Source organism: Chiloscyllium plagiosum, unplaced genomic scaffold, assembly GCF_037043375.1.
Source record: "Chiloscyllium plagiosum isolate Xiang-an unplaced genomic scaffold, Cpla_swu_hap1 HiC_scaffold_45, whole genome shotgun sequence".
Classification (NCBI taxonomy): domain Eukaryota; kingdom Metazoa; phylum Chordata; class Chondrichthyes; order Orectolobiformes; family Hemiscylliidae; genus Chiloscyllium; species Chiloscyllium plagiosum.
In genome coordinates, this window is record NW_028270183.1 from 49,949,491 (window position 1) to 50,021,579 (window position 72,089).

The 72,089-nt window shown below is 46.9% G+C and overlaps 1 long non-coding RNA gene across 2 annotated transcripts; it reads right to left on the reverse strand.

The window, feature by feature from the left end:
- Positions 1-17,637: 17,637 nt before the first annotated feature.
- On the reverse strand, positions 17,638-45,611 carry LOC148136657 (uncharacterized). Of its 2 annotated transcripts, none has more exons than XR_015754481.1 (3): positions 45,506-45,611; positions 44,446-44,557; positions 17,638-17,936 (listed from the first exon to the last, which is right to left on the reverse strand). It is a non-coding gene; the product is annotated as an uncharacterized LOC148136657 (long non-coding RNA). The 2 variants fall into 2 exon arrangements; XR_015754480.1 differs by lacking the exon at positions 45,506-45,611 and adding an exon at positions 44,675-45,128.
- Between the last annotated feature and the right edge of the window lie 26,478 nt (positions 45,612-72,089).

The window sequence follows — 72,089 nt, forward strand, 5'->3', positions numbered from 1 at the left end:
GAATATATTGTATTTTGCTGAATGCCGAATATTTTGACCAAGCGAATTGCATCTGAAACAGAGCACCTCATACTTACCTTGAAAATAAGAAACCTTTCGCGTTGAGACGCCCTTCATCATATATTTTCAGGTACGTCAGCTCATGTGCATTGCACGAAGGACAGATATTCATGTTTTAATTGGATAATTACTTAATGGACAACATATTGCAGAAAGACGGGGTTTAACAGAAGACTACGCTGAGCTGGAGGAGTGATAGCTCGATCAGGAATTCAACCGGATACTCAATCCATGCTGAGCAAATATTCCAACCCAATCTAATCCCAATAGGCAGACTCGGCTATATTTCCATGTTGTACATCTCTCTGACTCTATGACTCTATCCCAACAACCCTTCAGTATTCACCTCCCAGCGATGGTCATTCTGCAGCTACATCTCCGGAATGACAGTTCCATCATATCTGTTCACTGTCATTCCATCTGCCTTATGGCGAATACAGGGAGTCATTCCTCAGTAGTGGGGGTTTGAACAGATGGGTAGAGGTTAGAGAGATAGGGAGGGTTCCAGGGACTCGAGGATGTTAGATTTAAACATAGTTACATCTGGTAAAGAATGTCAGTGGGACAACGGTTTTTGGGGATTGGAGAAATTCACAGAGATAGAGGGAGCTGGATTAGATTCTGGAGAAAGGGATAGGGATGGAGAAAGGAAGAGGCAGGCAGACTGAGAGGCACAGACAGCGGGCTGTTTCATCTTGGAGATTATTGTGTACACTAACAGAGATATGGAATGTTGTCGTGACTGAAGACATTTACAGATATAAGAAGGCTCTGGAGGCTACATAGATAGAAAGGCAATGGAGAATGCTAGGTTACTGGGTTGGAGACAGTTACACAAATGGGGAGGGTTGCACAAACTGAAAGAGGTTCCTATGGTCGGGAGGGGTATGGTGTTGGGAATGAGGGTGAAAGTTAACAAGATAAAGATCAAAGAATTGGAGAAGGATAAGGAGATTACACATTTTTCGCAGCTAAGGAAGGGTTATAGGAGCTGGAGAAGATTACAGAGGTAGGGACGGATGGAGAGGTTAAAGACAAATACATTGACATGGAGGGGGGTATTGGTGGGAGGAGCATACAAGGATAGACAGGACTGTCAGGGTTTACAGGGATGAAGGAATTTAGTATCTACTGCAGAAGGTTAGGGATTAGGGTGTTAGGGACTGGAGAACCTGACAGAAACAGAGACAGAGACAGAGACACAGAGAATGATGTGGACTAGAGGAGATTCCAAACAGAGGAAGGATTATCGGGACGGGAGAATATTACAGAAATCACTCACACAGCATGGGCCAGGATTGATGCCTGCGATTCTCTGTGCTGTCGCATTGAGGACCAGTACAGGAGAGGTGAAAGCAGGACCCTCACAAGATGGTGGGAATGAAGCCTATAATGTTGCTGTTCCTTGCCCACCTCTGAATCTATGTCCGGTCTTCCAGGTCTGAACAGTCTACTACCTCCACCCTGTGCTGTTTACTGTGAGCGATCTTACCGGCTGCAGGATTTACTGAAGGCTCCAGATCTCCCTCTCCATCTCTCTCCGGCTGACCAACCAGCTTCAATGAGGTGATGGATGAGACAAGAGTTAGGAACATCCTGATTACCTGCATGAGACCGAAATAGAAAGAATGGGAAATTAGACTGATACAATGAGGATAACTCATGCAGAGTGGCACTGAGTCCAGCAGAGATCTCGGAAATCCCAGTCTCCATCCCTTGCCTGTGCTGTTGTGTCTCTCTGGAGTGGACAATTCTGTAGACTCAGGATCTAAGAGGGAGAAATGCTGACAGAGGCAGCATATAGACCGACACAGTGAGCGATACCACATGGAGAGATACTGAGTGAAATCACATTATTAGACACTGCATTAACAGGGAATTGTTTGAATTTATCACAAGTGCACTGGGATAATTCTGAGGGGATTCAACATTCCTATCTCATCATCTCTTTGGCGGTGGGTCACAGACGAGGCTGACTCTCTCCCACTCTCGGGGTGGGGTGGGCAGGGGGAGGTCTGGAGTTGGCGGTACAGACCGATGCGGGCTTCCACAGACTCTGTTACACCCTGTTGCAGAAGGTGACCATGGGAAGGGGGTGGGTGGGGCGTTGGTGTCGTCACGCGCTCCTTGTGCTGATCAGGAAAGGTACTCGACACTTTCCCAATACTCCTCCCCCACTTTGGACGATCTTGGTCCAGGACTTATCAGATTTGATTAAGAGATGAAAAAAAACGATCAATTCTGAAGAAGCCAACATTTAGAAATGTGGACACATTTGTTAAAGAGATCGCTAGGGAGTCTCCGAGCATGAGGAGTGCAGTAGGAAGAGGAAACATGCTCAGCGTTTAATCAGATGATCGGAACAGGGAGAGCTGAAGGTGTTGGAGGTGGTGAGAGTGTTACAGAGAGGGACATAGGCCTGAACAATGTTACAAAGCCAGTATGAATTGCTGCAGCTTGAGGTGTTTGCAGAGGTCGGGATGGACATCTGCATTTTCATTGATTCATTCATGGCCTGAAGATGTCAGCAGATGGACTAGCATACATTACCCCACTGCTAATTGCCCAGAGGCAGCTCAGTCAGCCATATTGCTGTGGGACTGGAGTCACATGTGAGCCAGACCAGGCAAGAATGCCAGATGTCCCTCTCTAAAGGACATACGTGAACAAGTTGATATTTACCAGATAATCAACAATGCTTATACGGTGGCCTCACTAATGTCCTGTACAGATACACCATGACATCCCAATTCCTACTCTTAATGCTCTGCCCAATGAAGGGTAACCATCCCAAACACCTGCTTCACCAGCCAGTCTACCCATGACGGTACTTTCAAAAAACTGTGTACCTGCGTCCCTGGATCACTGATTGACAACACTACTCAGGGCCCGAACATTAATTCTACAAGTCCAGCCTGGTCTGCTTTACCACAATACAACATCTTGCATTTCTCGACCTGTTCTTCCTAATCTCACCGGTCCAGCAGTACTGTTGATCCCATTGTACTCTTCCATAACTCTTCACTGTCCACATTATCACCAAATTCAGTCTCATTCACAAACTTGCTAACCATGACTCCTGTATTATCATCCAAATGATGCACAACAGTGACCCAGCACTGAACCCCATGGCACACCGTTGGTCACAGGCCTGCAGTTTGAGCAGTAAGCCTCTATGAACACGCTCTGTCTCCTACAGTCAATCCTGTTTTGTATCCAGTTGGTGAGCGCTCCCTGGTTATGTCTGATCTAAACTTACTATCCAGTCTGCCATGCAAAACCTTGTCAAAGGCCTTCATAAAGTTCATGTGGACATCGTGTACTGCTCTGCTTTGATCTGTCACTTGTCGACCTCCACACTCACATTTTAGGCATGATTTCCCATGCACAAAGCCATGCTGACGATCGTTAATCTGTCCTTACCTTTCCAAAGGCATGATGATCGTTTCTCTCAGAATCTCCTCCAACAACTTACCACCCCTGCATCAGTCGACCTGGTCTGTAGTGGCTGTTGATGATGCAAATATCTCTGGAAGGGGCCCTGCAATTTTCTCCCTCGCTTCTCACAAGGCGCTGGGATACATCTGATCATGTCCCAAGGTTTTATCTAACTTATTGCATTTTAAGACATCCAGCACCTCCTGTTCTCCAATGTGAACTCTTTTCAAGACATCCCTATGTAGTTTCCCAAGTTCCCGAGCTTCCATGTCTTTCTCCATACTAAATCCGAACACAAAATATTTGTTCAGTATCTCACCCATCAGCAGTGATTCCACACAGACAGCCTCATTGACCTTTCAGGGGCCCTATTCTCTCCCGAGCTAATTTTTAGCCCTGGTTAAAACTTGTCAAAATGCTTCTGAAATTTCAAATATCCTCGACCGACATTAGTACCATCCTCCAGGTTCTGCAGCCCTTCATACCTCGTAACATGGCCCAGACTCTCCAACTCCTCCTTCATCTGCAATGTTCCCCAGAAGGACAGTGGAGGATGGTGGGGGCTACAGAGATGTGGAGGGGCATCAGGACGGGAGGATTTTGCCGACATTAGGAATATATGGACTTGAGGAGGTTTCAGAGTTTATGAGTGTTGTAGCGACTGGAGGAAGTTACAAAGATAGGGATAGTTTTAGATTGGAGGATTCTGCAGAAAATGTTTACGTGGTTAAAGGCAGGATTCTTAGCAGCGTGCAGGAACAAAGGGATCCTGTGTCCCTCATGTTACCACCCAAGATGACAGGGTGTTAGGAAGGCGTATGGTGTGTTGGCTTTCATTAACAGGGGGATTGAGTTTAAGAGATGCGAGGTTTTGCTGCAGCTCTACAGAACCCCAGTTAGACCACACTTCGAATGTTATGAACAGTTCTGTTCGCTTCATTATATGAAGGATGTGGAAGCTTTAAAGACAGTGCAGAGGAGATTTAGCAGGATGCTACCTGGACTGGAGGGCATGTCCATAGAAGGTAGATTGTGGAAGCTAGGGCTTTTCTGATCAGAGCGAAGGAGGAAGAATGGTGACTTGATAGAGGTGTACAAGGGAATGAGAGGCATAGATAGAGTGGATAACCAGAGACTACTTCCCATGGCGAAATGTTTGTCACAAGGGGACATAAGTTCAAGGTAATTGGCGGAAGGTTTAGCTTAGATATCAGAGGGATATGGGCCAGGTGCTGGCAGGTAGGACTAGATTGGGTTGGGATATCCTGTTGGCATGGACGGGACTGGTAAGTTTTTTACACTGAGAGTGGTGGGTGCGTGGAATGGACTGCCAGCCATGGTAGTAGATTCAGACACATTACGGTCATCTAAGCAACTCTTGGATAGGCACATCAGTGATAGTAAAATGAAAGGTATGCAGGTTAGTTTAGTCTACAGAGTAGGATAAAAGGTCAGCATAATATTGAGGGCTGAAGGGCTTGTACTGGAATGTGCTATTCCATGTTCTAAATAGCAAGGGTTACTATGGCAGCAAGTGGTTTCGGGAAGCGGGAGAGTATGCGAGCTGAATGAAGAGACACAAATAGGAGGCATTGCTAAGATTGTATGAGGTAACAGAGACAGAGGGTTGTGAGGACTGGAGGTGGTTTCACAGGGAGGGAGGAGCATACAGCCACAGGAGGTTACAGAGATGTGGAGAGCTGTAGGGCCTACAGGGGTTGCAGGCAGCTGGGGAGTTGGGAGGGATGGATCAGTTTACAGGGATAAAGTGTTGGTAGGATAGGGTGTTTTACACAGACAGGGATGTTTCAGGTGAATGGGTCAGATTACAGAGGTAAAGTGTGTTGTACAGATTGGAAAAACAAATAGACATGTGGAGGGTAGTCGTGAAAGATGTTTATAGATACAGGAATGCTAATGTTGTGCAGGTTATTTGGACATGGAGGGTGTGGAATCATACAGATTTTCCAAGAGATGAAAGACAACAATTTTGGTTGGAGACAGTTTCACAAATTAGGGAGCATTAGTAATCTCCTCCAGTTTGGTCGAGTGGGAAGAATTGTAGGGGAGGGTGATGTTTACACATGTAAGAGCTGGAGAAGATTATGGAAATGAGTAGATGGATAGAGACACTGGATTAGCTTACAGTGACAGGGTGGGTGCTGGCAATGGGAAGATATCACACAGATAGAGGGTCTTGTAGGAACTGGATCAGAAGAGTCACAGGCATTGGAATGACTTCTGCAGATTGGGAGTGTTACAGGGACTGAGAGGATCGTACGGTCTCCACAGATTGATCGTGTCTTTAAGAATAGAAGAGTTTATGTAGATATGGATAGCTTAAACCCAATGCATGCAGTTTCATTTCAAGACCAGAGCCTTATTATCCCTCATCAGCCAAGTATCCAGAAACCTGCCAACTTTTCCCTTTACCCCAATGGGGCATACTGGCTCTGGATTCTTGAGATGCCTCCCATTTGCCAGTTGTTCCTTTTCCTTCAAACAGACCCACCCAATCGTTTGGAATCATAATGTGGAGGTGCCGGTGTTGGACTGGGGGTGGACAAAGTTAAAAATCACCCGACACTCGGTTCCAGTCCAACCGGTTTATTTGAAAGCACGAGCTGTCAGAGCACTGCTTCTTCATCAGGTGGTTGTGGAGCACAATCCTAAGGTACAGAATTTATAGCAACAGGATGGCAGTGTCATGGAATATAATATTCAAACAAATTTAGTTTAAGCCTTTCATCTATTTCAGTGATCACAAGCGCTTTCAAAGCGAGTTGGATTATAGCTGGGCGTTGTGTAATTTTAAATTCACGGCATTGACGCTGGCCACATCCTGCAGAATGGCCCCAAACCTGGCCCTGTTCCAGTTTTCCTCTTCAGTTGTGGACCTGCTGATCTTTTTCCATAACTATGTTAAAACGAAGACAGTTGTGGACACTGGACCCAAAGTGCTCTCTGAATGACAATTCAGTCACTTGCCCGACCTCGTTTTCTAAGGGAAGGCCTCGTGTTGCACCTGCCTGAGTAGAGTAGGGCTCTCTGCATATTGATTTAGGAACTTTCCTTGGACACATTTGAAAAATTGCCCTCCGTCCAGGTCTTGTTATACTCGAGGTGGCCCAGTCAATACAGGGAATATTAAAATCTATAGCTTGCACTCCTCTACTATTCCTATAGTTATCTGCAATCTCTACACAGCTGCTCCTCTGGTATCTGTTGGGTCTACAACAGTCTACAATACAGTCTCAACAAAGTGACCACCCCCCTTCTTCTTTCTAACTTCTAACCATGTGGAATTTTAAATGAATATATGTTTTAAAAATTGGAATTAACAATCCATAAATAGTATTGATAAAAATCCAAACACTTGACCTTCAGAGAAAGACAACAGTTCACTCTCATGTGGTCTGCACGACATCCCCACAGCAAAGTGTTTGCCTCTCAATTACCCTGTGAAATGGGCGAGCCAGCTGCTTAGCTCAAGGGCAGCAAGGGATAGGCAATAAAGGCTAATCAGCCATAGACACCCACATCCCATACCTGTTTTTTTTTAAAATCCATTCAGATTAGTCCCAGCACAGTTCCAGTGGAACAACGTCCTGGCCAATCACGTTGGTAGATTTATGGACAGGGCTTTAAACTGACAGAGAGGATGCAGGGACAGGCTTCAGGTGAAAGAAACTTTCCAAATCCAAAGACAAAACGTGAAGCATCGGAGCAGCATGGGAGTGTGACCCAAGATAACAGAAAGGAACAGGATGGGACAAAGTTTAACTAAAACTGTAGATCAGCAAATCTATTTGTGACAGGAAATTGTGGGAACGAGTAAATTATGTTTTTTTTTATTAATGGACAAAGTCTCTGTAACAAGGTAGATGGATTTGTGACACAGAGATAAAAGGGATTTAGACACCAGAGAGATGTGGTTACAGGGCGAACCAAAGGTGGGATATAAATATTCAATGGTTCACAACCTTGTGCAAACTCAGGCAAAATGGGCAACGCGAACAATAATGGATAAGAAAGGCATTACAGAGAAAGCATTTGGCATCAGATCATGAAGTAGAGTCAGTCTGAATGTAAATTCTGGCTACTACTTGCCAAGGACGCAAGCAGCAGAACAGTTTTAGACCACCGAACAGCATTTCATGGCTCGTCACTGCAATAAATAGGAATTCATTGGAATTTTTAATAAAGGCATGGTGAACATTTAGTGAAAGGTCAATATTCACAAAGTCTGGGACAATCACAATGACAACAGTGATATTGGAAGAGGAGGTCAGAGAATTCTTTTCAGTGTTTCTTAGAATAACACATTGTGCAATTGGCGAGGGACATAACTGTCTCAGAGAGACTGTTGTGTGATAAAACTTAGTGAATGAGTAATGTCACCTGGAGAGATCCTCTGGGAAATTGTGATAAAGTGCTGTTTAAAGAAATATAAAGTTTTAAAGTGAATCACAGAAAAGACAAGCTACAACTAGAAACAAAAATAGCCAATTACATGGGTTGGAGAGGAGAACTGACCAAGGTAAACAGGCTAAACAGACTGAAATATGTGCCTGCAAATGAACAGTGGAAAAAATTTGAAGGAACAGTGTAAAATACTCAACAAAAGGACATTCCACTGAAACAGACAAAAACTCAGGAAGAAATCCCCAGCGGTCCCTCACTCAGGACAAAATGGATCAGATTAGATTATGCGGCTGAGAAGATCACCACAAAGAACTTAAAATCCTGAAGTGAGAGAGAGTTTTAGAGTAAGTTTTAAAGGGATTGCATTGGGTCTGCTACCAGGAGTTGGGCAGTGGGAGGAGGAATCGTTGTCAAGGTTTATTGACACGATACGAACATGGAGAGGTGAAGGTGCTTGAGGTGGTGAGAGTGTTACAGAGAGTGGTCAGAGCCTGAACGGTGTTACAATGCCAGTACGAATTGCTGCAGCTGGAGGGGCTTGCAGAGGAAGGGAGGGACATATGTATTTTATTTATTCACTCATGGGATGTGGGTGTCATTGACTGGACCAGCATTCTTTGACCCCATGCTAATTACCCAGAGATTGCTGGGGCCCTGGTGGATAAACATAATACTTTGCTGGACACAGGTGAAGTGCTGAATGACTGGAGGATCGCTAATGTGGTTCCTTTGTTCAAGAAGGGCAGAAGGGATAGGCCAGGTAATTACAGAGCAGATAGTCTGATAGCAGGGGGAGGGATATTATTGGAAACAATTGTGAGGATGAATCGACACTTGCAAAGGTAAGGATCAATTCGGTTTAGTCATCACGGATTTGGCAGAGAAAGATACTGTCTGAGGAATTCAGTTCAGTTTTTTTGAAATGGTGCTTATGTATATTGATGAGGGCAGTGCAGATGATGTGCTTTACACGGACTTGACTAAGTCCTGAAACAAGATCCAACATGGAAGGCTGGTCCAAAAGGACTGGGTTCCAAGGCAAGTTGGCAAATCGGATGCAAAATTGGTGGATCTAATATTTTCACCATCGGGTATACCACAGAGATCTGTGCAGGAACCATTGAACATTCATAACTCGGATGTGAAAGCAGAAGGTATCATTAGTCGGTTTGCAGATGACATGAAAGGTGAGGGTGTTGTTCACAGTGAGGAGGATGGTCTCCGTCTGCAGCCCGATGTCGATCGGATGATAATCTAAGCAGAGTTTAGTTCTGATTGAAGTGAGGGAATACTCTGTGGGAGGTACGATAAGCGAAAGACAGACATCATGAACGGTATGTCCTTGCGGAGTACTGAGGAATACAGGGACCTTGGTGGACAAATCCATAGATCCCTGAAGGTGTCAGCACAGGGAGACAGGGTGTGAAAAGCACCTCAACTGGGAGCGGGAGAGGGACCCATATCCTGGTGGGGTGAATTGCTCGAGATGCTTGAGAGGATATAACCTAGTCTGGCAGGGTGTTGGACCTTAAATAAACATAAGGCCAGAAAGAAGATTGAGGCTGATACACGAGTTAAAGACAGCAATTTCAGCAGACAAGGCAGGCAAGAACATAGCAGGGAATGGGGGAAAACTGATGATTAAACTGCATTTATTTCAATGCAAGGGGCCAGACAGCTAAGGAAGATGAAATCAGGGCATGGATTAGAATATGGGACTGGGATATTATAGTTATTACAGAAACACACCTGAGGTAGGGGCAGGACTGGCAGCTCATTGTTTCAAAGTAGAGATGCTACAGGAAGGGGAGGCGAGAGAGGACGTGTGGTGGTAGGTTTTGATTGCATGAATCATCACAGCAGTACTTAGAGAGGATATTCCTGTGGGATCACCCAGTGAAGCTATGTTAGTGGAACTGAGAAATACGAATGCGTCATCACTTTGATACGATCGGACTGCTGACCCCAAATTATCTGTGGCAGACTGAGGAACAAATATGTCAGGACATCTTAAATATCAACCATAACAATAGGGCTGTTATGGTAGGGGTTTTTAAACTTTCCAAATTGAGACTGGGACTGCCAGTGTTCAGCGTTTGCAAGGGAGGAATTTGGTAATTGTGTACCAGAAAACTGCCAATCAATATGTAAATGGCCTGAAAAGAGAAAGGGGCAAAACCTGACCTCCACTTGGGAATTAAGGTAGGGAAAGGGAAGGAGATGTGAGTGAGAAAGCATTTTGCCAAAGGGACCACAGTTCTAGTAGTTTGAAAACAGCTTTGGAAAAGGACAGGCCTGGTCCACAAGTGCAAGTTATAAAATGGGGCCTGACCAATCTTGATCGTATTAGCCAGGAACTTTCAAAATGGGATTGGGGAAGGGAATTATTTACAGGGAAAGGGAAGTTTGGCAAGTGAGAATATTTAAAAAGTGAGATAAACTGATCGATCAGCGCCAGCATTTTCCTGTTTGTGTTCAGCTCAATGCTGATGGCATTCGGAAACACTAGCTGTCTATTGAGGGTTTGGTCAAGGAAAAGGGGGCACATGTCAGGTATAGCCAGCTGGATCAAGGGAATCCCTGAGGATATACAGGGGCTACAGGAATACACTTTGAGTAGAAAACAGGAATGGAGAAAGGCTAAATGAAATAGCCTCAGCAGAGAAGGGAAGGGGAATCCAAAAGTGATTGTATCAGTATATTAAGAGTGCATAAGTAACTCAGGACAAAATAGTGTCCATTAAAGATCAATGAGGCCAACGATGGGTGGAACTGCAGGATATTGACTAAGATCCTAAACAATTTTTTCACTCCAGAACTTACTCTGGAGAAAGACTGGGGAACTGAGGGAACAAGAGTAATACGTTAGACCACAATTGGAATTCTCTGCAATTCCAGTCTCCCTGCTATAGGAAGGATGTTGTGAAACATGAAAAGGCTCAGAAAAGATTAACAAGATATTGCCCGGGTTGTTGCTGAATAAGCTGAGGTTACTGTCACTGGAGAATCGGAGACAGAGGGATGACCTTGCAATTTCATCAACAGATGCCTAACGGAAAGACAACGGAACGAGGACATGCCGCAACGCAAAGGAGTAGCCTCACTACCATACATCAAGAACATCTCTGAACTGACAGCCAGACTACTGCGACCACTAGGACTTATAACAGCACGCAAACCAACAGCCACACTCAGACAACAACTCACCAGAATGAAGGACCCGATACCCAGCATGAGCGAAACTAATGTCGTGTACAAAATCCCATGCAAGGACTGCACAAAACACGATATAGGACAAACAGGAAGACAGCTAACCATCCACATCCACGAACATCAACTAGCCACGAAACGACACGACCAGCTATCCCTCGTAGCCACACACGCAGACGACAAGCAACATGAATTCGACTGGGACAACACTACCATTATAGGGCAAGCCAAACAAAGAACAGCCAGGGAATTCCGAGAAGCTTGGCACTCATCCACAAACTCCATCAACAAACACATCGACCTGGACCCAATATGCCGGCCAGTACAGTGGACAGCTGAAACTGACAACCGGAAGCGACTGGTACAGGCCACTATAAATGCCGGAGGAAACACCAGAGAAGCGCTTCACAGGAGGCTCCCAAGCACTGAGGATGTCACCTAGACAGGGGACGAAACGTTTGCAACCAAAACTTCCAGGTCGGCGAACAGAACCACAGCATTTAAAAGTTATCTGGATGGGCATCTGAATAGTAAGGGTGTCGAAGGATATGGGCCGAATGCTGGAAAAGGGAATGGATTTATTTAGATCTTCTGGTAAGCCTGGACGAGTTGGGGACCGAAGGGTCTGTTTCTATGCTGTATATCTCTTTGACTTGAAAAGAGTGCATGTCATTTAAGAGGTGGTGCTGGAGGTTTTAAAACAATGGCAAGTGCCAGAACCTGATTAAGTGTATCACAGGACACTGCGGGATGCTAGGGAAGAAATTGTGGAGCCCCTAGCAAAGGTATGTGTACTACTGACAGGCATGTGTGATGTGCTGGCAGGCTGGAGCGTGGCATCATGGATAGTGAAGGAAGTTTTCTGAGAATACAAAGGGATCTTGATGAAGGGAATGAATAGGCTGAAAAACTAGACGTGGAATTCAATCTGAATAAACACAAGGTAATGCATTTTGTAAAACAAACAAGGGTAGAGCTTATACAATTAATGTTAAGGCTTTGGTTAGTGTTTTAGAGCAGAGGGACCTCCGGGTTCAGGCACATAATTCTTGAAGCTTGCATCACAGGATGGATAAGACAGTGCTCTGCATGCCTGACTATGGATCATTCTATTGAATGTAGGATTTGGGACGTCATGTTGAGATTGCACAGACATTTGTGAGGCCTGTTCTGCAATACTCTGTCCAGTTCTGGTCGCCCACTTAACAGGGAGGATATTATTATGCTGCAGGGCATTCAGAAGAGATTTACCAGGATATTGCTGGGTATGGAAGGCTTGAGTTCTGAAAAATGGCTGGATAGGCTGAATCTTTTTTCACTGCAGCCTGGAGGTTGAGACATGATGCTATAAAAATTTATGAAAAAAAAATGAGGTATATAGATCAATTTTATGGTAGTTGCCTTTTCCTCAGGATGGGGGTGTCTCAAGAGGAGGGGCCACATTTTTAAGCTTAAAGGAGAGAGATGTTCAAAAAGAAAGATATGGGGCCATTTGCTACACAGAGGGTGGTTTGAGTGTGGAATGAACGTCCTGAGAAAGGGGTTGATGTGGGTACAATTACAACATTTAAAAGATATTTGGATGAACAGGTGAATAGGGAAGGGTTGGAGTGATATGGGCCATCTTCAGATAGCTGGGAAGACTTTAGTTTTAGATAATGGTGGGTATCAACTGAAGGGTCAGTTTCCATGCTGTATGGCTTTATGACAAGAATATGGTTTTATTCCATTATTGAAGAAAGGATCAGGGCTGGGTCCACTGATGTGCATCATCTACATAAACGATGTGGTTGAAAATATAGGAGTGATTGTGCGAAAGTTTGTTGATGATCAAATTAATGGTGTCGTGGGCAGTAAATACGGTTATCAAAGGGGATCTTGACCAACTGGGCCAGTGGACCAAGGAATGAAAGATGGAGTTTAATTCAGGTGTTGGATTTTGTTAACACAAACCAGGGATGTCTAACACAGTTAATGGAAGGGCTCTGGCCAGTGTTGCCGAACAGAGAGAGACAGACAGAGAGAGAGATCTGGGGGTGCAAGTTACATTGTTCCTCGGAAGTGGCATCACAGGTGGACAGAGTGGGGAAAGCGACATTTGGCACATTTGCCGACATTGGCCAGCACTTTGTTACATACGTTGGAGATATTTGTAATATTGTCCTAAATATTTCCCTTGGGCAGAGGAGGCCACGGGGTGACCCTAAGAATGGTGAATTGCCAAGGGTAGGTGAGTCCAAAAGTAGAGGGTATAAATGGGAGGTGAGAGAGCAAATATTTAAAGAGGGAGCTGAGGGGGAACATTATCCACAGAGGATGGTGCATAGACGGAACAGACTGCCTCAGGCACATGGGAGAAACAAGAACAATTACAGCATGGAAAAGACATTTGGGCAGGTATATTGAGAGGAGAAGGTTTGAAGAGATAAGGGCCAAACGCAGGCAAATGAGACTCGTTCAGTTTAGGTCACATGGGCAGCATTGAGGAGTTGGACCACAGGTTCTGTTTCTGTGCTGTATCACTCTGTATCCAGTTAAAGAGTACCGAAATAAAGCATGTTGTAGAGACTGAAGCAAGTTACAGCGATGGGGATGGTAGTCTGGAATGCAGTACGTTTCAAATATAGGGAGGGACTAATCGGGAATGGAGCAGGTTACAGGGACAATTACTGTTATCTGAAAAATCCCAAACTCCATCCCTGGCCTGCACTGTTGTGTCTCTCTGGAGTGGAGAATTCTGTTGGCTCAGGATCTGGAGTAGCTGCAAGAGAGACACTGACAGAGGCAGCAATTAAACCCACACAGTTAGGTATACCACATGGAGAGAGACTGAGTGATATCACCAGCCTGCTGGAAGACTTCAGGATCACACAATCATGTTGGAAGAATGGTTTAGCTTCATGTGTCAGTGCTCAGGGATGAGCAACCAGTGGGCAGGTGAAGTGATGGCCTAGTAACATTATTGTTAGAGCATTTGTCCAAAACCTCAGCTAATGTTCTGGGGAGGCAGGTTTGACTCCCATCATAAGATATGGTGGAATTTAAAATCAATAATTTTTAAAAATAGCAATTAACAGTCCATAAACAAATATGAAACCATTGCTGATGTACAAAAATCCCAATCCCTTAGATTAGATTCCATACAGTGTTTAAACAGGTCTTTCGGCCCAAGAGTAACCCACTCAGACCCATCACCCTCGACCTAATACACGTACCATTATGGGCAATTTAGCATGACCAATTCGCCTGATCTGCACGTCTTGGGACTGTGGGAGGAAACCGGAGCACCCGGAGGCAATTCACGCAGACACGGGGACAATGTGCAAACTCCACACAGTCGCCCGGGGCTGAATTCGAACCTGGGACACTGTTGCTGTGAGGCAAGAGTGGTAATCACTGAGCCACCGTGCCGCCCACTTGTCATTTCGACAACGAGATCTGAATATTCTCACGTGGTCTGCACAACATACCCACAGGAAAGTGTTTGCCTCTCAATTGCCCTCTGAAATGGCCAAGCAAGCTACTCAGCTCATGGGCAGCTAGGGATAGGCAATAAAGGCTGGTCAGCCAGAGACACCCACATCCCCTACCTGATTTATAAAAAAATCCTATAGGATGGTCCCACTGGAACCGTGCTGGTTCCTGGCCAATCATGTCAGTAGGTTTATGGACAGGGCTTTAAACTGACAGAGTCGTTGCAGGGACAAGGTCCAGGTGAAAGGAGCTTTCCAAATCCAAAGAGAAAAGGTGAAGCATCGGAACAGTATGGGGATGTGACTGAAGGCAATCAGAAAGGAACAGGATGGGACAGCGATTAACTAAAACTGTACATCAGTGAATAGGTTTGTGACAGGAAATTGTGGGAAAGAATAAATTATGTTTTTTTAAATGGACGAAGTCTTATCAATAAGGCAGATGGATTTGTGACACTGAGATAAAAGAGGTTTCGACACCAGTGTCACGTGGTTACAGGGTGAACAAAAGGTGGACATAAATATTCAATGGATCACAACCTTGCGGAAACTCAGGAAAAATGGGTAACACTAAGAAAGGCATCACAGAGAAAGCATTTTGTCTGAGATCATGAAGTAGAGTCAGTCTGAATGTAAATTCTGGCTACTACTTGCCAAGGATACAAACAGCAGAACAGTTTTAGCAACCGAACAGCATTCTGTTGCTCATCACTGCATTACACAGGAACTCATTGGAATTTTTTGACAAACACATTGTGATAATTTTGGAAAACTTCAATATTCACATAATCTGGGACAGTCACACCGACAACAGTGATATTGGAAGAGGAGTTCAGAGAATTTCAGAGGAGTTCAGAGAAGGTTCTACCTCCTTCCCAAGATCCACAAGCCTGACCACCCTGGCCGACCCATTGTCTCAGCATGCTCCTACCCCACCGAACTCATGTCTGCCTACCTCGACATTGTCCTATCCCCCAGTCCAGGAACTACCCACATTCGTTCGAGACACCACTCACACGCTCCACTCCTCCAAGACTTCCGTTTCTCTGTCTTCAATGCCTCATCTTCACAATGGATATCCAATCCCTCTACCATGACCAGGACCTCCAAGCCCTCCGTTTCTTCATCTCCTGACGTCCACAAAAGTACACTTCCACCGATACTCTCACTCGTTTGGCTGAACTTGTCCTCACCCTTTAACAATTTTTCCTTCAAATCCTCCCACTTCCTCCAGACCAAAGGGGTAGCCATGGGCACCCGTATGGGCCCCAGCTATGCATGTCTCTTTGTTGGCTACGGAGAACAGTCCATCTTCCGTAGTTACAATGGCACCACTCCCCACGTCTTCCTCTGCAACATTGATGACTGCATTGGCACCACCTCGTGCTCCCTCGAGGAGTTTGAGCAATTCATCAACTTCACCAACACATTCAACCCTGACCTTAAATTTACCTGGACCATCTCTGATACCTCCCTCACCTTCCTGGACCTCTCCATCCCCATTAATGTCAACCGACTTGACACCAACATTTTATACAAACCGACTGACTCCCACAGCTACCTAGATTATATATCTTCCCACCCTACCGCCTGCAAAATTCCCAATCCCTATTCCCACCTCCACCGTACCTGCTCCCAGGACGGCCAGTTCCACCACAGAACACACCAGATAGCCTACTTCTTTAGAGATTGAAATTTCCCTTCCCACGTGGTAAAAGATGCCCTCCAACGCATCTCGTCCACATCCCGCACCTCCGCCTTCAAACCCCACCCCTCCAACCGTAACAAGGACAGAACGCCCCTGGTGCTCACCTTCCACCCTACCAACCTTCCCATAAACCAAATCATCCGCCGCCATTTCCGGCACCTCCAAACGGACCCCACCACCAGGGATACATTTCCCTCCCCACCCCTCTCCACTTTCCGCAAGACCATTCGCTCCGTGACTTCCCGGTCAGTTCCACGCCCCCCAAAAACCCACCCTCCCATCCTGGCACCTTCTCCTGCCACTGCAGGAATTGCAAAACCTGCGCCCACACCTCTCCCCTCACCACCATCCAAGGCCCCAAAGGAGCCTTCCACATCCAAAGTTTTACTTGCACGTTCACCAATATCATTTATTGTATCCGTTGCTCCCGATGCGGTCTCCTCTACTTTGGGGAGACTGGACACCTCCTTGCAGAGCACTTTAGGGAACATCTCTGGTACACCCGCACCAATCAACCCCACCGCCCTGTGACTCAACATTTCAACTCCCCCTCCCACTCTGCCGAGGACATGCAGGTCCTGGGCTTCCTCCACCGCCACGTACTCACCATCCGACGCCTGGAGGAAGAACGCCTCACCTTCCACCTCGGAACACTTCGATTCCAGGGCATCAATGTGGATTTCACCAGTTTCCTCATTTCCCCTTCCCCCATCTCACCACACCTCCAGCCTTCCAGCTCAGCACCGCCCTCATGACCTGTCCTAATGACCTATCTCCCTTCCCACCTTCGTCTCTGACCTATCATCCCCATCCCCACCCCCATTCACCCATTGTACTCTTTGCTACCTTCCCCCATCCTCCACTCTGATCTACCACCTTCTTCCCCACCCCATTCACCTATTGTACTCTATGCTACTTTCTCCCAATCCCCACCCCCCTCTCATTTATCTCCCCACCCTGCAGGCTCCCTGCCCCTATTCCTGATGAAGGGCTTTTGCCCAAAACTTCGATTTTCCTGCTCCTCGGATGCTGCCTGACCTGCCGTGCTTTTCCAGCACCACTCTCATCTAGACTCTGCTTTCCAGCATCTGCAATCCTTGTTTTTACCTTATTGGAGGAGGAGACTACAGAGATAAGGCATGTTGTAGACACTGAAGCAAGTTACAGGGATAGGGATGGTCGTCTGGAATGCAGTACATTTCAAATATGTGGATGGACTATCGGGAAGGGAGGAGGCTACAGCGATAGGATCTGTTACAGGAGTTAAAAATTATTGAAGACACTGGACCACAAGACATGTCACAGATACACTGTTGTAGAGTAGTGAGTTTTAATATAACAGAACTTACATTGGGGTGGTAATTGAGCCTGGGGTGTGTGTGTATACTGTGCTCCCCTCCAGCACGGTATCTATGTCATGTTGTGTTAACAGATGTTTGGAGCCCTCTCATTGTTCTTTGCTCTGTGCACTGTGGGTGACCATACTTCACTACAGGATTTATTGAAGGCTCCAGATCACCTTTCCATTTGTCTCTCTCTGGCAGACCAACTGCGTTCAATGTGGTGATGGACGATCCGCCCAGCAGCTGGGAATGTCATTGAGTCAGGACTTTCCTGAGTACCTACAGGAAACAGAGAAATAGACAGAATTGGAAATTTAACAGATGAATTGAGCATTACACATGGAGAATGTCACTGAGTTCCACAGAGATCTGGAAAATGGAGCGATATGAAGTAATAGTTCCAGATTGCTGGAAGATGTCAGGATCACACAATTGTGTTGGAAGAATGGGTTTAGCTTCATTATGCCCTGGCATCAGTGCTCAGGGATGAGCACCCTGTGAGCAGGTGAAGTCATGGCCTAGTGGTATTATTGCTAGAGAATGTAGCCAAAATCTCAGCTAATATTCAGGGGAGGCAGGATTGAATCCCGCCATCTGAAAAGGAGACATTTGAAATCAATAATTTTAAAAATAATAATTAACAATCCACAAATAAGTATGAAACCATTACTGATGTACAACAAATCCAAACACTTGTCCTTTAGAGAAGGACATCTGTCCATCCTGACGTGGTCTGCACGACATACCCACAGCAAAGTGTTTGCCTCTCAATTACCCTCTGAAATGTCCGAGCCAGCTACTCATTTCAAGGGCTTCTAGGAATGGGCAAGAAAGGCTCACACATCTCATACCTGATTTAAAAAAAAAAAAAATCTATTAGGATGGTCCTCCTGGAACTGTGCTGGCCAATCATGTCGATAGGTTTATGGACAGGGCATTAAACTGACAAGAGAGGATGCAGGTGAAAGGAGCTTTCCAAATCCAAAGGAAAAAGGTGAAGCAATGGAACAGCATGGGAATGTGGCTGAAGACAAGAAGAAAGGAACAGGATGGGACAGAGTTTAACTAAAATTGTACATCAGCGAATAGATTGGTGACAGAAAATTGTGGAAGAGAGTATATTCTGTTTTTTTTTAATGAACAACGTTGCTGCAAGAAGGTCGATGGATTTGTGACACAGAGATAAAAGAGATTTAGACACCAGGGAGACACGTCTACAGGGTGAGCAAAAATTTTCAGTGGTTCGTAATCTTCTGCAAACTCAGGGCAACGCTAACAATAATGGATAACAAAGGCATTACAGAGAAAGCATTTGGCCTCAGATCATGAAGTAGAGTCAGTCTGAATGTAAATTCTGGCTACTACTTGCCAAGGACACAAGCAGCAGAACAGTTTTCAGTGCTCATCACTGCATTACACAGGAACTCATTGGAATTTTTTAACAAGGGCATTGTGATAATTTTGAAAAAATTCAATATTTGTATAATCTGGAACAATCACACGGTCAACATTGATATTGGAAGAGGAGTTTGGTTAATTTTTTTTCATTGTTTCTTTGAAAAACACATTGTGCAACTGTTAAGGGACAGAACTATCGCAGAGCGACCGTGTAATGAAACTTAGTGAATAAGTAATGTCACCTGCAGTGACACTTCGGGAAATTGTGATAAAGTGCAGTTTAAATAAATATAAAGTTTTAAAGTGAATCACAGAAAGGACAAGCTACAACTAGAAACAAAAATAGCCAATGAAATGAGTTTGAGAGGAGAACTGACCAAGCTAAACAGGCGAAATATGTGCCTGTAAATGAACAGTGAAAAACATTTGAAGGGACAATGCCAAATACTCAACAAAAGGACATCCCATTGAAACAGTATAAACCTCAGCAAGAAATTCACACTGATCCCTCACTCAGGACAAAAGGGATCATACTAGATTATGAGGCTGAGGAGATCACCAAAAAGTACTTAAAATCCTGAAGTGAGAGAGTGTTTTAGGAGTAAATGTTAATGGATTGCAATGGGTCTGCTCCCAGGAGGAGGGCTGTGGGAAGGGGAACCACGGTCAGGGTTCATTGACACAATAGGAACAGGGAGAGGTGAACGTGCTGAGAGTGGTGAGAGTGTGACAGAGAGTGGTCAGGGTGTTACAAAGCCAGGACGGATTGCTGCAGCTGGAGGGGTTTGCAGAGGTACGGAAGGACATAGGTGTTTTTATATATTCATGCGATGTGGGTGTGACTGCCTGGAACAACGTTCTTTGACCCCTCTGCTAATTACTGAGAGGGTAGCTCAGAGTCAGCCATATTGCTGTGGGTTTGGAGTCACATGTCGGCCAAACCAGGTTAGAATATTTGATGTCCTTCCCTAAAGAAGGTTAGTGAACTAGATGAGTTCTTCCTACTGCTCAACAATGTTTTTATGGTGGCCCCACCAATGTCTTTTAGAGCCACAACATGACATCCCAACTCTTACTCTTAATGCTCTCCCGAATGAAGGTAACCACCCCAAACGCCTGCTTCACCAGCCTGTCTACCTGTGACACCACGTTCAAAGAACTGTGTACATGGTTCACTGGATCTCTGACTGAAAACGCTACCCAGGGCCCGAACATTAACTGTACAAGTCCCACCCTGGTTTGTTTCACCAAAATGGAACACCTCACATTTATCTAATTAAACTCCATCTGCTATTCTTCAGCCCACTACCCCAGCAGTACTGTTCATCCTGTTGTGTCATAGATAACCTTCATCACTGACCACTTTACCACCAATTTCAGTGGCACCCAAAACAATTACTTCTTACCAGGAAACCAATATTCCCATCCAAACCATTTATCCAAATAACAAACAACAGGGGACCCACTCCACCGCTGGCCACATGCCTCCAGTCAGAAAAACAACATGTCTCCCGCCACCCTCTTTCCACAACCAACAAGCAAATTTTGTATCCAGTTCACTAGCTCCTCCTGAATGCCATATCCTTTTACACTGATCTGAGCTTATTACTCAGTTTACCAGACAGAACGTAGAACACAGAACAGTACAGCCCAAGACCCTTCGGCTATGATTTCATGCCAACCTTTTATACAACTGTAAAATCAAAGTAAACTACATAGCCTTCATTTTACTATTATCCATGCGTCTGACCAAGAGTCTATTAAATGTCCCAGATGTGTCTAATTTTACTACCACCATTGGCAGTCCATCCAACCACCTACCATTCTCTATCCTCTTATCCATCCTCCATTCACCTTAAAATTACACCCCCTTGTAATAGCCATTTATGCCATAGGAGGAAAAGTCTCTGACTATTCACTCTCTCTGTGCCTCTTATAATCTTGTTCACCTCCACAAAATCGCCCCGCTCCCTTCTCCAATCATAAAAGCCTTAGCTTTCTTCGTCAGAACTGCCCTCCATTACAGGCAGCATTTTGGTAAATCTCCTATGTACGCTCTCTAAAACTTGCACAGCCTTCCTGTAAACAGGGGACCAGAACTGAACACAATATTCCAAGTGTGGTCTCACCAGGACGCAATAAAGATGCAATAAAACCTCACGGCTCTTACAGTCAACCTCCTTCTAAGGGGGGCCAACACAACATATGACTTTTCAACAACCCTACCAACGTGCGTGGCGATTTTGAGGGATCTATGGACACGGACCCCATGATCTCTGTTCCTCCGCACTGCCAAGTATTCTGCCTTTCACCCCGTGTTCTGTATTCAAATTCGACCTTCCAGAATGAATCACTTCACACTTTTCCAGATTGGACTCCATCTGCCACTTCCAGCCCAGCTCTGCGTCCTGTCAATGTCCCATTGCAACCTACAACAGCCCTCCACATTCCTCACCACTCCACCAACCTTCATGTTATTGGCAAACTTACTAACCCACTCTCCAGCATCCACATCCAAGTCATTTACAAAAATTCAACAAGGTTTGTGAGGCATGACCTGCCCCACACAAACCCATACTGACTGTGACTAATTTAACTATGGTTTTCCAAGTAGTCATAAATCCTGTCTTGAGAGTCCTCACCAATAATCTGCACACCACAGACATTCGACCAAATCTGTAATTTCCAGAATTCTACCTCCATAACATGGCTCGGACTTTACAAATCTTCCTTCCTCTGCCATGTTCCCCAGAAAGGCACCGGAGGATGGTGGGGGTTACAGAGAGAGAGAGGAATATCAGGACAGGAGGATTTTGAAGACATTAGGAGGGTTGCAGTGCCAAAAGGAGGCTTCAGTAATTGTGAGGTTTCATGGTGATGAAGGCATTTGAGGAGGAAGGGAAGACTGTAGGGAAATGAGAGGTTTCACAGTTTAGGTGTTTTGTTAGGGCTGCAAGTGGTTACGGAGTTTGGGAGGGTGTAAGCACTGGTGGATATTACATAAACATGTGGTTTTGGTTGCAATGCAGGAAGATAATTCAGGAAGCTGGAGAGTATGGGGTCTGAACGAGGTTACACAAATGGGAAGAGTTGTCAGGAGTGGAGGTGTTTACAGAGACAGCAATGGCCTGATCTGGAGCAGAGGACCCAGATTGGGAGGGATGTGGAGACTGGAGGTGCTTTCACACGGAGGGAGGGCCATGGACCCACAGGAGGTTAGGGAAATGTGGAGAGCTGTAGGGCTGACAGGGGTTCATGGATATGGGAATTTTGGTAGGGATGGAGAAGTTTACAGGGATAAAGATGTTTGTAGGACAGGGCTGGATCACAGACAGGGACTGTTTTAGGGAGCTGAGCAGATTACAGAGATAAAGATGCTTGTATCGACTGGAAGAACAAACAGAGATATGCAGGGTAGGGATGTAAGAGCTGCAGGAGCTTGTGGAGAGTTGAACAGTTGGAGCAGTTCACAGAGGTAGGTTTCTCAGACAGGAGTAGGTTATAGATAGTGATGGTTGTGTGGTCTGAGTAATTCAAAAAGAGTTTTCGCGTCTGGAAGAGGTTACACTGACAGGGACAGTTGAAGAGACTGAAGCAAAAATGCACGGAGAAGGTTACACAGATAGGGAGGTGAGTAGGGACTGAAGGGGAATACACATACATGGAGGGTTGTATTGTTAGATGGAGCTGAGAGTGATAGCCACCGGTGTAGGGATTTACACACATAGGGAAGTTTATGTTTTTGGAGAAGGTTACACTGATATAGACAGTGTTAGGGAGTGTTTAGTGGACTACAGAGGAGCTCAGAAAGAATGTATTATGGGGAGTGGAGGAGATTACAGACACAGAGATGGCTGTCGGTTGAAAAGAGCTTCTTCAGATCCTCGGTGCCGTAAAGCTGGAGGGAGATTATAACAGTGAGTGTTGCCAAGACTTAATTACTTCACTGAAATAGAGCAGGTCTCAGCACGTAACTGTCAAAGGGAAGTTGAGACAGTCCAGATGAGTTTTCAGAGATACAAATGTTTATGGGAGTTTCAAGAGGGAGCAATGATTGGGAGAGCTGTACCAAATGGTAATAGTTATAGGGAGGGTTCTAAAAGCAGGAAGAGGTGACAGACATATCGATCTTTGTAAGGACTGTAGAAGGTTACAAAGGCAAGGAGTGTTTTGGAGTCTGGAGGAGATTACAGTGTTCAGGAGAATACTGGGGATAAGGCATGGTGTAAGAGACGGGGATAGTTGACAGGGCTGGACAATAACCTAAATGGAATCGCCATCGTGTGCAGCCAGGCCACTCGGCCCAACCAGTCCATACCAAACCTCTGAAGAGCATCCTACCCAGACCCACCCCTCGACCTATACATTAAACCCTGCATTTCTCGTGGTGAACTTACTTAAACCACACATTCCTGAATACCACAGTCAACTTATGATGGCCAATCCACTGATGGTGCAAATATTGGACACACACACACACACACACCAAGGGAGAAACACGCAAACACACACAGTGAGGGGATACACGCAGACACACAGCGCGGGAAGGACATGCGCAAACAAACACCGAGGGAGGGACACGCACACACGCGCAGCGAGGGAGGGACACGCACTGAGGGAGGGACATGCACACACGCAGTGAGCGTGGGACACGCACACACGCAGCTAGCGTGGGACACGCACACACGCAGCGAGTGTGGGACACGCACACACGCAGCGAGCGTGGGACACGCACACACAGGCAGTGAGGGTGGGACATGCACACACGCACTGAGGGTGGGACACGCACACACGCACTGAGGGTGGGACACGCACACACGCAGTGAGGGAGCGACATGCACACACGCACTGAGGGTGGGACACGCACACACGCACTGAGGGTGGGACACGCACACACGCAGTGAGGGAGCGACATGCACACACGCACTGAGGGAGGGACACGCACACACGCAGTGAGGGAGGGAAACACACACGCAGCGAGCGTGCGACACGCACACACGCAGCGAGGGAGGGACACGCACACACGCAGCGAGGGAGGGACACGCACACACGCAGCGAGGGAGGGACACGCACAGCGAGGGAGGGAAACACACACAGCGAAGGAGGGACAAACACAGCGAGGGAGGGACACACACACACACAGCGAAGGAGGGACAAACACAGCGAGGGAGGGACACACACACAGCGAGGGAGGGGGACACACACACAGCCAGGGAGGGGTACACACACACACACAGCGAAGGAGGGACACACACACACAGCCAGGGAGGGGTACACACACACACACAGCGAGGGAGGGACACACACACAGCGAGGGAGGGACACACAGAACAGCGAGGGATGGACGCACACACAGCGAGGGAGGGACACAGACACACAGCGAGGGAGGGACACACACACACAGCGAGGGAGGGACACAGACACACACAGTGAGGAAGGGACACGGACACACACAGCGAGGGAGGGACATGGACACACACAGCGAGGGAGGGACAAGCACACACGCAGAGAGGGAGGGACACACACACAGCGAGGGAGGGACACGCACAGCGAGGGAGGGACACACACAGTGAGGGAGGGACACAAACACACACAGCGAGTGATGGACGCACACACACAGCGAGGGAGGGACACAGACATACAGCGAGGGAGGGACACGGACACACACAGCGTGGGAGGGACACACACAGCGAAGGAGCGACACACGCACAGAGCGAGGGACACACGAGGGAGGGAGACACTCACACAGCGAGCGAGGGACGCACACACAGCGAGGGAGGGACACGCACAGACACGCAGCGAAGGGACACACACACACAGACAAAGTGGGAGAAGGACATGCACACACAGCGAGGAATGGACACGCTGAGACACGCAGTGAGGGAGGGAAATGCACACACCGAGTGAGGGACACACAGCGAAGGAGGGATAAGCACACACCGAGGAAGAGACACGCACACACACAGCGAGGGAGGGACACACACACAGAGCGAGGGAGCGACACACACAGACACGCAGCGAAGGGACACACAGACACACACAAACACAGACACAGCGAGGGAGGGACACGCACACACACAACGAAGGACGGACAAGCACACACACAGCGAGGGGGAGGGCATGTGCACACAAATTGAGAGGAGGCACACACAGGCAAAGCGAGGGAGGGACACGCACAATTACACACACACACACACATTACGAGCGAGGGACACACACATACGCACAGTGAGGGGGATACATGCAGACACACAACAAGGGAGGGACACACACACTGCGAGGGACGGGGACACACACACACACAGCGAAGTGCGGGGGCACACACACAGAAAGGGAGGGACGCGCACATACACATAGTGAGGGGGATACACGCAGACACACAGCGAGGGACGGGGGGGGACACACGCAAAGCGATGGAGGGACACACACACACACACACAAACACAGAGCAAGGGAGAGATGCACACACATAGCGAGGAAGGGACAAACACACACACTTATGGTGAGGGAAATACACGCAGACACACAGTGAGGGAGGGACACGCACATACACTGCAAGGGAGGGACACGCACACACCGCGAAGGAGGGACAAGCACACACATGGTGAGGGGGAGGGCATGTGCACAGAAATTGAGAGGGGGCAGGCACACACAGCGAGAGGGGACACACGCAGACACGGCGAGGGTGGGACACACACAGCAAGCTGGTCACACACACACACAAGGGACGGACAAACACACAAAGCGAGGGAGTGACACGCACACATATATACACACAAACACAGAGCAAGGGAGGGACATGCACACACGCTCACACAAACACAAGTGACGGACATACATGCAAAGCAAGGTAGGGACACGCACACATACACACACACAGACACAGAGCAATGGAGGGACACGTGCACACACAGCGAGGGAGGGACACAAACATTCAGCGACGGAGCGACATCCAAACACACACAGTGAGGGGGTTACCCACAGACACACAACGAGGGAGGGACACACACAGAGCGAGGGAGGGACACACACACACACACACACACACACACACAGAGGGAAGGAGGGACACACACACACATGTCGAGGGGGAGGCATGTGCACAGAAATTGAGAGGGGGCACACACACACAGCAAGACGGGACACACACAGACATTGCAAGGGTGGGACACATGCACACAGCGAGTGACACACACACAGCGAAGGAGGGGAGGACATGCACACACAGAGCAAGGGAGGGACGTACACACACACACGTACACACACAGCAAGAGGTGGAAACGCGCACACAGCGAGTGGCGGACACACGCACACAGCGAGAGGGGAACACGAGCACACAGCGAGATAGGGACACGAGCACACAGCAAGGGAGTGAAACATACACACACACACACACACACACACACACGTACACACAGTGAGGGAGTGAAGGACATGCACGTACACACAGCAAGGGAAGGACATGCACACACAGCGATGGAGGGTCATACACAAACATACATAGCGAGAGAGGGACACACACACACACACTCACACAGAGGGAAGGAGGGACAAGCACACACACGGCGAGGGGGAGGAAATGTGCACACACAGTGAGAGGGGACACGCACTGACACATCGAGGGAGGGACACACGCACACAGCAAGGGAGGGACACACGCACTCAGCAATGGAGGGACACACACACACACACACACAGCAAGGGAGGGACACACACTGCGAGCGAGGGACACACAAACAGCGAGGGAGTGAAACGTACACACACAGTGAGAGAGTGACACACACACACACACAAACACACACACACAGTGAGGGAGGGAAGGACATGCACACACACAGCGATTGAGGGTCATACACAAAAACACACAGCGAGGAAGGGACACACACACACACTCACAGGGAAAGAGGGACAAGCACACACACGGCGAGGGGGAGGAAATGTGCACACACAGTGAGAGGGGACACGCACTGACACAGCGAGGGAGGGACACACGAACACACAGCAAGGGGGGACATGCACTCACACAGCGAGGGGGATATACACAAAGAGCAAGGGAGAGGGACACATACACACAGCGAGGGAGTGACATGCACACACAGCAAGAGGGACAGACACACACACAAAGCGAGGGAGGGTCATACACACATACACACAGGTAAGGGGATACACGCAGACACACAACGAGGGAGGAACACACACACATTCACACAGCATGGGAGGGACACAGGCACAGTGAGGAAGTGACACGCATACACAAACACACACACAAAGCGAGCGAGGGACACTCACATACACTGCAAGAGGGACACACATACTCACAGCAAGAGGGGGACACATGCTTGCGCAAGCACACAAACACAGACACACACAGTGAGAGTGGGACACGCGTACACACAGCGAGGGAGGGACATGCACACACACACACAGCGAGGGATGACATACGCACACAGCCAGGGAAGGACATGCACACACACAGCGAGGGAGGGACATGCACACACACATGCAATCAGTGATAAGCAGACACACAGCGAGGAGGAGGGCATGTGCACAGAAATTGAGAGGGGGCACGCACAAAAGGGAGGGGGGACATGCACTCACACAGCGAGGAGCGATGCGGAGACACAATTGTGGGGATATGCACAAAGAGCAAGGGAGGGACACACACACACAAGGGAAGGACACACACTCACAGTGTGAGGGACTGACACGCGCGCACACACAGCAAGAGGCACACACACACATGCACAAGGCAAGGGAGGGACATGCACACATACACAGACACACAGCAAGGGAGGGACACACACACACACACACAGTGTGGGAGTGACACGCATATACACACACACGCAGGGAGAGAAGGACACTCACATACACTGTAAAAGGGTCACACATACTCACAGCAAGAGGGGACATGCACACACCGAGGGATGGGCACGCACATGCTCAAGCACACAAACACAGACACAGACACACAGCCAGTGAGGGACACACACACACAGCCAGTGAGGGACACGCACATACACAGCCAGTGAGGGACACGCACACACACAGCCAGGGAGGGACATGGACACACAGCGAGGGAGGGACACACACACACACACACATACACACACACACACACACACACCAAGAGAGGGGTACGCGCACAAACAGCGAGAGGGAGACACACACACACAAAACAGAGGGAGGGAAGAACATGCACACACACACAGCGAGGGAGGACACGCGCACACAGCCAGGGAAGGACATGCACACACACAGCGAGGGAGGGAAATACACAAACACAAAGAGCAAGGGAGGGACATGCACACACACAGGGAAGGAGGGACAAGCAGACACACAGCGAGGGGGAGGGCATGTGCACAGAAATTGAGAGGGAGCACGCACACACAGGGAGGGGGGACATGCACTCACGCAGCGAGGGGCCATGCGGACACACAATGGTGGGGATATGCACAAAGAGCAAGGGAGGGACACACATTCACACACAGACCGAGAGAGGGACATGCGCACAAACAGCGAGGGGGAGACACATGCACACACAGCGAGGAAGGGCCACGCACACACACACGCACAGCAAGGGTGACACACACACATACACACACAGAGAGCAAGGGGGTAACTCACACATACACAGCGAGGGAAGGACACGCACACACACAGCGAGGGGGGACCACACACACACACAGCGAGAGTGGGAGAGACACACACAACAGAGTGTGAGGGATGGACACACATGCACACACACTGACAGCGTGGGAGGGACACGCACACACAGTGAGGGTACGACATGCACATGAGGAAGCACACAAACACAGACACACACAGTGAGAGAGGGACACGCACACACAGACAGGGGGAGACACGCATACACACACAGAGCGAGAGTGGGACACGCGCACACACAGTGAGGGAGCGACACATGCACACACAGCGAGGGAGGGCCACGCACACAGCAAGAGGGACACACACTCACACCCCAAGGGGGAATCTCACACATACACAGCGAGGGAGGGACACACACACACAGACAGCGAGGGTGGGACCACTCTCACACACACACACACGCACACACACACACACACAAACAGAGCGAGAGAGGGTCACGCACACACACACACAGAGAGGGACACGCACACACACAGCGAGGTACAGGGACACACACACCAAAGCGAAGGACGGACACCCAAACACACACACAGTGAAGGGGAGACACGCAGACACACGCGAGGGAGGGACATTACACACACTGCGAGGAACGGAGACACACACACGCAAAGTGAAGGAGGGACACGCGCACATACATACACACACACACACACACACACACACAAACACTCACACAAACACAGAGTAAGGGCGAGACATGCACACACAGTGAGGAAGGGACATGCACATACACTGCAAGGGAGGGACACGCACACACCGCGAAGGAGGGACAAGCACACACATGTCGAGGGGAGGGCATGTGCACAGAAATTGAGAGGGGGCACACACACACAGCGAGAGAGGACATACACAGACACGGCAAGCGTGGGACACGCACACAGCAAGCTGATCACACACACACACAAGGCGAGGGAGTGACATGCACACATACATGCACACACAAACAGAGCACGGGAGAGACATGCACACACGCACACATGCACACAAGGGATGGACACACACATACACACACACAGAGCAAGGGACGGACATGTACACGCAGACATGTGACAGACACACACACACACAGCAAGGGAGGGACATGCACACACGCACACAAAGGACGGACACACACGCAAAGTGAGGGAGGGACACGCACAGATACACGCACACACACACACACACACACATATAAACACAGAACAAGGGACAGACGCGTGCACACACAGCAAGGGAGGGATACAAACACACAGCGAGGGAGCAACATACAAACACACATAGTGAGGGGGTTACCCGCAGAAACACAGCGAGGGAGGATCACACACTGCGAGGGACAGGGACACACACACGCAAAGCGAAGGAGGGACACACATACATACATACACACACCCAGAACAAGGGAGAGACACGCACTCACACAGTGAGGAAGGGACAAAAACACACATTTACGGTGAGGGGAATACACAGAGACACACAGTGAGGGAGAGACACGCACACAACTGCAAGAGAGGGACACGCACACACCACGAAAGAGGGACAAGCACACACATGTCAAAGGGGAGGGCATGTGCACAGAAATTGAGTGGGGGCACACACATGCAAAGCGAGGGACGGACATGCACAAATACACACACACACACAGAGCGAGTGAGGGACACGCACATGCACACAGTGAGGGGGATACACACAGCGAGGGAGGGGCCACAGCGGGGATGGGGACACACACACAAAGCGAAGGAGGGACACACACACATACACACACACACAAACACAGAGCAAGGGAGAGGCGCGCACATAGAGCGAGGGAGGGACAAACACACACTCTTACGGTGAGGAGAATACACGCAGACAGACAGTGAGTGAGGGACATGCACATACACTGCAAGGGAGGGACACGCACACACCGCGAAGGAGGGACAAGCACGCACATGCCGAGGGGGAGGGCATGTGCACAGAAATTGAGAGGGGGCACACACACACAGCGAGAGAGGACACACATAGACACGGCAAGGGTGGGACACAGGCACACAGCAAGCTGGTCACACACAAGGGGCACACACTTGCAAAGCGAGGGAGTGACACGCACACATACATACACACAAACAGAGCAAGGGAGGGACATTCACACACGCACACAGGGGAAGGACACACACACAAAGCGAGGGAGTGACACGCACAGATACACACACACACACACACTCATAAACACAGAGCAAGGGAGGGACACGTGCACACACAACGAGGGAGGGACATACAAACACAAACAGCAAGGGATGGAAACACACACACATACAGCGAAGGAAGGGATACACACATGTCAAGCGGGAGGGCATGTACACAGAAATTGAGAGGGGGCACGCACACACAGCGAGAGGAGACACACATACATGGCAAGGTTGGGACACGCACACACAGCAAGGGGGGACACGCACTCACACACACAAGGGATGGACACACAAAGCGAGGGAGGGTCATGCACACATACACACACAAACACAAGGGACGGACACACACGCAAAGCGAAGGAGGGACACACACGCATACACAAACACAGAGCAAGGAAGGGACATGCACACACGCACAAGGGACGGACACACATACAGAGCAAGGAACGGACATGCACACGCGCACACGCGCACACACTCACACAAGGGACGGACACATACACGCAAAGCGAGGGAGGGACACATACGCATACACAAACACAGAAAAACACAGAAACACAGAAACAGCAAGGGAGGGACACACACACACACACAGGACGGACACACATGCAAAGCGAGGGAGGGATACGTGCACACACACACACACACACACACACATACAAGCACAGAGCAAGTGAGGGACACGTGCACATACAGCGAGTGTGGGATACACACAGCTAGGGATCGACACGCAAACACACACAGTGAGGGGTTTTTCCGCAGACACACAGCGAGGGAGACACACACACACACACAGAGCGAAGGAAGACACACACACACACCGAAGGAAGGGACACACACACAGACACAGCGAGGGGTGACACGCGCACACACACTGCGAGGGAGGGACACACACAGCAAGGGAGTTACACGCGTGCACACAGCGAGGGAGGGACATGTGCACACGCACACACACACACACACACACACACTCACACTCACATACAAACACTCAGAGCAAGGGAGCGACACGCAAACACACAGCAAGGGAGGGACACACACACGCACACCCATGGAAGGAGGGACACACACACACGGCGAGGGGGAGGGCATGTGTACAGGAATTGAGAGGGGACACACACAGACACGGCGAGGGATGGACACGCACACTCACGAGGGGGGACATGCACTCACACAGCGAGGGGAGAAGCGCACACACAGTGAGGGGGATATACACAAAGTGCAATGGAGGGACACACACATACACATGACGCACACACACACAGCCAGAGGGACACACACACACACACAAAGCGAGGGTGACACACGCACATACACTGCAAGAGGGACACACATACTCACAGCAAGAGGGACGCAGAGCAAGGGAGGAACACGCGCAAGCACACAAACAGAAACACACAAAGCGACAGAGAGACACACACACATAGCGAGAGAGGGACATGCGCACACACACACACAGCCAGGGAGGGACATGCACACACAGCGAGGGAGGGACACACACACAAACACATACACAGAGAGCAAGAGAGGGACACTCGCAAACACAGCGAGGTGGAGACACATGCACACACAGCGAGGCTGGGCCACGCACGCACGCGCACAGCAAGAGGGACAAACACACACACACACATACACAGAAAGCGATGAAGGGACAGGCACATACACACAGTGAGGGATATACACGCAGACACACGGTGAGGGAGGGACACACACAGCGAGGGACAGGGACACACACACTCAAAGTGAAGGAGGTACACGCACACATACACACACACACACACACACAAACACAGAGCAAGGGAGTGACGCGCACACACATCGAGGAAGGGACAAACACACACACTTATGGTGAGGGGAATACAGACAGCCAGTGAGTGAGGGACACGCACATACACTGCAAGGGAGGGACACGCACACACTGCGAAGGAGGAACAAGCACACACATGTCGAGGGGGGAGGGCATGTGCACAGAAATTGAGAGGGGGCTCACACACACAGCGAGGGAGGACACACACAGACATGGCAAGGGTGAGACCCCCACACCCAGCAAGCTGGTCACACACACACACAAGAGACGGACACACATACACGCAAAGCGAGGGAGTGACATGCACACATACATACACTCACAAACACAGAGCAAGGGAGGGACATGCACACACGCACACATGCACACAAGGGACGGACACACACACACATACACACAGAGCATGAGAGGGGCATGCACACGTAGACATGCACACAAGGGAAGGACACACACACAAAGCGAGGGAGGGACACGCACAGATACACACACACACACAAACACAGAGCAAGGGACGGACGCATGCACACACAGCGAGGGAGGGACATACAAACACACACAGTGAGGGGGTTACCCGCAGACACACGGCGAGGGAGAGATTCACACACAAACACATACACACAGAGCGAGGGAGGGACACACACACAGCGAAGAAAGGGACATGCACATGTCAAGGGGGAGGGCATGCATACAGAAATTGAGAGGGGGCTCGCACACACAGCGAGAGGGGAGGGCATGTGCACAGAAATTGAGAGGGCGCACACACACACAGCGAGGGAGGACACACACAGACACGGCAAGGGTGGGACATACACTCACACACACAGGGGACGGACACATGGACACACAAAGCGAGGGAGGGTCAAGCACACATACATACATACACAGAAACACAGAGCAAGGGACAGACATGCACACACGCACACACAAGGGACAGACACACGCACGCAAAGCGAAGGAGGGACACGCACGCATACACAAACACACACACACAGAGCAAGGGAGGGACATGCACAGGCGCACACACACACACATACACACAAGGGATGGAAACACACACGCAAAGAGAGGGAGGGACACGCACAGATACACACACACACAAACACAGAGCAAGGGAGGGACACGTGCACACACAGCGAGCGTGGGATACACACAGCGAGTGATCGACACGCAAACACACACAGTGAGGGGGTTACCCGCAGACACACAGGGAGGGAGGGGCACACACACACACACAGAGCGAACGAAGGGACACACACACACAGCGAAGGAAGGGACACTCACACACATACTGTGAGGGGGACACGTGCACGCGCAGTGAGGGAGGGATACGCGCACGCGCAGCGAGGGAGGGACATGCGCACGCGCAGCGAGGGAGGGACATGCGCACACACAGCGAGGGAGGGACACACGCACACAGCGAGGGAGGGACACACGCACACAGCGAGGGAGGGACACACACACACAGCGAGGGAGGGACACACGCACACAGCGAGGGAGGGACACACGCACACAGCGAGGGAGGGACATGCACACACAGCGAGGGAGGAACACGCACACACAGCGAGGGAGGAACACGCACACGCGCGCACACACACAGGGAAGAACACGCACACACAGCGAGGAAGGTACACACACACGCAGCGAGTAAGAGACACACACTCGCAGTGTGGGAGGGACACGCGCACACATACATACATACAAACACTCAGAGCATGTGAGCGACACACAAACACAGCGAGGGAAGGACATGCACACACAGTGAGGGAGGAACATGCAAAATCACACACAGCGAGGGAGGGACACACATACACAGCAAGGGATGGACACACACACGTACACACAGAGAAGGAGGAACAAGCACACACACGGCGAGAGGGAGGGCATGTGTACAGGAATTGAGAGAGGTAACGCACACACAGCAAGAGGGGACAGGCACAGACACGGCGAGGGATGGACACGCACACTCACGAGGGGGGACATGCACTCACACAGCGAGGGGAGAAGCGCACACACAGTGAAGGGGATATACACAAAGCGCAATGGAGACACACACACACACACACAGCAAGAGAGGGATATGCACACACATAGCCAGGGAGGGACATGCACACAAAGCAGGGAGGTTCACACACAAACACACACACACACACACAATAACAGCGAGGGACGGGGAACACACATGCAAAGCAAAGCAGGGACACGCAAACATACACACACAGGCGCGCACACACACACACCAAGGGAGAGACGGGCGCACTCAGCGAGGGAGGGAAAAACACACACACTTGCGTTGAGGGGAATACACGCAGGCACACAGCGAGGGTGGGACACGCACATACACTGCAAGGGAGGGACACGCACACACAGCAAGGGGGTCATGCACTCACACAGCGAGGGGGATATACACAAAGTGCAATGGAGCGACACACACACACACACAGAGGACGCACACACACACAAAGAGCGAGGGTTTGACACGCCCACACACAGCCAGAGGGACATACACACACAAAGCGAGGGTGGGACACGCACATACACTGCAAGAGGGACACACATATTCACAGCAAGAGGGACAGACACACACAGAGCAAGTGAGGGACACGCGCATGCGCAAGCAAACAAACAGAAACACACATCGCGAGTGTGAGAGAGAGAGAGACACACACACACACAGCCAGGGAGGGACATGCATACGCAGTGAGGGAGGGACACAACCACACACAGAGCAAAAGAGGGACACTCACAAACACAGCAAGAGGGACACACACACACACACACACACACACACACACACACACACACAGAGCAAGAGAGGGACACGCGCACACACAGCCAGGGAGGGACATGCACACACAGCGAGGGAGAGTCACACACAGTGCAAGAGAGGGATACACGCAGACACACAGCGAGGTGGAGACACATGCACACACAGCGAGGGAGGGCCACGCACACACACCCGCACAGCAAGAGGGACACACACACACACACACACACACACACAGTGAAGGAGGGACAAGCACACACACGGCGAGGGGGAGGGCATGTGTACAGGAATTGAGAGGGGGCACGCACACACAGCGTGAGGGGACACGCACAAACACGGCGAGGGAGGGACATGCGCGCACATAGCAAGGGGGGACAGGCACTCACACAGCGAGGGGCGATGCGCACATACAGTTAGAGGGATACTCACAAAGAGAAAGGGAAGGACACACACACAAGGGACGGACACACACACAGAGCGAGGGAGTGACGCACACACACAGCAAGAGGGTCACATACACACACAAAGCAAGGGAGCGACATGCACACATACACACAGTTAAGGGGATACATGCAGACACATAGAGAGGCAGGGACACACACACACACACACACGCACACAGCGAGCGAGGGACACACACAGCGAGCGAAAGGCTTGCTGAGACACGCAGCAAGATAGGGACATGCACGCACATAGCGAGGGAGGGATACGCTCATACACAGCGTGGGAAAGACATGCACACACACAGCGTGGGAGGGACACACGCACACACAGTAAGGGGGTCATGCACTCACACAGCAAGGGGAGATGAGCACACACAGTGAGGGGGATACACACAAAGAGCAAGGGAAGGACACACACACACACACACACACACACAGCGAGGGAGGGACACGCACACTTACACACAGTTAAGGGGATACACGCAGACACACAGCGAGGGAGGGACACACATACTCACACGCACACGCACACACACACACACACACACACAGCAAGGGAAGGGCACTCACATACAGTGCAAGAGGGATACACATACACTACAACAGAGACACACATACTCACAGCTAGAGGTGGACACGCACACACAGCGAGGGAGGGACACGCGCATGCGCAAGCACAAAATTACAGACACACAGCGAGAGAGGGACACGAACACACAGCCAGGAAGGGACATGCACACACAGTGAGGGAGGGACACACACAAACACAAAGACACACACAGAGCAAGAGAAGGACATGTGCACATCCAATGAGGGGGAGACACGCGTGCACGCATACAGTGAGTGGGACACACACGCGCACGCACACAGCGAGTGGGGGACACGCGCACACACAACGAGGGAGGGACACGCACACTCACAGCATGAGGGACACACACAGCAAGAGCGACGCGCACACAGTGAGAGAGGGACATTCACAGACACATACTCACACAGCGAGGGAGGAACACACAGACACACAGTGAGTGAGTGATACACATACACATACATACAGAGCATGGGGAGGACACTCTCACACACTGCAAGAGGGTCACACACACTCACAGCAAGGTTTGAACACACACAGACACAGCGAGGGTGAGACATGTGCTCAGAAAGCGAGAGGGGACACACACACACAAAGTGAGGGAGGGAGACACGCAGACACAAACACACACGCCTCCTGCTCTGCCTTTTATCCAAATCCAAGTCCCAGTCGGCCGTGACCTTCGCTGCTGATTTATATTCTCCCGCTTTGTGCTGCACTCGCTCAGCTTTCTCCCCTTGTGACTCCCAGGTAATGGTAGGCATCAAGCCTCAGCTGAGATTTATAACATCCCATTCCACACTGCTCTCTTACAGGATCGCCGTTGTGCCTGGAAGACAGTGGGAAAGAGGAGGGTTAGACAGAGCAGAGGGTGTTACAGGGAGTGAGAGAGCTGTAGGGGATGGAACAGGTTATCTGGGGAGCTAAACAGACCTGCAGTAACAATAGAACGTTACTGGAAGATACAGTGAGAGTTGCAGACACGGAAGAAGGCAAAGGAAATAGAGAGATGGTGGCTTGTTCATGATGGAGCTTTGTAGAGTCTAAAGGGCTTCAAAGTTTGTGAGAAGATTTGTAGCTCGGGTGCTCGTAGTTGTTGTTCTGTTCGCCTAGCTGGGAATTTGTGTTGCAGACGTTTCGTCCCCTGTCTCGGTGACATCCTCAGGGAACCTCCTGTGAAGCGCTTCTGTGCTGTTTCCTCCGGCATTTATAGTGATTTGTATCTGCCGCTTCCTGTTGTCAGTTCCAGCTGTCTGCTGCAGTGGCCGGTATATTGGGTCAAGGTTGATGTGCTTATTAATTGAAACTGTGGATGAGTGCCATGCCTCTAGGAATTGCCTGGCTGTATTCTGTTTGGCTTGTTCTATAATAGTAGAGTTGTCCCAGTCGAACTCACGTTGCTTTTCATCTGCATGTGTGGCTACTAATGATAACTAGTCGTGTCATTTCGTGGCTAGTTGGTGGTCATGGATGCGGATCGTTAGCTGTCTTCCTGTTTGTCGTATGTAGTGTTTTGTGCAGTCCTTGCATGGGATTTTGTACACTACATTGGTTTTGCTCATGCTGGGTATCGGGTCCTTCGTTCTGGTGAGTTGTCTGACAGTGGCTGTTGGTTTGTGTGCTGTTATGAGTCCTAATGTTCGCAGTAGTTTGGCTGTCAGTTCGGAAATGTTTTTGATGTATGGTAGTGTGGCTAGTCCTTTGGGTCGTGGCATGTCCTCGTTCCGGTGTCTTTCCCTTAGGCATCTGTGGATGAAATTGCGTGGGGTTTGACTCCACCCTGCAGCCCAGCAATAGGATAACACACTGAGAAACCGACAAATAAAAACGTACAGATAATCAGGTTTTACCTACAGAGAATGAAACCTGAAAGTAACAACACCCTCAGTTTCTATGGACTACCTAAAGTGCACAAACCAGACATCCCACTCAGACCCATAGTATCACGACCAGGGACACCATCACACAAACTGGTCAAAGAACTACAGCAGAAACTGAAACACCTGATCACTCTGTACAATCAACACAGGAATTCTTGGACATCATCAGAAATACGCACATAGACAAGGAAGAAACCATGGTCTCATTCGATGTAACGGCACTGTTCACCTCCATCGACCAAACCCTAGCCAGAGAAACAATAGCCAACCTGCTGGACATACAGAATAGACAACAGGACGGTGAACCTATCAACAAAGACGCATACTCAAACTACCGGACCTGTACCTCACAACACACTTCACATTCAACAACCAAATATATGAACAAATCAACAGCACACCCATGGGCTCACCCACCTCTGGACTCATAGCAAAAGCGGTAATGCAAAGATTAGAACCAACAGTCTTACTGCAAATTCAATCCAAACTCTGGGTCAGATATGTGGATGAGACCTTTGTAATCATTAAAGACACAGAAATAGAGAACACACACCGGATCATCAACGCCACACTCACAGGAATCCGATTCACTAGAGAGGAAGAAAAGGACAAACAACTCCCATTCCTAGACGTGATGGTACAGAGAACAACGAACGGAGAATTCACTACAAGAGTATACAGGAAAGCCACACACACAGACCAAGTCCTAAACTATGAAAGCAACCACCCCAACACACACAAAAGAAGTTGCATCAACACACTGCAGTACACTAGTACTGCCAGAAGAGAAAGAAGAACACCTATACAATATATTCGCCAAAAACGGATACCCCTGCAATTTCATAAGGGATTGTCTGTATGGATTTGCTAGACGACTGTCCTCTGATATTGATGAGGGCAGTGCAGATGATGTGGTTTATATGGAGTTCATTAAGGTCTTTGACAAGGTCCCACATGGAAGGCTAGTCCAAAAGGGAAGAGCACATGGGATCCAAGGCAAGTTGGTAAATTGGATCCACAATTATTGGAGGGTTGTTTTTGTGATTGAAAGCCTTTGCCCAGCGGGTGTACCACAGGGATCTGTGCAGGAACCATTGCTGTTCCTTATGGGCATTAATCACTCGGATGTGAAAGCAGAAGGTATCATTAGTAGGTTTGCAGATAACATGAAAGGTGATGGTGTTGTCCATAGTGAGGGGGATGGAGTCAGGCTGCAGTCTGATATCGATCAGATGATAAACTGAGCAGAGTAATGGCAGATGGAGTTTACTTCTGATCACTGTGAGGTAATGCACTGTAGCAAGTCTAATAAATGAATGATATACATCATGAATGGTAGGTCCTCCTGGAGTACTGAGGAATACAGGGGTCTTGGTTGGCAAGTCCCCGGATGTCTGAAGGTGTCAGCACAGGTAGACAGGGTGGGGAATACACCTGAACTGGGAGCAGGAGGGGGACCCACATCCTGGTGGGAAGCGTTGCTGGAGCTGTTCAAGAGGATTTAAACTCGTCTGGCAGGGCTGTGTGACCCCAAAGAGTCGTAAGGCCAGAAAGAAAATTGAGGCTGGTACAAATGTTCAGGAGAGCAATATAAGTAGACAAGGCAGGCAAGAACATAGCAGACAATTAGGGAAAACTGGTGGATTAAACTGCAGTTATTTAAAATGCAAAGGGCCAGACAGATAAGGCAGATGAACCCAGAGCATGGATGGGAACATGGGATTGGGATACCATAGGTATTACAGAAACACAGCTGAGGGAGCAACAGGACCAGCAGCTCAATGTTCCGGAGACAGATGCTACAGGAAGGATAGACCAGGAGGCAAAACAGGAGGAGAGCTGGTGGTTTTGATTGGGGGAAACATCCCAGCAGTACCTCGAGGGAGTATTCATGCAGGATCGCCCAGTTAAGCGATATTAGTGGAACTGAGAAATAAAAAATGGCCATTAGTTTTCTACGGTCGTACTACAGCAATAGGCAATGGGAGATGAAGGAGCAAATATGTCAGGAGATTTCAGATATCTCTTAGAATAATAGGGTTGTAATGATAGGGGATCTTAACCATTCCAAACCTGGACTGGGATTGCTGCTAAGTTAAGCATTTGGATGGAAGGAATTTGTTAAGTGTGTTCCGAAAACTCCCAGTCATTATGTAAATGGCCCAACTGGAGAATGGGGCTAAACCTGACCTCCCCTTGGGAAACAAGGTAGGGAACGGGACTGAGGTGTTAGTGGGGGAGCACTTTGGAAAGTTACCACAATTGTATTAGTTTGAAAATAGCGATGGAAAAGGACAGGCCCTGGTCCACAAGTTAAAGTTATTCAACGGAGCAAGATAGTATTCGACATGATTTTTTAAAGTAAATCTGGGGAGGCTATTTGCAGATAAAGGGACGTCTGGCAAGTAGGAATATTTTAAAACCGAGATAAAAGGAGCGTTCAGCGCCAGCGTGTTCCTGTTAGTGTGCAGCTCAATGCTGACTGAATTAGGAAACACTGGCTGAGGTTCGTCGCTGTGGTCAAGAAAAAAAGGGGTCACATGTCAGATATAACTGGCTGACTCAAGGGAATCCCTTCAGGAGCATCGGGGCTGTAGAAATACACTAAGGATGGAAATCAGGAATGTAAAAAGGGGACATGAGATAGATTTGGCAGAGAAAGTTAAGGAGAATCCAAAGAGACTCTACAAGTGTATTAAGAGCAAAAGAAGAGCTAGGGACAAACCCAGTATACTGAATGATCAATGAAGCCAACGATGTGTGAAACTACAAGATCCGAAACAAATATTTCACTTTGGAACTTACTGTGGATAAAGACTGGGGCGCTCAGGGAACTAAACAGTGTTTGGCCTGACCACTATTGGAATACTGTGTGCAATTCCGGTCTCAATGCCATCAGAAGGATGTCGTAGAACATGAAAGGGTTCAGAAGAAATGACCAAAGATGTTGCCAGGGTTGGAGGGTTTCCGCTTCAGGGAAAAGCCTGAATAGGCTGGGGCTGTTTTCAGTTGAACATGGGAGGCTGAGGAGTTAACCGATAAAAGGTGTTTAAAATCATGATGGTCATCGACAGGGTCAATAGACAAGGTCATTTCCCCAGGCGAGGGAAACTTTTCAAAGGGATCTAAAGGACAACTGACTCCCGCAGAGTGGATGGAATAAGCTGCCAGAGCAAATAGTGGAGGCTGATAGAAATACATTTAAAAGGCATGTGGATGGGTGTATGAATAGCAAAGGTTTAGAGGGATATTGGCAAAATTGTGGCAAATGTGACTAGAAACGCCATGCAGGAGTTGGTCCGAAGGGCCTGTTTCCGTGCTGTACAACTTTATGACTCAATATCTTGAAATGAGTCCACATTATAGAAAAGGAGGTGCTGGAGGTTTTAAAACACAAAGGTAGATAAATCCCCAGGACCTGATCAAATATATCTCAAGACATTGGGGGAAGCTGGTGAAGAAATTGTAGGGCCCCTAGCAGAGATATTTGTACCATAGAGCGCTATGTGTGATAGGCTGTTAGACTGGAGGGTGGCATTGTGGACAGTGAAGAAGGTTTTCTGAGATTACAAAGGGATCCTGATGAAATGTGTGAACGGCTGAAAAACTGTAGATGGAGTTCAATCTGAATAAATGCAAGGTAATACATTTTGTACAACAAACACGGGCAGGACTTATACAATTAATGGCAAGACCTTCAGTAGCGTTGTAGAACAGAGGGACCTCAGGGTTCAGCTACATAGTTCTTTGAAGTTTGCAACATGGAGAGACAGGATAGTTTAAAAAAAGGTGCTTGCCTCACTTGCTTTCATCGCTCAGTCCTTTGGATATAGGAGTTGGGAAGTCATATTGAGATTATACAGGCCATTGGTGAGTCCTCTTCTGGAATACTGTGTCCAGTTCTGGTTGCCCAGTTACAGGAAGGATATTATTAAGCTGGAAATGGTTGGGAGGAGATTTACTGGGATGTGGCTGGGTACGAAAGGCTTCAGTATAAAGAAAGGCTGAATAGGTTGGTATTTTTCACTGAAACCTGAATGTTGACAGATGACCTCATAGAAGTTTATAAAATCATGAGGGGGATAGATAGAGTTAATGGGAGTTGTCTTTTCCCATGGACAGGGATGTTTCAAGACTAGGCACTACATTTTTAAGTTTAGGGGAGAGACATATAAAAAAAAACGACATGAGAGGCACATTGTTACACAGAGGGTGGGTTGTGTGTGAAATGAACTTCCCAAGGAAGGGGTGAACATGGGGACAATTACAATGTTTAAAAGACATTTGGATTAGTGCAGGAATAGGAAAGGTTTAAAGGGATATGATCCAGGAACAGGCAAGTGGGATGAGATCGGTTTTAGAGTATGGTTAGCGTTAACTCAGCAGTGCGGTATGACTCTGACTATGATTATGATGTTGTGTCATCAATAAAGAAAGGCTGCAAGAGAAAGCCAGGGAACTACAGACTGATGTGCGAGACATCAGAGTGGGTCAGTCGTTGGAGGTCATTCTGAGAGGTAGGCCTTACATGCATTTGGAAAGATAAGGCCTGATTACGGACAGCCAGCATGGCTTTGTGCATGGGAAAACATGTCCCACAAACTTGACTGGAGTTTGCTCAAGATGTGACCAAAAAGATAGACGAAGGCAGAGCAACAGACGTTGTTTCTGGCTTCCGCAAACTCTTGTTCAGGGTGTAGCATGATACATTGGTTAGTAGGGGTAGATCACAAGGGATCAAGGAGAGCTAGCCAACTGGATACAAAATGGGATGACAGTGGGAGACAGAGGGTAGTGGGAGAGGGTTGTTGTTCAGACTGGAGGCCTCTGACCAGCAGTGTGCTGTAAGGATTGGTGTTGGGACCACTGTTGTGCACCACTTACATAAACAATTTGAGTGAAAATATAGGAGTCCCTGTTAGTATGTTTGTGAATACCAAGATTAGTGGAAGAGTGGGCAGGGAATATAGTTATTGAAGGGGATGTTAATCAACTGGGCCAAGGAATGAAAGATGGAGTTTAATTCAGGTGTTGGATTTAGTTAAGACAAACCAGGGAGGACTAACACAGTTAATGGTTGGGCCCTGGACAGTGTTGTAGAAAAGGGAGAGACCAAGGGGTGCAGTTACATTGTTCCTTGGACTGGCATCACAGGGCGACAGGGTGTTGAAAGTGGCAACTGGCACACTTGTCTTCATTGGTCAGAGCATTGAGTACATGAGTTGGAGATATTGATAACACTGTCGTCAATATTTCTCCTGGGCAGAGGAGGGCACGGCCTGACCTTATAAAGGTTTATGAAACCATGCGGGGTCCAAGTAAGGTGAATTGCCAAGGGTAGGTGAGTCCAAAGCTAGAGGCATAAACGTGAGGTGAAAGAGCAAGGATTTAAAGAGGGAGCTGAGGGGCAACATTATCCGCAGAGGATTGTGCCTAGACGGAACGGGCCGCCAGAGGAAATGGTAAAAACAAGTACAATTACAACATGGAAAAGACACTCGGGCAGGTATGTGGAGAGGAGAAGGTTTGAAGGGATATGAGCCAAACTTAGGAAAACTCGGCCGAAGAGTCATGCCGCACAGAAACAGACCCGATGTCTCCAGTTATTGGAGGAGGAGACTATCGAGACAAGGCATGTTGTAGAGACTGAAGCAAGTTACAGCGATACAGATGGTCATCTGGATTGGAGGTTTCAAATATGTGAAATAATTGGTGAGAGGGGAGGAGATGACAGAGATAGGAACTGTTATAGGAGTTAGAATGATTGAAGACACTGGTCCTCAGTACAAGCCTAGATACAGTGTTGGAGAGGGAATAGGGAACAGAAAGATCCCAGGCAGCATTACCACCCTCCCGTGGGAGGCCTGCTTTCCCCTCAGTTGTTCTGATGCTCCCTAAGAAAGCACAGGCCTGGACTGATAACTGGGAATTCCCGATGCTGTCTCATTACAACAAAACTTGCAGCAGGTGTGGTGATTGAGCCTGGGGTGTGTCTGTACTGTGCTCCCCCTCCAGCACTTTCTCTATGTCATGTCTTGTTAGCTGATGTTTGGATCCCCCTTATTACTTTCTGCTCTGTGCACTGGAATGATCTTACCTGGCAGCAGGATTTATTGAAGACTCCCGACCTCCCTGACTTTGTCTTTCTGGCTGACCAACCATCGTCCCAACCAGCAGTTGGCAAGTCTATTGAGGAACTCCATGAGTACCTGTAGAAGACACAGAAACAGGCAGAATGGGAAATTAGACTAATGCTTTGAGGGTTACACATATAGAATGGCACTGAGCCCACAGGGATCTGGAAAATCCCAGTCTCCATTCCTGACCTGTGCTGCCTCAACTCTCTGGAGTGGAGAATTCTGTTGGCTCATGATCTGGAGTAACTTCAAGAGTGAGAGACGCTGACAGAGGCAGCAATAAAACCCACATAGTGAGGGATACCACATGGAGAGGTACTGAGTCACATCACCAGAGTGCTGGGTCAAACAATTGTGCAGGAAGAAAGGGTTTTGATTCATGTTGCACTGGGATATACAAACTGTGAGCAGGCGAAGTGATGGCCTAGTGGCATTATTGTGTGACAATTTATCCAAAAACTCAGCAAGTGTTCTCTGGACACCAGTCCAAATCCCACCATTGCAAATGATTGAATGTGAAGTAAATACTTCAAAAACGATGTAATTAAAAACCTGTAAGTGAGTATTAAACAATTGCTGATGTTAAAAAAAATCCATCGGGTGCTTTCCTGTCTTTAGTGAAGTAACCTAAGATGGGACTGGGATATCACAGGTATTACAGAAACAACAGCTGAGGGAGGGACAGGACAGGCAGCTCACTGTCCCAGGGGACAGATGCTGCAGGAAGGACAGAAGGGGAGCTGAGACAGGAGGAGAGCTGCTGGTTCTGATTGGGTGAACCATCCCAGCAGGACTGAGAGAGGATATTCCTGCGGGACCGCCCAGTGACGCTGTGTTCGGGAATGAATCAGTAACAATGGGTCTTCCCTTTCCTCTGATTGTTCTACAGACCCCGAGGGCCCCGCCCTCCTGCACCTTGACCTTCTCAAGATGGCGGCCCTGAGCGCTCCCTCTTCCCTCAAACAAATGGCGGCCGTGACCCTGGGCCCCTTCCCTGATCAGAGACTACCGCCTCCTTACCCGGGCCTGGAGGGTCTTTCTGGGGGTTTTTAATCTTTATCCAGGACTTGTGAATTCTCTCCGCTCCTTTCTCCCAGCGAGGCTCCCACACACCGGCTCTGAGCGCCGCTCTCTGAAGGCGATCGCAGCCGCTGCCGGAGAAAGCAGCTCCATGTCTCTCTCTCTCTCTCTGTGCCCTGATCAATGTGACAGTGCGCATGCTCCACATAGAAACCAAACTGCGCGTGCGTCTGAGATTACCGGTGAGTTTATAGAGAATATTCATATATGCACAGGATCATGGGTGAAATATTAGTCATTGACAATTGCTCGTTCAAGTTAGAGCCATTGAGATGTTTACTATGTAAATAGATTGTTCGGTCCCAACTTAACCATACCGGCAGGTATGTAAATTGCCAATCGTTCTGGGAGTTTGAAAATAAATTTCTTACTCGAGTTGTCTAAACCGACCTGTGAATTATTCACGCCGATCTGTGAATTATTCTCAGCTCGTCCCCCTACACTATTGCAAAATCACCCATGTGTTTATCTAAGGATTGTTTAAATCTCCCTAATATACGATATCAGATTTACATCTCAACTATTTCTTAAAAATCTCACATTGATTCATTGGAGAGGTTTAATGCTCCACTATGTGGTGAGAATGATCAATCCTGCAAAATAGTTTGCTTTCTGACCAATCCTGAAGCGTTCACTCCCCGAGAATGCTTTGGCCCCGGTCCTCACTCACTCTGGTTTGACGACCGGCCGCTGCTCGGTCCTCCTGTTCCGCCCCTTCCTCCCAATTGCAGAGTTGATTCAGGCGTGACTCAGCAGGCTAAGGGACAAGGAAAGTTAGAGTCGATGCCTTGTGATGTGGTGAAAATATCCCGAATCTTGGATCGAGAGGCCTGAGTTCATTTGTGCAGGTGTGTGTAATGACGACTTTCTTAAGAAAAAAAAAAAGGGAAGGCAGAAACAGAGTAAAAACAATAGAACATGCAAACAATGTGGTGGGGCTCTCAATGCTCTGGTGATTTTAGTCTTTACCATGTGTTTCAGGGCCCCAGGCCATCCCAGTACACACTGTGCCACTCCTCCTTGTGCACAGCCAGATACTACGATTGTGGGGCAAAGTGATGTGGTCGGGTACAGATTCTGGTGCTGGAAGAGCACAGCAGTTCAGGGAGCATCCGAGGAGCAGTAAAATCGATGTTTCATCAGGAATAAAGGCAGAGAGCCTGAAGCGTGGAGAGATAAGCTAGAGGAGGGTAGGGGTGGGGAGAAAGTAGCATAGAGTACAATAGGTGAGTGGGGGAGGGGGATGAAGGTGATAGGTCGGGGGGAGGGTGGAGTGGATAAGAAGATAGACAGGGAAGACAAGTCAGGACAAGTCACGGGGACAGTGCTGAGCTTGAAGTTTGGAACTGGGGTGGAGGAAGGGGAAATGAGGAAACTGTTGAAGTCCACCTTGATGCCTTAGGGTTGAAGTGTTGCGAGGCGGAAGACGAGGCGTTCTTCCTCCAGGTGTCTGGTGGTGAGGGAGCGGTGGTGAAGGAGGCACAGGACCTCCATGTCCTCGGCAGAGTGGGAGGGAGAGTTGAAATGTTGGGCCACAGGGCGGTCGGCTTGATTGGTGCGGGTGTCCCGGAGATATTCTGTAAAGCGCTCTGCTAGGAGGTGTCCAGTCTCCCCAATGTAGAGGAGACCGCATTGGGAGAAACGGATACAATAAATGATATTAGTGGATGTGCAGGTAAAACTTTGATGGATGTGGAAGGCTCCTTTAGGGCCTTGGATAGAGGTGAAGGAGGAGGTGTGGACACAGGATTTGCAATTCCTGCGGTGGCAGGGGAAGGTGCCAGGTTGGGAGGGTGGTTTGTTGGGGGGGGGGGCGTGGACCTGACCAGGTAGTCACGGAGGGAACGGTCTTTGCGGAATGTGGAAAGGGGTGGGGAGGGAAATATATCCCTGGTGGTGGGGTCTTTTGGAGGTGGCGGAAATGTCGGCGGATGATTTGGTTTATGCAAAGGTTGGTGGGGTGGAAGGTGAGCACAAGGGGCGTTCTGTCCTTGTTACGGTTGGAGTGGTGGGGTCTGAGGGCAGAGGCGCGGGATGTGGACGAGGTGCATTGGAGGGCATCTTTAACCACGTGGGAAGGGAAATTGTTCTCTCCAAAGAAGGAGGCCACCTGGTGTGTTATGTGGTCAAACTGATCCTCCTTGGAGCAGATACGGCAGAGGCGGAGGAATTGGGAATGCGGGATGGCATTTTTGCAAGAGGTAGAGTGGGGAGAGGTGTAATCCAGGTAGCTGTGGGAGTCGGTAGGTGTGTAAAAAATGCCAGTGTCAAGTCGGTCGTCATTAATGGAGATGGAGAGGTCCAGAAAGGGGAGGGAGGTGTCAGAGATAATCCAGGTAAATTTAAGGTCAGGGTGGAATGTGTTGGTGAAGTTGATGAATTGCTCAACCTCCTCGCAGGTGCACGAGGTGGCACCAATGCAGTCATCAATGTAGCGGAGGAAGAGGTGGGGAGTGGTGCCGGTATAATTACGGAAGATCGACTATTCTACGTAGCCAACAAAGAGACAGGCATAGCTGGGGCCCATACGTGTTCCCATGACTACCCCTTTGTTCTGGATGAAGTGGGAGGATTCGAAGGACAAATTAAGGGTGAGGACCAGTTCGGCCAAACGAATGAGAGTGTCAGTGGAAGGGTACTGTTGGGGACATCAGGAGAGGTAAAAACGGAGGGCTTGGATGCCCTGGTCATGGCGGATGGAGGTGTAGAGGGATTGGATATCCATGGTGAAGATGAGGCGTTGGGGGCCGGGGAAACGGAAGTCTTGGAGGAGGTGGAGGGCGTGGGTGGTGTCTCAAATGTATGTGGGGAGTTCCTAGACTAGGGGGAATAGGACAGTGTCGAGGTAGGTAGAAATGAGTTCAGTGGGGCAGGAGCATGCTGAGACAATGGGTTGTCCAGAGTGGTCAGGCTTGTGGATCTTGGGAAGGAGGTAGAACCGGGTAGTGCGGGGTTCTCGGACTATGAGGTTGGATGCTGTGGGTGGGAGATCTCGAGGTTATGAGGTTCTGTATGGTCTGGGAGATGATGGTTTGGTGATGGGGGTGGGGTCATGATCGAGGGAGCAGTAGGAAGAGGTGTGCTCAAGTTGGCGTTTGGCTTCAGCGGTTTAGAGGTCAGTGTGCCAGACTACCACTGCGCCCCCTTGATCTGCTGGCTTGATGGTGAGGTTGGGATTGGAGGGCTGCGCGTTGTGAGGGTGAGAGGTTGGAGTGGGGGAGGGGGGTAGACAGGTTGAGGCGGTTAATGTCCCGGTGGCAGTTGGAAATGAAGAGGTCGAGGGCAAGTAATAGGCCAGCGCGGGGTGACCAGGTGGATGCAGTGTTTTGGAGGTGGGCGAAGGGGTCCTCGAAAGGTGGGCGGGATTCCTGATTGTGAAAGTAAGCTCAGAGGCGGCGGAAGAAGTGTTCGACGACACGGCATTTATTAAATTCATTGATGCGTGGACGGAGGGGGATGAAGGTGAGGCCTTTGCTGAGAACTGACCGTTCGACCTCAGTGAGGGGAAGGGCTGGAGGGATGGTGAAACCTCGGCAGGGCTGGGAGCTGGGATCTGGTATGGGTGTGGAGCTGGGAGTGGGGGCGGAGCCTGTAACTGGAGTGGGGGAATGGGGGTGGTGTCATGAGCAGGGTTCCACCCCCATTCCCCCTATGCTGACATCATCATCCTCGAAAAAATACTTCCACTGTCTACCTTTCTAATCCTCTGATCATCTTGTATGTCTCTATCAAATCCCCTCTAGCCTTATTCTTGCCAATGAGAAGAGTTTCAAGTCTCTCAGCCTTTCCTCACAAGACTTCTCTCCAGACCAGGCAACATTCTGGTAAATCTCCTCTGCACCTTTTCCAATGTTTCCAGATCCTTCTGGAAATATGGACACCAGAATGAACACAATATTCCAAGTGTGGCTGCACCAGCGTTTTGTATAGTTGCAGTATGGTATTTCAACTTCAGAACTCAATCCCTCCACGAATGAAACCTAACACACCGTATGCCTTCTTAACAACACTATCAACCTGGGTGGCAACTTTCAGGGATCTATGTACATGGACTCAAAGATCCCTCTGCACACCACACTACCAAGAATCTTTCCATTGACCCAGTATTCAGCCTTCCTGTTATTCTTCTCAAAGTGCATCACCTCACATTTAGTTGCATTGAACCCTATTTGCCACCTCTCAGCCCAATTCTGCAGTTTATCCAAGTCCCCTTGCAACCTGTAACATTCTTCCACACTGTCCACGACTACACTGACTTTAGTGTCGTCTGCAAATTTCCTAATCCATTCACCTATACCTGCAGTGGTTCCAAAACAGATCCTGGTGGCACATGACTAGTAACTGGACTCCAGGCTGAATATTTTCCATCAACCATCACTTGCTGCCTTCTTTCTGAAAGCAAGTTTCTAATCCAAACTGCTAAATCACCCTCAATTCTATGCCTCTGCATTTTCTCCAACAGCTTACCACGTGGAACCTTTTCAAAGGCTTTACTTTTGTCCATGTATACCACGTCAAATGACTACCCTCATCTACAAGCTTGGTGACCTTCTCAAAAAACTCAATGAGGTTTGTGAGACATGACCTACCCTTGACAAAACCAAGTTGACTATCTGAAATCAAATTGATGTTTGCCAGATGATTATAAATCTTATTTCTCATAATCCTTTCCTAAACCTTTCCTACAACAGAAGTAAGGCTCACTGGTCTATAATTACCTGGGTCATCTCTACTGCCTTTCTTGAACAAGGGCACAACATTTGCAATCTTCCAGTAATCTGGTACCAAATCTGCAGACAATGACAACTCAAATATCCAAGCTAAAGGCTATGCTACCATCTCCCTAGCTTCCCAGAGAATCCTCGTATAAATCCCATCCAGCCCAGGGGACTTGTCTATTTTCACTTCTTCCAGCATTGATAACACCTGTTCGTAACTAACCTCGATCCTTTCTAGTCTAATATTTCATACCTCATTCTCCTCCACTACAATATTCTCCTTTTCCTGAGTGAAGACCGATGAGAAATGTTCATTTAGCATCTCTCCGATCTCCACAGGGTCAACACTCATCTTCCCATTCTGTCTGTGATTGGCCCTATTCCTATGCTAATCATCTTTTTTATTCCTCACATACCTATAGAAAGCTTTAGGGTTCTCCTTTATTCTATTTGTTAGAGACTGCTCATGTCGTCTCTTTGCTCTTTTTAACTCTCTCTGTAAATCCTTTTTAGCTGATCTGTAATTCTCCATCGCCTCATCTGAACCATCTTGCCTCATCAACACCTAAGCCTCCCTCTTCTTCGTAACAAGAGATGCAGTTTCCGCAGTAAACCACGGTTCCCTTACCTTATCACTTCCTCCTGCCTGACAGGGACATACCGATCAAGGACACGCAATATCTGTTCCTTAAACTAGCTCCACATTTCCATTGTCTGCATCCCCTGCATTTTGCTACCCCATTCTGTGCATCTAATTCTTGCCTAATAGCATTATAATTGCCCTTGCTCCATCAATAATTCTTGACCTGTGGCATGTAATTATTCCTTTCTATCAATAAACCACACTTAACTGAATTATGGTCACTCTCTCCAAAGTGCTCGCCTACAACGAAATCAAACACCTAATCTGGTTCATTACCAAGGACCAGATCCAATGTGGCCTCCCCTCTTGTCGGCCCTTCAACATACTGTGTCAGGAAACCCTCCTGTACACATTGGATAAAAACTGATTCATCCAACGTATTTGAGTTATAGTGTTTCCAGTCAATTTTGGGGAAGTTAAAGTCCCCCATAATGACCACCCTGTTGCTTTCACTCCAATCCAGAATAATTTTGCTAATCCTCTCTTCCACTTCCCTGGAACCCTGCGGAGGCCTATAAAAAAACTCCAAGCAGTGTGACCTCTCCTCTCCTGTTTCTAACCTCAGCCCACACTACCTCAGGAGACTAGTCCTCATCAAAAGTTCTCTCAGCCACCGTTATACTCTCCTCGACTAACATGACATGCATGGACCCATTGCAGTGCTTCAAACTCCATGAGGCAGCCATACTCTCTGACAGACTCAGTCTGGAACCTCCTCTATCCTTAAGACCTTATGCACTGCCTGTGCTCCTCCATTTCCCCTTTGCACGTTCCCTTTCCAACCCACCCCACATGCAGCACTCCACGAATGGTGCTGTCAAGGGCAGAAGTCTGTGGAATACCCTCCCTAACCTTCTCTATCCTCCTTTAAGATGTATTTTAAAATCATTCTCTTTAATCAATGTTTTGATCATCCATGAAGCACCTTAGGAAATTTGCCATTGTGAAAGATTCCATACAATGCAAGTAGTTGTTGTTATTGCTGTACATTAGGAGAAACAGGAATGATGCATTCAAAATTCTAACAAGAAAGTCACTGACAGGTGTAGTGTGCAGGCCACCAAATAATAACATCACATTGGGATGGGCAATAAACAAAGAAATAACTATTGCCTGTAAAAATGGTATGGCTATTATCATGGGTGATTTTAATCTACATGTAGATTGATCGAACCAGTTCAGTCAGGGTAGCCTTGAGTTTATTAAGTGTATCCATGATAGTTTTCTTGAACAGTATGAAGTGGAACTGACAATGGAGCAATCTATCCAGGATCTGGCCCTGTGCAATGAGACAGGAATAATTAATGACCTCAGAGTTAGGGATCCTCTTGAAAGAAGTGATCACTGTATGGTTGAATTTAGAATACATATGGAGAGTGTGAAGATAAAATCTAATACCTCGGTTCTGTACTTGAACACGGGGAACTACAGTAGAATGAGGGAGAACTGGATAAAGTAGACTGGAAACAAAGATTTTATGGTGGGACAGTTGATGAGCAGTGGATAATTTTCAAAGACATTTTACAAAGTGCTCAGCGAAGGTATATTCCAGTGAAAAGGAAAGCCTGTAAGAAAAGGCATACTCTGCGATGGGTACCTAAGGAAAGCGATCAAACTGAAAGAGAAGGCATGCAAAATGGCCAAAACAGCCTGAAACTAGAACTGGGAAAACTTTAAATGTCGACAGAAAGCCACAGAAGAGCTATAAAGAAACGTAAGATAGAACATGAGAAAAATAAACCAGCACAGACTGTAAAGACAGATAGCAAAAGTTTATATAAACATATATAACGAGAATAGAGTGGCTAAAGTAAATGTTGGTCTTTGGATAATGAGAAGAAGCAGTTAGTTATGGAATATCACAGTGGAGGACACTAATATCCTGCCAGTAATTAACAAAGGGACAACAATAGGTGAGGATTTAGAAACTATCATTATTACGGAACAGCTAGTGTTGGACTGTTGGAGGTAATTGAGCTAATGATAGAAAAGTCTCCTGACCCTAATGTATCCCAGGGTACTAAAAGGGATGTCAGGAGCAATAGAAAATGCACTGGTTGTAATTTTCCAATATTCGCTGGACTCTGTGGCAGTCCCAGCAGATTGGAAGGCAGCAAAGTGACGCCACTGTTTTAAAAAGGTGGACAAAAGATGGGGAATTATACACCAGTTAGCTTTTTCTCTGAATTGGGAAAGATATTGGGTCTATTATCAAGGAGGAAATAGCAGGGAATCTCAATAGAAATTGTTCCATTGGACAGACACAGCATGGGTTCATAAAGGGCAGGTCATACTCGAGAAATCTTTTGGAATTCTATGAAGACAGTTCGAGCAAGTTGGACAACGGGGACCCCGTGGATGCGGTGTACCTGTATTTTCAAAAGGTCTTCAAAAAGGTGCTGTGCAAGAGGCTGTTGCATAATATAAGGGAGCATGGCATTAGGGGTAGACTATTAGCATGGATAGAAGATTGGTTGACTAACAGGAAGCAAAGTGTGGGGATAAATGAGTCTTATTCTGGCTGGTGATCATTGACTAGTAGTGTGCCTCAGGGATCAGTGTTGGGACTGCGATTATTTAGAATTGATACAGATGATTTGGAGTTGGCGACCACATGTAGGGTGTCAAAGTTTGCATATGACACTAAGATGAGTAGCAGAACAAAGTGTGTGGAGGACTCTGAAACTTTGCAGAGGAACATAAATACATTGAGTGAGTGGGCAATGGTCTGGCATTTGGAATAGAATGTTCATAAATGTAAAGTCCTACTGTTTGGTTGGAGTAACATTAAAAAAGAGATTATTACTTGAATTTTAAAAAGTTGCATCATTTGCTATGCAGAGGCTCTCCAGTATGCTTCTGCATGAGGGTTGGTCACCAGGTACAACAATCAATTCAGAAGGCAAATAGAATTTTGACCTTCCTTGCTGAAGGGATTGTGTTTAAAAGCAGAGTTTATGTTCCAGCTGTATTGGGTGCTGGTGAGACCACATCTGGAGTACTGCATGCAGTTTCTGTCTCCCTACTTGCTCAAGGATGTACTGGCACTAGAGGGGGTGCAGAGGAGGTTCTAGGTTGATTCCGGAGTTGAGGGGGTTGGCTTAACAGAGACTGAGTAGATTGGGATTATATTGATTGGAATTCAGAAGAATGGGAAACATATAAAATAATGAATGGAATGGATAAAACAGAAGTAGAGAGAATGTTTATACTGGCAGGTGAAGCCAGAGGGCATCACCTCCAGATTATGGGCAGCAAATTTAGGACTGAATTGAGAAGGAACTTCTGAACCACTATGGAATTCATTGCCCAGGGAAGTAGTTGATGCTAGTTCAATAAACGTTTTTTAAGCTCAGGTAGATTTTTAAAAAAAGAAATAATTAATTAAGGGATATGGTGAGAACATGGGTAAATGATTCTGCGTCCAAGAAATGATCAGCCGTGATCTTATTGAATGGCAGAGCAGGCTCGAAGTACAGGAAGGCCATCTCCTGTTCCTCGTTCTTTGGTTTTTATGTAATGTATTCCTCCCGCACTTGTGACTTGGAGGTGCTGGTGTTGGGTCAGGATAGACAAAATGAAAATTCACAGAACACCAGGTTATACTCCAACAGGTTTATTTGGAAACACTTGCTTTGCTGCTGCTTCATCAGGTGGTTGTGTGATTTTTGACTTTGTCCCTCACTCTTGTCACTGACAAACAGCCACAAAAGCCATGATGCAGTGCGCATGCTCCCGCCAACAATGGGCCCCGGGTGATTGATGTCAGCGGTGGGCCAATGGAAAGGCAGGGGCAGAGCTGGAGGACCTGGCGGGGCATTTGGTCCTGCGACCAGAGTAAATGAGGGGCGGGACTAGACTATAGCACGTGATCATCCTCGCAGTCGGCGCGGACTTCCTGTGATGAAGTTTGGGACATGCGGACGGAGAGCTGTTGGTAAGGAAAGAAATAAACAGCAGGAAGCGGGTGGGAAATTTGGTGTTGGTATGGGCTGAGAGGTTTTACAAATATTTGGTGCGTATCGGAAAATACAAATTTGAAACTTACAATCCCGTTTTTGCAGTAAGCGGGAAAATGCATCATTTTGGGATCGGTCCGAGTGAGCGCCGCCATCTTTATTCGGGGCAACGATTCACTGGACACGTGCGCGGCCGCCAGCTTTGTAGGGGGCAAAGTTCAGAGGGGAGTATGTGCAGCCCTCCCTGGTATAGAGTGATAGGGCAGGATTTACCCAGAGCACATTCAAACCCAAAAACATGGGTGTTTTTTTCTTGATTTGTTTCGTCATTCATTTAAATGATTTGGATGTGAATAGAGCCGGTACAGTTAGTAATTTGCAGGTGACACGAAAATTGGAGGTATTGTGGACAGTGATAAAGGTTATCTCAGATCTCAATAGGATATTGATCAGATGAGCCAATGGGCTGAGGAGTGGCAGATAGGGTTTAATTTAGATCAATATGTGGTGCTGCGTTTTAGAAATGTAAATCAGAGCAGGACTCACACATTGAATTGTGAGGCCTTGAAGAGTCTTGCGGAACAAAGAAACCCTGGGATGCAGGTTCATAGTTCCTTGAAAGTAGAGTCACAGGTAGAGAGGATAATGAAGAAGTTGTTTGGTATGCTTTCCTTTATTTATCAGAGCATTGAGTAAGGGAGCTGAATAGGACATTTGTTAGGCCTCTTTTCGAATATTGTTTAAAATTCTGTTCTCCCTTCTATCAAAAGGAGGCACTGCAACCTTAAAGGTTTGAGAATGGATTTTCAAGGATGCTGCCAGAGTTGGAGGATTTGAGTTGCAGGGAGAGGCATAATAGGCTGGGGCCATTTTCCCTGGAGTGTCAAAGGCTGAGGTTTGATGTTGAAGAGGTTTATAAAATCATGAGTGGCATGGATAGCGTAAATAGGCGAGGTGTTTATCTTGGGTTGGTGGAGCCCAGAACTAGAGAATATAGGTTTAGGGTGAGAGGGGAAAATTCAAAAGGGGCCTAAAGGGCAACTAAAATAGTAATATTTCAAAGGCATTTGAATAGGAAGTGTGTAGAGGGATGTCGGGCAAGTGCTGGAAAATGGGAATAGATTAGGTTAGAATATCTAGTTGGCATACACGGTTGGAACGAAGAGTCTGTTTCGGTGGTAGTCATCTCTGACTGTGGGATCAAAAAAGTGAACACTGTCCTGATTCACCTCTGATCTCCTTGATGTCCACTTGTTCATAATCTAGCTTCCTCGGTCTCTCATGAGTGTATTTTTGCTCTGTTTAGTATTTTACTATTACGTTCACAGACCATTTTGAAAATGAATTGTCCGCTGCTGCCCGGCTCCTGACAATATGCTGCTCATTATCAGCTTTTTTCCCCACAATATCTTTGACAGTCAAGAGTTCTTTTTCCAACAAGCGATTGGATTTTCCTTCTATTTCTGACAGTCAAATTCTGCACCATTCTTATTCCCTACAATTTATATTGCACTCCCAGAAACATCGTGTGTATTTCTCCTTCCACAGATACCAGTTATCAATGCCAAAGCCCTGGTGCCTGTGGAGAGGGTGATGTTTGACTTCCTTGTACTGCTGCAGTTTGTATGATGAAGGTGCACTCACAACATGGTTGGGTGAGAGACATAACAGATTATTCACTCAGCGATTGTGTAGAGTAGATGATTTCTGTACAAATCAACATGTTTTTAATTTCACGAAAATATTATTGAGAACTTTTGACATAAGGCAACAGATGAAGAATATAATATCCGGTGATCAAAACCATTGCCAAATAAGCAGTTTTTCAGGACTGCCTTAAAGGAAGAAAGCAGATCTTAGAAAGTTAGGGTGGGAATTCCAGACCATGTTTCCCTGGAAGCTATAGAAACAGTCACGCTTGTGAACTCAAAAATGAACACATTGTTGTGAATCTGAACTAAAATGAGTTATTGAGATAGGAAATGGTTTGTGGTGCAGGGAGATAGGAATGATTACAGCCAGGAATTAAATCAAAGGTGCGAAAGTAAATTGTTGTTGCTTATAAATGGGAGCCTTTTGATGGATCAGCAAATTGTGTTACAAGTGAGCACTTGGGCAGTAGAGTTTTCAGTATTCTGGCGATTATAGGGACGGTGAGTGTGGGATGCTGGCCAGGAGTGAGTTTAGATAATGAAATCTCGAGTTAACAAATGAATGAAAGAGAGTTTCAGCAAATGAGCTGAGACTGTGTTGAGGTCAGGTGATATCACTGAAGTCGAAATAGTGGTCTTGGAGTGAGACTGGGCTGTCACCCTCACCTCTGGAATTCGGCTGTTTGTCAGTTTGTGAATCAAGTGGCCCTGGCAGAACACAAACTGGGCGTCGCTGAGCAAGTTATTGCTGAGCAGGTGCTTGACAGCACTGTTGATGACACCTTCCATCATTTCACTGTTGAGCGAGGGAAATCTCATGGAGGGATATTGGCTGAGTTGGCTCTGCCCTGTGTTTTTGTGTTGAACATCCCTGGGCAATGTTCCACAATGTCGGTAGGTGCCAGTGCTGGAGCAGTACTTGTCTTGGTGGGCAGCAAGTTCTGGAGCACAGCCATCAGTCTTATTGCCACAATGATGGCAGGGCTATTGCCTTTACACTATTTGTCCATTTCTTGATCTGAAATCAAATGAGTTTTCAACCAATTCGATTCACATCTATGATGTCCGGGACCAATGGGGAAGCTCGTCCACTTGGCACTGCTGGCTAAAGATTCCTGCAAATACTATTGTCTTATCTGTTGCATAGATGCGTGAAGCCCCTCCATCAGTAAGGATAGGGACATCTGTGATGCTCCCTCCAGTGAGTTGTTTAATTGTCCATCACCATTCATGACTAGGTGTGGCAGAACTGCAGAGCTCACATTTGATACATTGGTTGTGGGATCACTTAGTTCTATTTGGTGTTGCCTGCACTGTTTGGTATTTTGGTTTGGTCCCTGCACCAGGTTGGCACCTCATTTTTAGGTATGCCTGGTACTGCTCCTGGCATGCCCTCCTACATTCTCCATTGAACCAGGGTTGATCCCCTGGCTTGATGTTAATAGTTGAGTGGGGGATATACCAGACCATGAGATTTCAAATTGGGCTGGAATACAGTTCTGTTGCTGTTGTTGGCCTACAGTGAGGCAGAAGTTGCAGGGTCAAGAGGGCTGATTATGTGGTTGTACTTTCCTGTGCATTGGTAGATGTAATGTGGTCCATCCAGTTTCATTCCTTTGTTGTGATTGTGCAGTGATTAATACAATGAGTGAGTGGGTTGGCCACTGACAGGAATGCAACTTTTAAAAACAGGTTTTGTGATTTACATATGAAAGTGAAACTATCATGGTATTCGAACAGATGAACGACTCAACAGACAACCAAGGTATTTTTCAATGTATAATTTCAGTTACATCACAATGTAAATTTTTGCTATAAATTCTGTGCCTTAGAATTGTGCCTTGCACACACAATCACCTGATGAAGGATCGGCGCTCCGAAAGCTAGTGTGCTTCCAATTAAACCTGTTGGACTGTAACCTGGTGTTGTATGATACTTCACTTTAGAATATGACAGTACGACTAACAGGGCTGCATGTAAACAGGCTCAGTCCAGTTAATCAATACATTCGGAAGAATTTCCTCCAAGTTTGATGACGCAATATTAGTCAAATCCGTCAACTTCAACCTGCAATGTTGCTCTTAACAAAAACTTCAGCCTGACACAAAGCTCCCCATCCCACTGCAATGTGGTAACCGGGCCCGGCCCAGGAATTGGAACTGGGACATTTGTGGACTGTGATCTCAAAGAAAGTGAGCAAACAGAATTCTGACAGATTAGTCCTCAAAGATGAGTAGCAAGTTTGAGACAAGGCAGGTGGTATGCCGCCTTGCACTTAGCTTAATTGCATTTCTTATTTACAGTAGTGTTTTGCAAAGTATAAAGAACCGGTTTGTTTTCCATGGTTGGGGAGTTTTATTCCAGTTGATCACAGTTGCTGCCTCTCGCTCCCCAAGTCAAATCATAGGATCGATAACAAAACAATAAACTGTAGGTGCTGGAGATCTGAACCCCAGAAACAAAGTGCTGGAGAAACGCAGCAGTTCTAAGGGCATCGGTGAAGAGAAAAACATATTACATTTCAAGTTCACTGACTCTTCTGAACGGACAAAAGGTCATGAGATTTTGAACTTATAATGTTTTATTCCCCCTCAGAGATGCTGCTGGACCTGCGGTTCTCCAGCACTGTGCTTTTTATATTGAACTTTATTTACAAAACAGATCAGAAAAATACTAATCTCCAAAAGTGAAAGGTTCATTGCAAACATGAGCATAGTTTCCACACTTGAGTTGCACAAGCACGCCTCAGTTTAAAAACAAGATTTAACTCAAAGTGACATTCCATCTCAAAATTAGCCGAGTTACACCAGTAATAAAGCTCATCCACCCATTGAGGCACTTCAGCACAACATCCTGCAGTGTTGCACACAGCCACCTTTACCAAAGAATGATCACATGTCACAAAATTGAAGGCCAAGAGCATGTCTCTTTAAAGGAGCTGAAGTCAAACTCTCAATTTTTGGAAGGATTTTTATTAAACCTGATTGAACATTTATATCTCAGAGCATAATCTTTGCTTTTTTAAACAAAGTGTGTGGGAAACATCCCACATCTTGCTAAAGGTTCAGTTCGGTCTGATACATAGAGCCAAAGGTCAAGCAAACATCACACTTTCCATTCACTTCTACAAAGGGCTGACATCACAGTTCTTCAGGATTTAAAGTAATTTATAAATTGTTTGTAAAATCATTGTCACGTTAAAGAACTGGACAATAAATGTCATTGTATGCAATCAGAGTGAAGCCTGTGACAGCAGATTTAGCTTTGGAGGGCAGTGTGTGCGCTTCTTAAATTCTGGGAGCATTTTGGGAGACTGCTCCCAGATGGTGATAGTGAGCATATCTGGAATGCACTGTTTAGATTTTGGAATCCTTGGGAGACTATCTGTGGTTTCAATAGAACTTGGCTTACGTTGTTGGTGTACAGTAAGCAATTCAAAAAAATATTTATCTATTGTTTTTGACGACCTGAATAGTATTAAAATCTGCCAGTTTGCCTCAATAGTGTAAATGCATCTATTGTTAATATTTGGAATATTCCAGAACTGCCCAGTGCTTGGAAAATTCAAGGGGGACAAAAAATCACATTGAGTAATTCGAAATTAAGAATGCAAGAGGACTTAAATACTTCTTCAGTCATGAATTCAAATAGTTAAATGGAGTGCTCACATTTAAAATATCTCTTATCCATAGGAATGGATGGAACGACAAAACAGGAACCAAATTCCTAGCTGGGGAGTGCGAAATGTGTTTTGATAATGTCACCTGCATTTTGCAACAATAAATTGGCAAGTTTGGAAATTTAACAAACAATACTAACTTAGGTGATGCTCCAGTCGGGCCCCAAGCTCTATGAAAAAAATAACAATGTTCAGGTTTATTGCATACACTCTGAAACACGTGTTTCTTCTACAGATCCTGCAAGTTTCCCCAACGAGCACAGTCCATCCGAATGATGTTGCTAATTTGGCCCACTCATTTCTTTCCTAGCCTCTATAGTCTGAAGAGTGACCAGAAGCAATTACTCCCCATATGTGGGAACATTACTGACGAGGATTTTTTCCTTCAGAATTGATTTCCATATATTCAGTGCTGAGAAAAGATAAAAAGCTTGTCACCTTTTTTAGAGCAATGATTCAGTGGGAGTAAATCGCTAACCTTTTCTTGCTTAATAATCAAACTGCTTAAATTTTAAACATGAACACTTCTTAATAGTTCACTAGATCCTAACAAAATATTTTGTACGAAATAAATCACATGATACATAGTTATTCAGATAACAAAACAAGTTTGGTCATTGAAAAATCCAGAGGAAAAAGTAATGAAACAATGTGAGTTTGATATACCTCAATCGTCATTTCAGGTGCATTTTATGCATAAATCCTTTTCCTCCTCGAAGTATTCAACTTCTTTAATAATTGAGAGAATTAAGTCACAATTGGACAACACACAATCAGACCCTTCAGTCCAACTTGCCCATGCTGACCAGATATCCTAAATTAATCTAGTCCCATTTGCCAGAATTTGATCCATATCCATCTTAAACCCTTTCTACTGATTATCAGTTTATTTACTTTATCAGCACTTGAAACACTGACGTTTTTTCTCCCAACATTGGTTAAAGAAATCGTAAGTTCATTCATCCAAGTTAATTTTGTAATCTTTCACAAAGAAACAAGTGAGAACAACAAATAGCTGAGTGCAAAACAAAATACTGCAGCTGCACGATATCTGGAAACACTCTAAAGGTCAGGCAGTATTAATCTTTCTGGTCAATGACCTTGTACTCGCTAAGTACAACATACAGGCAAAGCAGAAGGAAAGTAGAATTTGGAAGGGTGTATAATGACCCAGTTGGCACTGCCCCATGGCACAGCTTTATGTAACCTAACAATAGTAGAATGGCATTACATGCAGTTTGAAAAGAACAACAAATCCAAAGGAGGAGATGGGAAAGGTGGGTGCAAAAATGACTATTTCAGCGATCTGCATAATACAGGGTTACTGAATCACTGATACTGCACGAGTTTGTCAGTATGGTTTCAATTACTGACAATAATTTGGTAATGTCTTAGCCTTCACATAATTAGGGTAAATGTGCGAAATCTGAATTTCATGAATTGGTTCCTATTGCACTTCGATCAATAAAAAATATTCTTGGGTTAATCTACTCAAAGGAGAAAGTGACGACGCAGAAGCTGGATTTCAGTGTCGAAAAGTGTCATGCTGGAAAAGCACAGCAAGTAAAGGCAGCATCTGAGAAGCAGGAGAATCGATGTTTTGGGCATAAGCCCTTCATCAGGAATCATAGGCTTCAGAAAAATAACTGGCATAGACTTATGCCAATACATACGTAAAAGGGTCAGAGCATGTTACTATCAGATTAGAGACTAATCTCAGATTTGGTACGATTCAGTGCAACATTTCAATATGGTAATTACATATGTACCTAAAAGAGAAGTTGTCAAAAATTACAAGCTCGAGAATGATTATAGCATTAAACCTGGATATAAAGTTGGTGAACAAGAATGGCAAAGTGAGGTCCCGACAGTATCGCCTTGGGCAGTGTCAAGGGAAACATTTGAGAGCAGAGTTGCAACTTTGGTGTATACTTCAGTCTGGCAAAATTGCAGCAAACATCTGTTCAATTTTAACTGCAAACTACTGAATGCGAAATCCTCCTTACACAATAATGAGGGAGCATTTTGGGGTGTCATTTTTAAAATATATTATTTTCAAAGTTACTCACAATTAAGAGTGATCACTTAGTGCTGTCTGTATAACACAGTAGGAAAAGGAATTAATGGAAAAAAAAACATTATAACCCAAAATCAGAGTCCGAATTCATTGATATTGCATGGGTCCAGCATTTACAAGTAATCGATTTTTAAAAATATATACAGATACATTTACTAACTATATTGGAGTACAGTCAAGTTTCTTACTGAACAATGACAGGATTGGACAGAGTCCGCATGGATTTAAGAGAGGAGAATCATACTTAGCAAATCTACTGAAAGAATCTACAGAGTCGAATATTAAAGTAAGAAATTGCAGGACATTTAGAAAAGCTTATCATTAAACATGGTAGACTGAGTTTTGTGAATGAGAAACTATATTTGACAAATTTGCGACAATTCATTGAGGAGATAACAAGCAGGGCTGATAAAGGGCAACCAATGATGTTCTGTATTTGGATTTTAAAAACGCAAATGATAAGATGTTACGTAAAAGTTAATTGCACAATATAGGAGCTCACGGTATCGGGGTAATGTATTAGCATGGATTGAGAATTGGTTAACCACTCTGGCTGTTGTTGAGACCTCACTTGGAGTACTGTATACGATGTTAGTTCCCATATTTAATAAAGGATAAACCAACATTTGTGACCATTTAAAAAAGAATTCACTTAGCTGCTTCGAGGATGAAATGGTTGATCTACCAAGAATAGATAAGCAGGTTAGGACATTATTCAATAGAATCTTGATAAATAAGGGGTGATCTTATGTAAAAAATGATGGAGGAGCTTGACAGGATAGATGTTGACTAGATCTTCTCACACCAGTGATATCTCAAACCAGGGGACATTACATTATGGAATATTTATTTTTTTAAAAAACATGTAATGAATTTTTTTCTCTGTGAATGGCTATAATCTAGCCCAAACAATTGTGAAAGTTAAATGTGGGAGGGGAATGGTTGAGTTACTCTTTGGAGGGTCAGTGTGGCTTGTTGGGCTGAAGGGCCTGTTTCCACGCAGTAGGAAATCTATGATACTGTCTCAAATTATTTTAAAAGAGGGCAGATAGATTTTTGAAATATTGAGCAGTTGAGTTCTATGCGGATCAAGCATAAAAGAGGTGTTGAGGCCTGGGTTGGCCCAGCCATAATCTTATATAATGGGGGAACAACTGAAGGCGATGAATCCACTACTCCGGCTCCGCTTCCTTGAGGCTTCATTTCATACTTTTTTGTCTCCAAAGAAGAGCTTGATATAATGTGTAAAGATCTCAGATGTTGTAAAGGAGTAAAAATGGGGTGTTTATGTATCGATTCAGATGGCATTGATTCAACAATCACAACTATGAAGTCATGAGTAGAAAGACAATTCCCTCCATGAATAACGGAAATCTACTGCAGAGTTAACACAAAGGGAATCCTTCCCCTCAGTAAACTCTCCCATCACATTGCCCAACATATCAGCAAACGCAGGACGCACTGCGCATGCTCTAGCCAACAAATGGACCCCGCGTGATTGATGTCAGCACCGGACCAATGAAAGGACGGTGGGCGGAGGTGGAGGACCTGACGGGAGGTTGGTCCAACCATTCAAAGTGAATGTAGGGTGGAACGAGACTGTGATGAATGCTCATGTGTATATTTGGTCTGTTTAGTATTTTACGATTACTTTTACAAATTTTTTTGTAAGTTATTGTTTTCTCTGCCGTCCAGTCCCTGACCATGTGCTGCTTTTTAATTTTTTTCTGGAAAATCTTTGACAGTCAACAATTATTTTTTTCCAATAAGCAAGTGTATTTTCCTTCCATTTCTGAGTCTCAAATTCTGTACCATTTTCATTCCCTGTAATCCATTTTGCACTCCCTGAAACATCAACTGTGTTTCCCCTTCCACAGATACCAGTGATTAATGCCAAATCCCTGTTGCCTTGGTAGAGGGTGATGTTTGGCAGCTGCAGTTTGTGTGGTGAAGATACTCCCACAATGTGGTTGGGTAAGAGACATTACAGAGTATTCATTACAGCAACAGTGATGTTTTGAAGATAATGTCCAAATCAAGAACAGTTTGTAGTTTTATTATCCTGCTTATAATTTCACAAAAATATTGTTGGGAACTTCAGATATAAGGCCAGAGAAGGATGATATTAGGTCAGGTGACCAAAAGCATTGCAAAATAAGCAAGTTTTGAGGAATGTCTTAAAGGAGGAAAGCAGACCTGAGAGGTTTTGGCTGCGAATTTCAGACCTTGTTGCTTTGGCAACTGTAAAAGCAGCCACACAGGTGAGGTAATGAACTAACAGGTCATTGGGAGTCTCGAACAGAATGGGTTGTCGAGGTCTCAAAGGGTGTGAGATGCAGCGAGCTAGGAATGATCACAACCAGGAATTGAATCCAGGGTGAGAATTTTAAATTGAGGGACGTGGGACTGATGCTGGCAGGTGAGACTAGATTGGGTTGGGATATCTGGTCAGCATGGACGGGTTGGATTGAAGGGTCTGTTTCCATGCTGTACACCTCTGTGACTCTATGTTGTTGATTATGAATAGGAGCCTTTTGATGGATCAACAAGTTCTGATACGAGGGAGTACTTGGGCAGCAGAGATTTAGTTTTTCTTGAGATTCCAGGGAGGTTGAATGTGGTAAGCTGGCCAGGAGTGCGTTTGGATAATGAAGTCTGGAGAAAACACAAGGTGGATGAGGGTATATGAGCTCAGACAAGGGTAGACACTGCTAGAAATAGTGGTCTTGAAGTGGGACTGGGCTGTCACCTTCAACTCACCTCTGGGATTCAGCTGGTTGTCAGGTTGTGAATCGGGGCATTACCACAATCGGAAGCTGAGTGGTTCTCGTGGAGCCTAAAATGAGTGTCGCTCAGCTGACTGTTGCTGAGCAGCTGCTGCTTGATAGCCCTGTTAATGACTACTTTCATCACTTTACTGCTGATCGAGTGTAGACTGATAGATGGAAATTGGCTGGTTGGATTGCCCTGTGTTTTTGTGTTGAAAATGCCTGGGCAATGTTCCACATTGTTGGTAGATGCCAGTGCTAGAGCGGTACTTGTCTTGGTGGGTGGCAAGTTCTGGAGCACAAACCATCAGTATTATTGCCAGAATGTTGGTAGGGCCCGTAGCCTTTGCACTACTTAACCATTTCTGGCTGTTATTCAAACTGAATCAAATTGACTTAAAACTCACATCTGCGATGTTGGAAACCACTGGAGAAGGCTGAGATGGATCATCCCACTTTGCACTTCCGGCTGCAGATTGTTGCAAATGCTGTTGTCTTATCTGGTGCATGGATGTGTGAGGCCCCTTCATCAGTAAGGGTGGGGATATCTGCGAGGCTTCCTCCAGTGAGTTGTTTAATTGTCCATCACAGTTCACAACTGGCTGTGGCAGAACTGCAGAGGACACAGCTGCAGATGGGCGGCACGGTGGCACAGCGGTTAGCACTTCTGCCTCACAGCTCCAGAATCCCGGGTTCTATTCCCGCATCAGGCAACTGTCTGTGTGGAGTTTGCACACTCTCCCATGTCTGCATGGGTGCTCCGGTTTCCTCCCACAGTTCAAAAATGTGCGGGTTAGGTCAATTGGCCATACTAAATTGCCGTAGTGTTAGATGTAGGGGAATGGTTTGGGTGGGTTGCTCTTTGGATGGTTTGTCTAAGTAATCTAATCTAAAAAATCCTCTTAAATTTCATTCCTAACCCCCTCTGTACTCCTCAAAGATGTATCTTAAAGTTGTTCTCTTTAGTCAACGTTTCCAGCATTCATGAAGCACTTTAGGAGAATTGTCAGTGTGAAAGGCTCCATACAATGCAGGAAGTTGTTGTTAATGTCTGACATATGGAGAAACAGGAATTAACCCTCTCTCTTATACCTGATGAATAGCAGCAAAAGCAGGAAACACTGAGCATGCTCCAGCCCACAGTGGGCCTCTGGTGATTGATCTCAGCGCAGGACCAATAAGATGATGGGGATGGATCTGGAGGACCAGGCAGTGCCGGTTGGCTCTCCAACCAATCTGAGTGAATGGGGGGCGTGGCTATACTCAACCACGTGATAAGCCTCACTGGCAGTACAGTGCTGTTGTGACCAAGGCATTGGAAATGTGTGAAGGTGCAGGGCACGGTTAAGGAAAGATCTATTGACCAGGAAGGGAAGGAAATTTTAATGGAATGGGCTGAGACGTTTTACAGAACTTAGTGCAAATCGGAAAACACAAATTTGAAAATCCCAGGCCCGTGATTGTGGCAAACGGGTAAATGCTTCAAATGGTGAATGGCGTGAGTGAGAGCTGCCATGTTCATTGGGGGCAGGATCCGCGGGACATGTGTGTGGCCGCCAACTTTGTGAGGGGCAAGCTGCAGGTGGGCGCATGCGCAGCCTTCCCTGTCAGAGAGTGATAAGGCAGGATCTACACAGAGTGTCAGAGTCAGGATGTTTTCAATGTCAAAGTTTTCAATGTGATGCTGGAAAAGCACAGCCGTTCAGGCAGCACCGATCAGTGGGAAGGAAGATGGACATGTAGGACAGGTCAAGAGGGCAGTGCTGAGTTGGAAAGCAGGATCTGGGATAAGGTGGGGGGAGTGGAAATGAGGAAACTGGTGAAATCCACATTGATCCCATGTGGTTGGAGGATCCGAACACAGAAGATGAGGCATTCTTCGTCCAGGCATCAGATGCCTGGGATTTGGCGGTGGAGGCGGCCCAGGACCTGCATGTCCTTGGTGGAGCGGGAAGGGGAGTTATAGTCTTTGGCCACAGGGTGTTTGGGTTGTTCAGCGTTTTAATGTTACTTTCACAGACCTTTTGTAAGTTAATTTTACTCTGCTGCCCAACCCCTGACAATGCGCTGCTCTCTGAAAGGACTGAATTTTTCACGATCACTTTGCCAGTGAATAATTCCTTTTTACAACAAAAGAGTGCATTTTCCTTCCATTTCTGACCATCAAATTCTGCAACATTTTCATTCCCTGTAATGCATTTTGCACTCCCTGAAATATCAACTGTGTTTCTCCCTCCACAGATACCAGTGATCAATGCCAAAGCCCTGTTGCCTGTGGAGAGGGTAATGTTTGACTCCCTTGTACAGCTGCAGTTTGTATGGTGAAGGTGCTCCCACAATGTGGTTGGGTAAGAGATGTTACAGATTATTCACTCAGCGACAGTGAAAAGTTGACAATGTGTGTGCAAAACAACAACAGTTTGTTGTGATTCTGTTTGCTGAGCTGGAAGTTTTTGTTGCAAACGTTTCGTCCCCTGTCTAGGTAACATCCTCAGTGCTTGAGAGCCTCCTGTGAAGCGCTTCTGTGGTGTTTCCTCCGGCATTTATAGTGGCCTGTCCCTGCCGCTTCCGGTTGTCAGTTTCAGCTGTCCGCTGTAGTGGCCGGTATAACAACAGTTTATATTCTTATCATTTTTATAATTTCACAGAAATACTATTGATAATTACTGACATTAGGCAACAGATGGGGATATTAGGTTAGGTGATCAAAAGAATTGCCAAATAAGCAGGTTTTTGGGAATACCTTAAAGGAGGAAAACAGATATGAAAGTGTTCGGATAGGAATTCCAGACCTTGTTGCCCTGGCAACAGTAGAAGCAGCCAGTCCGGTGAAGCAATGAATAAATGTATCATTGGGAGTCTGAAAACAAATGAGTTGTCGAGATCTCACAGGTTGTGTGGTGCAGGGAGACAGGGATGTTCATCGCCAGGAATTACATCAAGAGTGAGAATTTTAAGTTGCTTGTAAATAGGAGCCTTTTGATGGATCAACAAGTTTTAGAACAAGTGAGCACTTGGGCAGTAGAGTTTTAGATATTCTTGAGATTCCATGTAAGTTGAATGTGGGAGGCTGGCCAGGAGTGTGTTTGGATAATGAAGTCTGGAGATAACACAGGGATGGACAAGTATTTCAGTAAATTAGCTGAGACTAGGGCGGGGTTGGGTGTTCTCACTAATGTAGAAATAGCAATTTTGGAGTCAGGCTCCTCCTCCTCCTCATCATCATCATCATCATCACTCCCCCTCACCAATTCACAGATATTGTTCCTTGTTCTGTCTGTCTTTTCTGGTTATGTTCAGCTCACCCACTCTGCTACTAACTAATATTTGACTTCAAGATTGTTGGAAAATCCTGCTCCATCTCTACTCTCCCTTTCCTTTCTGAATTCCTTGTATTTGGTGTCCCTCAAGGATCTATCCTTGTCCCCTCCTGTATCTCACCTACATATTGCCAGGAGGTGACATCGTCCAAAAGCACTGTGTTAGGTTTCACATGAACACTGACAATGCCCAGCTCTCCCTCCCCATCATCCCTCTCCATTTCTCCACTGTTATTCTGTTATCAATCTGCTTACCACACTCCCACTACTCGATTAGCTGCAATTTCCTCCAATGAAACATTGCAATGGTTAAACCCATTGCCTTCAGTTGCTGTTACAAATTCATTTCCCTTACTGCTGAACCCCTCCCTCTCAATGGGAACTGAGGCAGAACTACACACTTCACAATATTGCTCTCATAGTCTGACCCCAAGGTGACCTTCTGATCAGACATCTACACAATCACAAACACCAGGAATTCCAATCTGTAAAATGTTGCTTGCCTCCCCCTCGCCCCCAGCTCCATTGCTACTGAAACCCCTTGCCCATATCAGTGTTGCATTAAAGTTGACCAAACTAAAACGGAACCTTGATTCTGTGACCGACCCAGAGTCTAGTTCTAGGTTCCGTCATGATGGGACACATCCTCTCGGTATTTACCAAACCCCTTAGGAAGCCTATATGTTTGAAAGAGTTCACTTCTCATTCTTCCCAAATCGAGTGAGTAGAGTCCGGACTTCTTCAGCCTTTTCTTAAAAGAGAATCCCTTCGAACCAAGGATCATCCCAGTCAATCTTCTCTGAATGCCTCCGATGAAGTGATGTATTACCTTAAATAAAGGGACCAAAAACTCTCTCATTACTCCAGATGTGGTCTCACTCGCACTATATAAAGCTGTTCTCAGGTATATACTTCAAACTCTTATACTGAAAATCCCTTGAAATCAGGAACAATATTCCATTTCCCTTCCTGATGACCTGTTGTAATTTTGTGCTAGCTTGCTTTGTTTCCTGCACATTTACCTCTTGGTCCCTTTGTGTGCATTTTTCTACAGTTGCCACCAATTAAATAGCACTCTCTGTTCTTTTATTATCTCCTCCAAATGAACTACTTCACATTATCCCAAGTTATACTCCATTTGCCAACTTGTTGTCCACTTACATGGAACATAGAACATAGAAGAATACAGCGCAGTACAGACCCTTTGGCCCTCGATGTTGCGCCGATCCAAGCCCACCTAACCTATACTAACCCACTATCCTCCATATACCTATCCAATGCCCGCTTAAATGCCCATAAAGAGGGAGAGTCCACCACTGCTACTGGCAGGGCATTCCATGAACTTACGACTCGCTGAGTGAAGAACCTACCCCTAACTTCAGTCCTATATCTATCCCCCCTTAATTTAAAGCTATGCCCCCTTGTAATACCCGACTCCATACGCGGGAAAAAGTTCACACTGTCAACCCTATCTAACCCCCTAATCATCTTGTACACCTCAATCAAGTCACCCCTAAACCTTCTTTTCTCTAATGAAAACAGCCCCAAGTGTCTCAGTCTTTCCTCATACGATCTTCCTTCCATACCAGGCAACATCCTGGTAAACCTCCTCTGCACCCGTTCCAGTGCCTCCACATCCTTCCTATAGTATGGCGACCAAAACTGCACACAATATTCCAGATGCGGCCGCACCAGAGTCTTATACAACTGCATCATGACCTCAGGACACCGGAACTCAATTCCTCTACCAATAAAAGCCAGTACGCCATATGCCTTCCTCACCGCACTATTTACCTGGGTGGCAACTTTCAGAGATCTGTGTACATGGACACCAAGATCCCTCTGCTCATCCACACTACCAAGTATCCGACCATTAGCCCAGTACCCCATCTTTTTGTTATTCTTCCCAAAGTGAATCACCTCACACTTAGCTACATTGAATTCCATTTGCCACCTTTCTGCCCAGCTCTGCAGCTTCTCTATATCCTGCTGTAACCTGCCACATCCTTCCTCACTGTCAACAACTCCTCCGACTTTCGTATCATCCACAAACTTGCTCACCCAACCTTCTAACCCCTCTTCCAGGTCATTTATAAAAATGACAAAAAGCAATGGTCCCAAAACAGATCCTTGCGGAACACCGCTAGTGACGGCACACCATGAAGAAACTTTGCCATCAACTACTACCCTCTGTCTTCTTCCATCCAGCCAATTCCTAATCCAAACCTCCAACTCACCCTCAATGCCATATCTCCGTATTTTCTGCAGTAGCCTACCATGGGGAACCTTATCAAACGCCTTACTAAAATCGATATATACCGCATCTACCGCTTTCCCCTCATCAACCTCTTTCGTCACCTTTTCAAAGAATTCAATAAGGTTTGTGAGGCACGACCTGCCCTTCACAAAACCATGCTGACTATCCTTGATCACATTATTCCTATCCAGATGTGCATAAATCCTATCCCTTACAATTCTCTCTAAGACTTTGCCCACAACAGAAGTGAGACTCACCGGCCTATAGTTACTAGGGTTATCCCTACTCCCCTTTTTGAACAAGGGAACCACATTTGCCATCCTCCAGTCTTCTGGCACTACTCCTGTAGACAAAGAGGACATAAAAATCAAGGCCAATGGCTCTGCAATCTCCTCCCTTGCTTCCCAGAGAATCCTAGGATAAATGCCATCAGGCCCAGGGGACTTATCTATTTTCACCTTTTCCAGGATTTCCAACACCTCTTCTCTACATACCTCAAAGCCATCCATTCTACTTATTTGTGACTCAGTATTCACATCGACGACAATGCCCTGTTCCTGAGTAAATACTGAAGAAAAGTATTCATTCAGTGTCTCCCCAATCTCTTCCGCCTCCACACGCAACTTCCCACTACTATCCTTGACTGGACCTATTCCTACCCTAGTCATTCTTTTATTCCTAACATACCTATAGAAAGCCTTAGGGTTTTCCCTAATCCTACCGACTAAGGACCTTTCATGTCCCCTCCTTGCTGCTCTTAGCTCTCTCTTCAGGTCCTTCCTGGCTACCCTATAACTCTCAATCGCCCCAATTAAACCTTCACGTCTCATCTTGAGATAGGCCGCCCTCTTCAATTTAACAAGGGATTCCAATTCCTTATTAAACCACGGCTCCCTCGCACGACCCTTTCCTCCCTGCCTGACAGGTACATAATTATCAAGGACACTCAATAGTTGCTCCTTGAACAAGCTCCACATATCATTTACACTCTTGCCTTGGAGTCTACTTTTCCAAGCTACACATCCTAAGTCATGCCTCACCGCATCATAATTTCCCTGACCCCAGCTATAACTCTTGCCCTGTAGTACACACTTATCCCTCTCCATCACGAGAGTAAAAATCACCGAATTATGGTCACTATCCCCAAAGTGCTCACCTACCTCTAATTCTAACACCTGGCCTGGTTCGTTACCCAGAACCAAATCCAGTATGGCCTCACCTCTTGTTGGCCTGTCTACATATTGTGTCAGGAAACTCTCCTGCACATATTGAACAAACACTGACCCATCTAACGAACTTGAGCTATAGCTTTCCCAATCAATATCAGGAAAGTTAAAGTTCCCCATAACAACCACCCTATTACTGTCACTCATCTCCTGAATCACCTTCCCTATCCTTTCTTCAATGATTCTAGGACTATTAAGAGGCCTGTAAAAGACTCCTAACAGGGT